General features: G+C 33.4%; 2 protein-coding genes across 2 annotated transcripts; both read left to right on the forward strand.

Moving 5' to 3' along the window:
- Window positions 1–1602: 1602 nt before the first annotated feature.
- On the forward strand, window positions 1603–41760 carry LOC128551421 (protein dachsous-like; the record flags this gene model as incomplete). The annotated part of the gene is made up of 22 exons (XM_053532271.1): window positions 1603–1767; window positions 2003–2161; window positions 2437–2504; window positions 4341–4584; window positions 9288–9539; window positions 9760–9844; window positions 12726–13171; window positions 13531–13669; window positions 16871–17080; window positions 18323–18633; window positions 24585–25103; window positions 26181–26366; window positions 31595–31811; window positions 32014–32339; window positions 33415–33564; window positions 34237–34365; window positions 34837–34925; window positions 35690–35773; window positions 37914–37982; window positions 38442–38517; window positions 40360–40487; window positions 41608–41760. Coding segments are annotated over 22 exons (4104 nt in total), but the record flags the coding sequence as incomplete, so codon positions are not given.
- Window positions 41761–42839: 1079 nt separating this feature from the next.
- Window positions 42840–45480, forward strand: LOC128551420 (uncharacterized). The gene is made up of 3 exons (XM_053532270.1): window positions 42840–42965; window positions 43394–43474; window positions 44864–45480. Exons 1-3 carry the CDS (start codon window positions 42901–42903, stop codon window positions 45159–45161), a joined length of 444 nt encoding a protein of 147 aa, XP_053388245.1. The 5' UTR covers window positions 42840–42900; the 3' UTR covers window positions 45162–45480.
- The last annotated feature ends 25333 nt before the right edge of the window (window positions 45481–70813 follow it).

Below are 70813 nucleotides of genomic sequence, written 5' to 3' on the forward strand. Positions count from 1 at the left end.
AATCCACACGGTGAAGGAGCCGCTAGTAGTGATTCTAATGCAGCGACCTTAACTAATTGGCCACTGACGCCCCTACAGGCTTTTTTTGTTATCTTATTTGTGACTTTGGTCCTGTTTTCTAAAAAGAATTTCTTTTTTTTTTTCATACCCTTGAAATGACATCTAGCATAACTGTACATACGAGGTAATTCCATTTAAAACTAAGTAAAATTTCAGTTCAGTTTGTAAGAGAAACATTAAATATGCCATTATTCAGAAAGCATTCCTTTTAAACTATTTGTGTTTAAAACAACATATTATTTTAATAATCATTCCAGCTCTATTAGTTCATTCCTTGTCACCAAGGCAAAGAAAAATAAACCATAACTGAAACAGTTAGTTCTGCAGCCATAGGACATAATGTAATTTGAGTTTAAATGATGCATCCTGTAGTTTCAAAACATGAAGGTCAATATTCAAAAATAAAACGATCTGTAGGTTACAAGATCTAACTAACTATTTAATATATTGCTGGAAATACCTAAAACACCCCACATATTTGTTTCATTTTTTACTTTCCTGATCAACAAGATGTGTACATCAAAGAAAAAGTGGTAATTTGAAAAATTTAGATAATTTTACAAGTTTACTTTAAATGCAGGAATTCTTTAAAATCAGTGAAATATATAACGTTAATGATGACACTCAAAACACCCATGAGACGTCGCATGATGGAAAAAAATCTTTATTTTAAAGTGTGTATTGTTATCGTATTGTTATCAAATGTACACTGACAGAGACCAATCTGTCACAAATGCAGTGATATCAATAAACTATTTCTGTTCACAGTAATGAAGACCAAACTAAAACTGATTTCAATTACATTCATTCCTCTGACAACCATTGAGGGTACTTGTATAAAAAGCTGGAGAAGCTATTTATATTCTAGGGGGAAGTGTTTACCCTGTCGCGGAAACCGGTGACAAACGATTTTACTGTCTCACTAAAATCAAATGAGCTGCTATCGTGCAATCTACGTATAAATCTAAGAACAAACTATTGGGTTTTCTATTAAACTTTACGTAAAACTTACGGAACATTTTCATTGGTCGAGAAAATCCGTAAGTTGCGTTCATTGGATGGACTCGATAAGACTGTTTACAATTTACGGAAATGAATGCAGTAAAGGTTCGTCTTCAGTTGGTGGCTTTCCATCCGTGAGAACGGACATTTAGTTAAATTTTACGTTTGATCCGCAAGATTACAGTTTCCGTAAGTCACGGAATCCGTATGTGGTTAAAATCCGTCAGTTAATAACAGTGTATATAAATATATACATGGAACAGTAATGTATACAAGTACAGATTATCTACGATCTCCGTAAGTTACAGAATCCGAAAGTTGAGAAAACCGTGAGTCTCGATCATAGACACAAGTAACAATTCACAAGGTCACAACTGTTTGTAATTTTCTCGATGAATTGTTGTACCTAACAATAAAACATTTGTTACTTTTTTATTCCGGTGATATGACTTTTCTCACGTTGACAAATCCCTGTATCGAACTCTCTGAAAGGCATTAATTGTATATAATAATAAAAACTAGTATTGTACTTAAATTCAGGGAGAAAATGCTTACATAGTAATATCCTTGGAAAACAAAGATGGTTCAACTTGTGAAAACTTTACAGCTTCACCAACTGAAATACAAGGAAGTGGACGAGTTATGATCCTCGTCCATAACTCCGATTTGTTGGATTATGAGAAACTGCGGAATACAACAATTTTGGTAATGAAACACTTTTTTACAATTTCATGTCATACATGAATATATTTTTTCTTAGCTTTTTCCAATAAATCTAAGATCTTTTAACGATCTCCTCTTTATATGAATTTACCTTTTCTTTTCTTTGACCAATTGCTCTTATATGTAACGTTTAATTGTGTACATTACAAGATCCTATCTAAGTTTGTTATTGTTTTTAATTTCAGTTAATTTTCTGTCTGTTTTTGTTCTATTAAAGGTGTTTGCTACTGGAAAAAAATCAAATTTTTCCGATAATGCGACAATATATATTGATATCACGGATAAGAATGACAATGCTCCAAAGTTCAACAGCTCTGGCTTTGAACTATCCGTCAGCGAGAACGCAGAAAATGGAACTTATGTAAATCGGATCACGGTAAGCGTGCTCACTTTTTGTTAATTTTACATACTTTTAGAATTAAGTACTTGATCTATAGTCAGTAAAATGTATTCCGGTTGGAGATGGGCGCCTTAAACATTTAATAATTTTGAAGATCTTATTTTTATATAATAATGCTTAGAAGCTTTGATAAAGTTCAGAGATTATTGTAAAAGTTTTGAATTTTGACGGCTTTGCATTTCGCCCCTTAGAATGTGTTTCGCGTATTAATACGAAATAATTTCTCTAGTTTCAATTTTTCCTTGCTTCAGGGGACAGACGCAGACTCCTCGCCAGATTTTAAAATAAAAACGTACTCAATTTCAGGAGGCAGTAACCGGTAAGATAGTATTTGTAAGTTGAAATGAGGTAGTTGAACGACCTGTTGCTCTTGGTCCGATACAGTTTATTGTTTGTCATCCTAACAACATAAGTTAAATGCGAAATCTCAGTTGCTTTGAATGATTTATCCTGTGTTTGGATTTCGTTTGGGAAAAAAACCTTAACATTTACCTATAGTTCATTTCCGGTCAATGTAAATCCTTTGTTTGATGTACTGACTAAAGGTAATGTATCTAAAACATTCTTCGACTAACACTAATTCTTTTAAGGGAGTTGCAAAGTATTAAGAATACTTGAAAGTAGAGGGGTAAAATATAAGAACATTTTTTACAGTCCAACCGTTAAATCGAAATACAAAAATATACTTCTCAGAAACGAAAAAAAGATGTTTGCTTGTAAGAAAAAACAGTACGTAATTATATTGTTCCTTGCTTTATTTTCTAGATTTATAAATTGGTGACAAAAAATATAGAACTTTCGACAGGTACAACACTAACAGCGTTCTTGTATATGAGTGCTTAAATGACAGTGCCACTACATTTAAAAGCAAGATATTTAAAACTATACGTTTACAATACATTCACTTTTTAGCTCCACTATACGGAGAATGGGGGGGGGGGGGTGCTATTCTAGGCGTGAGCTTTCTTGGTTCAAGTTTTCCGGCAACATCTGTTGTTCTGTCATATCTTTGTTACTGTTGCTTATAACTTACTGTAACTTCACATAAACATTATCCAGTATACAAACAAAGTATATGCAGGGGCTGGGCCCATTATACCAAAGGTCAAGGTCACCAAGGTGTTATACTTAGTTTATCTTTAAGGTTAAAATTTTTCGGCAACCTTTGTTTTTGTGTCATATCTTTATTACTATTGCTTATAGCTTACTATAACTGCACATAAACATTGTCCAGCATGCAATCAAACTATGTGCAGGGGCTGGGCCCATTATACACAAGGTCAAGGTCATCAAGGTGTTATACTTAGGTTCTTTTTAAGGTTAAAGTTTTTTTAGCAACCTTTGTTTGTGTGTCATATCTTTGTTGCTTTTACTTATATCTTACTGTAAGTTCACATAAACATTGTCCAGCATACAAGCAAAGTATGTGCAGGGGCTGGGCCCATAATATCTTAGGTCAAAGTCACAAAGTTGTAATACTTAGAATAATTTTCATGTTAAATTTTTTTGAAAGCTTTCTTTATAGACATATCTTTGGTTCTTTAAAAGATAATGCCTTGAAATTAAAAATATTTCTTTATAATGTGTGTTACAATTCCCATAACTCTAATTGTAATTTTGACAGAATTATGCCCCTTTCATACTTAATTTTTTTGGCAATCTTCGCTTTCTTGATGTTACTTTAGCACAATATAAGTTAAAGACTTGAAACTTGAAATTATCTTTATCATCATCGTCATCTGCATGAGTGGTAACAATCCCAATAACTCTGATTTGTATTTTTAACCAAATTATGCCCCTTCATACTTAAATTTTTTGACAATCTGGACATAACTTTGATACTGTATAAGGTTATGACTTGAAACTCAAAATATATTGTTACCATCATCATTTGCATGTGTAACTCTAGTTTGTATTCTTGACAGAATTATTCCCCTTTGTGTATCTTCCTTTTAAAGTAGAGGTCTGTTATTGAGACATGTGTTCATTATACTGTCAAATCGCGCTGTCTTACGGACAGTTCTTGTTATACTACGTGTACCTCCAATTTATTGTTTTGTATCTATAAGTTCCTCGTTTGGGCTGTTCTGCGAGATGTTCCCTATAATATAATTATGTATATTTTAAACGCTAATACTGACAAAATGTTTTGCAGATTCAAAGTTGACAGTAATGGAATAATCACAACAAATTGTATTGATTGCAAAGTGGAGCTAGACACAGAAAAACAAGCAGACTATTACATGACTCTTTTCGCCAAAGATGGGGGTGGAAGTAAAAGTTCCGTTGTTCTTCACGTGACACTTACCGATATGAATGATAATTCTCCGAAATTTTCTAGACCAATCTACACTTCATTTATTGAAGAAAATGTTATGAAAGATATAATCAAACTAGAGGTAAACTATTGAAACAGATATTTACAGTTTAAGAGCTATTTTATTATCTTCAGTCGTACTGGAGCCCAGATAATTTGAAATCAAGAAAAAAATTGAAATATTTACATTAGCCTTATTCTTTTCCATTGAAATTCATTTCGTATGAACAGCAAAAAGAAAGGCGCGAAAGTTATGTCAACGCTGCTTAGTGATAACGGGCCGCTGTTTTGACGACGTCCGCGTATAGTCAGTATTCATGGTGTAAAGGAGTAATATTTCCAAAAGAAAGGTGATATTAATGACCCAGATAACTATCGTGGAATTACTATCCTAAGTTGTCTAGGCAAGTTATTTACTAGTTTACTAAATAATAGGTTAAACAATTTCTTGGAATCAGCAGGACTACTTTATGAAGAACAAGTAGATTTCCGAAAAATGATGGCACTATTGACCATATTTATAAGAAAGCTTCCGATTCTGTTAGTCGAGTTTGTTTATAGAAGTAGTTACTTCAACATTGTTGATGGAAACTTTTTAATTTTATTTACTCAATTAATGATCAAGCAAAATCTTGTGTTAAAAGCAGTCAAGGTCTCTCATGTTTTTCATTAGTTCATCTGGGGTTCGACAGGGGGAAAATTTATCACCTATACCTGTTTCTATTCTTCTGAATGATTTAGTGTCTTTTATGACACATTTTTACAAAATGCTAACAACTTTATCAAATGATGTTAAAGAGTTTTTAAGTGATGATACTACTTAAGTGTTTTTCAGTTTATTTGTATTACTCTATGCAGGTGTCACTGTACTTTTTGCTGAGATACAAAATGAGTTATAAGGCTGAACACCACTAAATCCAGCTGTTCTTTATTTCATATAAAATCCACTCACTTCATAACGGTGTTTCGACATTTTCTAGCATATCAGATTTTCAGAGACTTATATTCCCATAAAGAACTAGATCGCTACTTTAGAAAAACAAAAAGAAAAGGGGGTGTTAACTTTTATATAAGAAAACTACAGTTCGTTAAATACAACCCGCTGATTTTACTACTTTTCGCTTCTTTCAATTTCTCTTTTCGTGACATTAAATACTTATGCCGCCATTTTTATCTAGCAGACAATAGGAACATGCCGATTTCATTAGAATGCAAAGTGATACATACTGAAACGCGGTAGGGTAAAAGTGAGCACGTTGCTGCCGAGAAAATGCACTAGGAAAGGAAAAAAGATTAGTACTATTTATATTTGGACTACTTGTGACTAGACCTGCGGAGGCTTACATTCTATTTGGTAGTGATCAGCCTATAAGAGAAATTTTTTGTTTGATTTTTCCATGAATTTGCATTCATTCTCAAGGTACACCTATTTCACAATGATTCTGCTTTGTTTTGGTGCAAAATATTGAGAAAATATAGAGAAATGACAATACATTACAGGTCACCCCCATCCCAAAAAATATGCAAAATTTAGCCCTGTGCAAGCAATATTTCAATTAATTTTACCTTATTCATGGAATTTACATTTAACATCCATTTAATTGTTACGATGTTTGTCATTTTCATTCAGAAACATGCTAATTTCAATATTATTTAGACAACTGAAGTGCTAAAATGCGAGAAAAGACATTTACTAGGTCCTAAAACGAACCAAAATAGTGCCACCTGGTCGAAAATTCGATCTAAATTCCAGAAGTACACGAAATTTAAGCGTTTTCAGCCATTTGTTACCGTTTTACATCATAAAGAATAGATTAATGGCATTTCCATTCATTTTCGAAGGGTTTCAGAAAATAACATGTATTGCCCCTTATAGGCTGAACACCACTAAATCCAGCTGTTCTTTATTTCATATAAAATCCACTCACTTCATAACGGTGTTTCGACATTTTCTAGCATATCAGATTTTCAGAGACTTATATTCCCATAAAGAACTAGATCGCTACTTTAGAAAAACAAAAAGAAAAGGGGGTGTTAACTTTTATATAAGAAAACTACAGTTCGTTAAATACAACCCGCTGATTTTACTACTTTTCGCTTCTTTCAATTTCTCTTTTCGTGACATTAAATTCTTACGCCGCCATTTTTATCTAGCAGACAATAGGAACATGCCGATTTCATTAGAATGCAAAGTGATACATACTGAAACGCGGAAGGGGAAAAGTCAGCACGTTGCTGCCGAGAAAATGCACTAGGAAAGGAAAAAAGATTAGTACTATTTATATTTGGACTACTTGTGATAGACCTGCGGAGGCTTACATTCTATTTGGTAGTGATCAGCCTATAAACATCTTTAAAGGCCTAGATTTTGGCAGTGGGCCAAGGGATTTCTGTCTTCACCAGCACAGTTCGGGGCTAATGACCATCACAGTATGGTTCCAATTAACAAGGGTCAATGTTTATTGGAGAGTCAGTCTACCATACAAGTGTATCAATTAGTGAGAAGGGGAAACAATGTAATTTATCTTAAACTGATATATAATTGATAACTTTTAAAGTTATACTAGTTTTTTTGGAATTTCTATGTAAAGAAAAATATTTGTTGATCAAACACAATAATAAGATAATCAGAAACTTATTTTCACAATAATGAAATAATGATAAACTTACTTAAAGAAATATATGCAAGTTTTTATTTTTCCAAAGTCTGTCCGGAGAATTGTGATATTTCAGAAAAGTGTGACTTTCACTCATCTAAAGCTTGCAGAATACTGTAAATAACATTTGTCTAAAAATTGAAATTAGAATGTGCATTTCAAAGTCACAAAGCAAAGAATGAAAAAAGTCACTTTTGGCAACATACTGAAAATGAAAATTCAGTATAGATGATTTTAAGTTCAAATAATGTTGATTACATGAATACAAGAAACCCAGTTTCCAATTAGAAAAATATTGTTTATCAGCAAAAAGAACTCCTGAAGTTTTCACTATACTTGTATTTTATTATCATTATTATTTTCAATATTATTACTGTATCTTTAATCATCCTTTATGTAATATAATAATAGTAATAATAATAATAATAACAATAATAATAATAATTATTATTATTATCATCATCATTATTATAACATTAAAGTAATACTTATTATCATCTATATAATATCAAAATAATAATTGATATTATCATTCCACATTCACTGAAGAAAAATAAATTTCTTTCAACTCCACTGCACACATCTTCATGGTCTAGTTGGGGTCCCTGCTGTGCTAATTGCCCTCTAATCAGTCGCTGCAAAGCAGCAGATAAGATGGGAGTTGTATATTGGATTTGGGGGGGGGGGCACTTATATAGTAGTGAATCTAGGCCTTTAAAGTTAAAGCAATGTCAGAATATTGTGATATGTGGAAACTGACTGATAACTCTAGTAAAACAAAAGTTGTTTTTTCTCGAGGTAAAATGAGAATAAAGCCAGTTTTCCATTATAATGGTGAGGTACTTGATATTGTTGATAATTTTAGTTATCTAGGCATAAAGTTTAAATATAATGGTAATTTCTATGAGACAAAAAAAACATTTAGTAGATCAGGCTACAAAAGCTATGAATTCTCTGTTGAGAAAAGCAAGAAAACTTCAACTAAGTATTGATTTACAGTTACATCTATTTGAAACAATGATAATGCCTATATTCTTGTATGGATCTAAGGTGTGGGGTACTGGTGATATTAGTTTAAATGAAACTTTCCAACTTAAATTTTTAAAGATGTTACTAAAAGTAAAAGAATCCTCACCAAATGTTATGGTATTTGGTAAACTAGGGGCTTTGCCGATTAATGTTATTGTCAAAAGTAGAGTACTTAATTACTGGTGCAAGGTTATTGAACGTAAAACTGATAAGATCAGCCATATTCTGTATAAGTTAATGTATAAGCTTCATATTCATGGTGTATATTGTTGCCCTTGGATTTCATATGTTAAGGATACATTAGAACGGCTTGGATTTGCAGAATATTGGATTAACCAATCAGTTCCTTCGCCACTATATTTACGTAATATTATTAAGCTTGGATTAAATGATCAGTATATACAAACTTGGACTAGAATGGTTCAAAATTCAAGAAAATGTAAGCATTATAAAGTATTTAAAACAGTCTTTAAATTTGAAGACTATTTGAAATTATTACCATCAAATCTTGCATTATCCTTATGCCATTTCAGGTGTCGTAATAATAAGTAAATAAGTTATTGGAAATGGTATATTTTTGAATATTGTCTATGATGAGAGGACATGTCACTTGTGTAATACTGCTGCCTTGGGTGATGAGCGCCATTATATTTTTGATTGCCCATTTTTTAATCAGGATAGACAGAAATACATTCCATTTCATAACCAGATTTCAAATGATAACAATTTTCAATAGTTGTTTCAAGGTTCTGATGAAACCCTTCTCCTATCCTGAAGCTGGCATTATTTACACAAAAAGTTATGTATGTTACTCGGTGAAAAAAATATATATATTCATGTCAAACGCAACAAAATGTGTGCAATTTTATAATATAATCTTGTTTACAAATGGAAAGGAAATATAATGTTAACAAGAGAAATGAATTTTTTTTTCGGTGTTCATGCAAAATGAACGACAGAATATGACTGGCAAATCAAACATGAATCGTTTGCGCGTTTCATGGATTTGCCGATCCTATTCTGTCGTTCATTTCGCATGACCACCGAAATAAATTCATTTCTTAAATATTTTATACTATTGTTATGCTATATATTTCAGGCCAGTGACCGGGACCAACAAAATAATAGCAACAGTGAATTTACATTTTCAATTGTTAACACAACAGAACATGGGGACTTTGCAAGTCTAAATTTAACATTAAACGTGACAAGTGGAGACATTGGTCTTGCAACACCGATAGACTACGAGGATTTACACAACACAGAAGGAAACGTGAATATCACAGTGGAAGTAACAGATAAGGGACAGAAATCGCTTTCAACTACAGCAGTTGTGCAACTATCAGTGCAGGTATCAGAAGCTTTGATTCTATAAATGGATGATGATTACTTAGTTGTTATAACCGTTTTGTTCTAGGGATTTCCCATTAAAGTCGTGTCTTTTGTCTGGACAGCAAGTGTAAATGGCGGCTTAATACAATGTATCTGTTCTTCCATAGCGCTAGAGATATATTTAGCTATTGGTGAGTACAATGTATAAATAACATGAAAATGAGTATTTATGATTACAGGATAAGAATGACAATCAGCCCTATTTTAATTCAACAATGTATGAAGCGAAAATAGGAGAAAATGAGACGTCAACTTTAGAAAATAGTAAGTGTTTCTCTACTTGTTTATTCATTAGAAATATGTAAAAGAAATACTTATTGACAATTGTAATTAGGACACGTTTCCCCCATTTGTTTGAAAGTTTTGGTATAATTTACATTTATTATTTTACTTGCACAACGACTATTTTAGTGATATTAGGAACGATTTCAAAATTTTCATTCTCATTACTTGCTTCTAACACATGATAGGCTTTGAAAACGTGTTTAAATCTATCAGTCATATTTTTCTACATGTTAAAAAGGGTATAATTAGACGAGTATTGCAATAACACACTGTATATGAAATACAATCTGTTTCGGAAGTTAGTTTAATGTTTGGCGGAATAATAATGCCGTAACTTTATATTTTTAATTATTATTCAACTATACAATATTACACACTGTATTAGACCAATTGCAAACATCATATGAAACAGACAGAGCTAATACAAAACATAACTGAGCCAATATGAGAAAAACAGGGCCAATACGAGAAAACAGGGCCAATACGGAATTCAAGCATTTTGATTGGTTCAAAAGAGAGGGCCAATACGGAGAAGTCACTTCCGTTAGATTTTTAAATGACGCCATTTTGTTTTACATCAGAGTTATAGATAACATTTTTTCTTTCACATTTTGACAAAAAAATCATTTAACATGTTCATGTAATAACCAAGTATAACTGAGCGGGGTGCACGTCTTCATAGATTACAATGATACTTTCGCTTATTCGGTATTGTGTAAAATGCAAGTGTTTCCTGTCAGAAATTCTGGCAGTTGTCAAGGAAAATAATGAGAAAACAAGGAAACTCAGATTATTAAAAGGATGAGACTTATCTTTAACAGACATTTTGATAGTGTGGACTATTTGTGCAATGATAAATAGCGATTCAAATGCTGGAAAATGGATGAATAAATTGGCGAACAAGAGTGTCAGTTGTGAACTGCAAACAATTTCGGATAAGAATTAAACGAGGCATGGGAGTGTATAATGTGTGCTTGGTTGGTTGTATTATCTTGATCAACACATATGTGTACAATTTTGTGTCTCGTTGCCTGCAGCCTAAAAGGAAATGATATTTAAAGCAGTTTTGTCACAGATCACATGATAACATAACTCACTACTGTAAAGAAAATAAATAGGAATTCAAAAAATAAGGTAAGTTCTAGTTACTCCTGATTATGTCACATCAAAAATATCTCTCAAAATTATTCTTAAGTACCCACATACAACTCATTCTGTTTTACCGGCTAAAATGATTATGATTTCTAAAATAAGTCTAAACAACTTGTCAAGTTTTTTCCCCTGAACGCGCATAACTGCCATGAGGTAACTCGCTCACTTGTGAGTTCTTGTACTGTTACCGCCAACAGTCGAAAGTTGAATAATAATATTATCATTAATCAAGCGATTTCATATTGGCCTAGTTATTTGTCCTCGGGCAGTCGTATTGGCCCTCGGCCTACGGCCTCGGGCCAATACGACAACCCTTGGACAAATAACAAGGCCAATATGAAATTGCTTGATTAATAACATTATAAGAATACTTTCCAAAGTTGATCACAAAGCCTGATATAAGCGCCTGAAATGCAAATGAAAAATACCTGTCTGTGCACATTCCATTACAGTAATAATAATAAGATACACGCACTGTAACTTTGAATACGTCATATGCAAATACATCGTTTAATATGCTCTTGAGTATTAAAACTGACAGTATTGTAAGTTTGATGAAGCGAATATTATGTATTTACTTAATATTTGCTTCTCGTTATAGTGAGTCACGCTTTTGAGATATTAATGTTTGTTAGCTCATCCCAAGGTGAGCTTCGTCCGTCGTCCGTCCGTTCACAATTTTTTATGAACACGATCGAGACCACATTTTGCAATCAACTTTTATTGGCATAAAAGCTCGGTTCCATTCGGTCTCTGTCTAGATCTCGTCATTGGTTCCAGAGTTATTTCCCCTTAAAGGGCCAAATTTTGCTATTTTGGCTCGTAAACACGATAGAGACCACATTTTGCAATTGCTTTTACATTCGCACACAACTTGTATTTGCATCATATCTTAGTTCATTTCGAAAACTGGCTAGATCCAATCACGGATTTAGAGTTATGACCCCTTGAAGGGCCAAAATTTGCTATTTTGTCTTTTTGCAGCCTTATAGAGACTTCATGTATGGTTTGATTTAAAGCAAACTTGCAAAATATCTTTAACAATAAAAGATCTTGGATTCCATGATGAATCCATCAAATCCAACCATAGGTTCTGGAGTAACGACCCCTGATTGACCCCTGAAGGAGTCAAAACTTGTTAAAATTTACCTTGTGAACACAATAGAAGTGATTTTTTACATTTGATTTTAAGCAGACTTAAGCACAACTAGTCACAATAAGACCTCGGTTCTTTTTGTAAACCGGATAGATTCCATCTTTGGTCTTAGAGTTACTGCCCCTGGAAGGGGAATAATTAGCCCTTTCAGCCATATAGAGGTTTTATTTTATTAATTGATTTGATACAAACTTGCACAGAATGTTTATCTTAATTATTTCTAAGCAAAGATAGAAACTGGGTTATGTGGAGTAAAAAGATAGGTCACCAGGTCAAGTCAAAGGAAAAGCTTGTTAACGCCATAGAGTCCACAATTATAGCCCTATCTTCATGAAACTTGAACAGAATGTTTATCTTGATAATGCCTAGGCCAAGTTGAGAAAATGTGGGGTCAATAACTAGGTCATCACTCAAATCACATTCATGGCCCTATCTTCTTGAAACTTGGTCAGAATATTTATCTTGATCACTCCAAGGCCAAGTTTAACAGGTGAGCGATATGGAGTCATCATGACCCTCTTGTTTTTAAATTCTGTTGACTTTTCATTTCAGAAACATTGGTAACACAAGTGTTTGCACATGATAATGACGTAACGAAACAAAACAAGGATATTAACTACTTCAAAACTGGCGGCTCTGACAAGTTTACAGTTGATGCATCATCTGGGAAAATCTATATTCAAATTGATTCAAAACTTGATAGAGAAACGGAACCTAGGTACAATCTGTTAATCATTGCTATGGATCAAGGATCTCCACCGAAATCCGGCAGTACCACAGTGACGATAAACGTAACTGATGTTAATGACGAAAAACCAACGTTTGGAGACAATCCCCAATACAAAACATCTGTAACAGAGAACATCACTGAACATGGTCATATTGTCTACACTTGCAACGCCTCTGATCGGGATTCGGATAATAAACTTTTCTACAGTATCATTAAGATCACAGCCGAAAATGAAAATGGAAAACCAGTGGCAAATGCATCCGTTAAGGTATTGCTTTAGCTGTTAATTGTCACAATTTTGCAAGATGCAATCATTATTGTCTATTGATAAAATTCATTAAAAACACAAATGTCACAAGCAAAATGTATGGGAAGATCTATATTCAGGTAAGTAATTGAAATGGAAAGAGATTGAACATTTAACGAGGATATTTTGTTCATTGGTATAAAATCTGCTTCACAAACTATGCTGCTGTTTTGTTGTTTTCTTTCTGACTTCGCGTGAATTTCTTTACATGATAAAAGTTACCTTTCCAGAAACAAATGCTTCACTGAGGTATGAAATCGCATCATACCATCTAAATAAAGTATAACATCAGGTTGTGTTAACTTTGCTTTTATTTGTAGGATTATTTTGCTATTCATTCTGACAATGGAAGTGTGTATGTAAATGCTGTACTTGATCGGGAGACTGCACAAACCATAACGTTGACAATTCAAGTAAACGACACGAATGCTTTCCTGAATATACCTCAAACTGATACAGGTAAATAAAACTAGTCTCAGTGATAACAAATAAATAGTTTATCGGATATCTATCAGCATACTTGTAATAAAAAGAGTAGAGGGTTCACGAGAATAATTATGTTATTTCGAGAGGGCGTAGCCTTCGGGAAATAATTTCATTATTCGAGTGGCCCCTACGCTTTCTGTTCTGTATCATGGTCCGCCAATATGAACAACGCATTAGACTACTTATTTTGATTGACAAGTTAACATTCCATTTTATGCGTTCGTACTATCACGTGACAAGCGTATGTAGGCGAGACCTAAGACATTTTCTCTAACTTAGTTTGAGTACGGCTTATAGCCACGCCTCTTCCTCAGTTAAAGAATATTACAGACAGAAGTTAACAGTTATAATGACACTGCAGTTAAACCATGATACAAATAAGCAAAAAATCAACTATATGCTTTTGTATTTCATTTGAAAGAGAACTGAGATCCACATCGCTTCTTATTCACCACAAAGTAATTTGAGGGAGCAAATAGTTGTTGTTCTGTGTGTTCACTAAATATTGTATAACCCAGGAAATGTAACACTGTAGTTCAAACCAAAATGTTTATCAAACGATAACTTCAAAAGTTAAAGATATCATTTTTGTGCAATTTGGTACATACCATTTCTTTTATATGAATGTATCAAAATGTGTTTTTCACATCATAACCTTTAAATCGCCGAAGACATATAAGTAATATTAAGTAAATTTAGATGGTTTACAGTAACCAAGAACTAAAACTAAAATCATATACTAGAGTTAGTATTTGCTTCTTTATATTCAAGGATAATATTAAATGATTAGAATAATAATATCTGTCATGTGTTAACAAATCGCACCTGCGCCTTGGGCGATAATGAGGTTTGCCGAATTACCGCCCATGCGCAGGTGGCCGAGGGACGGATATTTCCATCCGATTCTTAAACATATGATTGATATTTTTCTTGCATAATCGTATACATGTTAGCATTTTATTCCAACAGATTATTTTTCTTGCATACAGTATTTTACAATTAACAGGTAGAAATACTTTCTTTGTGGCACTCTTTCTTATAGTAGAGCGCGAGAAATTAACGCCCGTGAACAGAAATTATGTAAATTACGAAAAAAGCAGGTACCTTGATAGTTTTTCTCCGTTCCTTAAAGTACATTTCTCGATTCAAATACATTAGATTACCGTAAGAACATAACGTTACGCTACAAATGATAAAACATAAGTGAAACTTTCTTATTGTGCGTAACGCGAAACATCATGGACATCAAGACGTCATTTCTGCTTACGGACATTAATTTCCCGCGCATTGTGTTCATTCTCTACAATAAGAAAGAGTGCTACGTTAGCATTTCTACCTGTTACTTGTAAAATACGGTATTCAAGAAAAATAATCTGCCAGAATAAAATGCTAACATGTATATGATATGCAAGAAAAAAATATCAGTCATGTGTTTACGAACCGGATAGAAATATCCGTCCCTCGGCCACCTGCGCATGGACGGTAATTCGGCAAGCCTCAATACCGCCCATGCGCAGGTGCCATCGGGACGGATATTTCTATCCGATTCGTAAACACATGACAGATATTATTAATCTAACAGTAAGTTATTCTCTTGTATTTTTGCTTTAATTATTTTCTCTCTCTCTCTCTCTCTCTCTCTCTCTCTCTCTCTCTCTCTCTATATATATATATATATATATATATATATAAAAGAAAAACATCCAATGGGTTTCCTCTATCTGTATTTCTGTCTACCTACCGGTTTCATATCATAATCATCAGGGCAGACATATAAAAAATGTGTAGTTGCTACGCAACGTCACATGTGTACACAATTGTACGCAACGTTATTTTATGACGTCATCAATATTTGTTTAGTTTTGGCTTAAATATATCAAAAAAGTAACGTTCCTTAGACAACCTAGCTGAAACATTATTATTATGAAATTTATAAAAAGAAAAAATTAAATACTGTGGGTCCATTTTAGAGCATAGATCTAAATGTTCACTAACAGGCATTTGTCTTGTTAGTGAACATTTAGATCTATGCTCTAACATGGATCCACAGTATTTAGCAACTACACATTTTTTATATGTCTGCCCTGATGATTATGATATGAAACCGGTAGGTAGACAGAAATACAGATAGAGGAAACCCTTTGGATGTTTTTCTTTTTTATTTATTATATACTTGTCCAGGAGTAACTTTTAATATTTTCTATTATATATATATATATATATATATATATATATATATATATATATATATATATATATATATATATATATATATATATATATACGATGTATGTATACTGCTTGACACCCCTTTCGGGTATAACTAGCAGGTGCGTGTCTGTGCCAGAATAAAAGTTAAAAGAATGACAGTAAGATGTCAAAAGGAAGAAAGTGCAAGATAAAAATGTATTAACAAGAGTAAAATCAGGATAAAAACAGGGTGTAGTCACTTAATAGTAGTGGGATGCGTAAACAGCATGTCTGAAATGTTCAGGATCAGGCTGATTAACGATCAGGGGTGGCAGCTGATTCCATAGGGTAACGGTGTATGGAAAGAAAGAGAACTTAAAAACATTAATGTTTGTATGGATCTGCCTAAGGGAATGGTCGTGCATATGACGTGTTCGTTTCAATGGCTGTTCTAGATACGGAGGGATTGGAATATCTACGTAACCATGAACGATTTTGTAAACATGAAAAGTCTAGCAATTGTCCGCCTGTCCTCGAGTGTCTGCCAAATGAGATGATTTAACATGTTTGTTACACTATCATAATATGAATATTGACCCTTTCCCACCTGGCAGCTATTCTTTGCACCATTTCTATTTTACGTATGTTTCTTTGTGTGTGGTGACCATACCGTAGAGGCATACTCTAGTTGTGGCCAAACTACAGTCTTGTAGGAGGTTTCTTTATATATATATATATATATATATATATATATATATATATATATATATATATATATATATATATATATATATCATGTGTCTTTGTGTCCAAATTTATATGGTACTAGTACTGTATATATTGGATGAGATTAAAAATTCATATAACTGTGTTCGACAAATATTCTTGGAGCGAACATCTATTGATAGCTCTTATATATCATTTCCTCTTTCGAACCTATATTGTTACACGTTTAACATTATCTGTATGTATACAACATTTCAGCAACACTGACAATTACTCTTAAAGACATCAATGATAACAGTCCTGTTTTTGAGCACAACAAATATACCGTAAGTGTGCGAGAAGACGCCAATGATGGAAGTCCGCTTGTCACAATCCATGCTACAGACAAGGACATTAACCGAACAATCATATACACATTAGCGAACGGACCTAGCCCAATTACTTCCTTCAGCATAGATAATAAAACAGGTATGTTTTCAAACATGATTACCTTGTATTCTTCATAAACGGACATAAGTGTATTCCTCGCACCTTATTTCATAAAGTTATTCATTCTTTCGCTACCTTCATTTTTATTAAACGCCCGTTTTGAAGAGGCGGGACGTATTATGTGAGCGTGCGTCTGTCTGTCTGTCCGTCATAATTCACGTCCGGAGCATAACCTTATATCCTTTAAAGGTTTTGACTTTAAACTTGGCATATAGGTAGATGACAATATGACGATGTGCAGAGCATTTGAACTGGCTCTGTAGGTCAAAGTCAAGATCACATATTGAGATAAAATGTCAAAACTGGCCATCATATTTCGTGTCCGGAGCATAACTAAACAGTCATGCAAGGTCTTTACTTCAAACTTAGTTTGTAGGTAGTTGGCTATGAGACAATGTGCAGAGCAAAAAGGTTAAGGTCATAAATTGAGCTCTTGTATCAAATTTGTCCATTTTGTTTCGTGTCTGGAGCATAACTTATCAAGCATTCAAGGTATTGTCTTCAAACTTGCTTGGGGTATAGATAGGTGGTGATAAGACTATGTTCCCACCCTCTCCCACTAAAATAATTTAGCTGTTTGCCTTTTAGTATTTTGCTTTCCACCCCCCCCCCCCCCCCGCCACCCCCACACCTAATCCCCACTACTCCCCGCCGATTTTCTTTCATTTGATTTCTTGTTCTTTAGTATCATATAATATATATTTTGTCAAGACACACTGACTAAAGAATGAAAACACCCGTGTCTTTGTGTCTTTAAAAAAAGTAAATTTATGTACCAATGATTGTGTTGTATTGTTTCCAGATATTCTTTATTTCCTTTTCCTTTATTTGTATATACATTAATTTAGTATGTATCATAGAAATAACAGATAAACAAAGTCATATACATATGGGAGTAATCTTTCTTTTGGCAAACTACGAAATATTGCTTTTACTTTTGGCTTTCTTGTGTAGATGATTAAGTTGGAATAGTGTTATATTTACTGGTCCTTTGGGATTATGGAGGTAAGTCAATGTTTTTGTATGTTAGAGGTACTCTCAGTTAGCGATGTGTGAGAGGAATTGCGAATAACAGTACCACTCATAAACAGAATCAATCTAACCGAATGTGCTTTCTATGCTTTTAAATTATTTCTTATAATTTTCATTATTATGTCATAATATCAAAGTCACATAAACGTTTTTGTTTAAACATTTTTATCGTATTTTTCATTATTTTAGGCTTACTTACAAAAACAGGAGAACTTGACCGAGAAACACATAACAGCGTTTTGTTACATGTCATTGCAACAGACAATGGAGTGCCACCATTAAATTCAACTGTTATAGTGCATGTTGAGATACTTGACTTCAATGATAATCCACCTGTAATTGAAAATATAGCAAACGCCAATAACATGCATATAAAAGAAAATGCACCGTCTGGAGAGGAACTTGTAGATGTAAATGCTAAAGATGCAGACGAAGGGCCAAACCAAAATATCACATTTTTCATGGATCACAATGAACATTTTGCCATAGACAAATTTACGGTAAGATTATAAGGATCCTACATGCTCATCTGTGTAAGTTTTTTCCTACCTGAGGAGCAGTGTGGAAGGGAAAATCGAGAGTTAACGAGGTTTTTATCTTAGCTGTTCCACTGGGTTGGAAAAAACGCTGTCTTGAACAGGTTTGATCATTTGTTTTCCCATTACGTATAACAGGTCCGGGTCCATAATTTTTTTATGGGGTGGGTACCAGTCTAGAACGAAAACGTCACCGCCGATGCTCATAGCGAGGTATTGTAGTAGGGGACGTTTTTGCCCATGTTAGGTAGATCACGGGGTCTTTCCCTGGATTTTTTTTTTTTGAAATACAGGTATGAAATGCTGTCCTCTGTGCATTTATTTGTGGGTATACTCCCCTCATATAAGGGGACTCAGGGACCCTCCCCATAGAAATCTTCGAAATATAGGCATGAAATTGAGACATGTGGTGCATGTTTAGGTCTAAAGTTTTAGGTAAACTAGGCGTTACTCCCCTATTGATGGGGAAGGGTCAGGTATGAAATGGTGTCCTATGGTGCGTTTCTAGGTCTTAATTTTGAGAAAAACCTATCTCTTTGCTAGAATAGTATGGTGCATTTTAGTATTATGAGTATAGGTCACTTCTCAGTCAACGAGGGGTTGGGAGGGGTTCACGCTCCTCCTTAACCCGGCCTTAGATGCGGGCCTGTTCAAAATATATCGTGATGACGAAAAAAAATGGGCATTTGCTTGCATTATCTTTAATGGTTTATGACGTCATAATAGTGTCAGTAATATGTGACGTCGCCGGAGTTTACGCTGCTTTAGACAAGGCTTTTCCCTAGGGAAAGACAGGAATATCTACCACTTGGACAAATGTATACTTTCCCTGCCAGGTAGGCAAGAGCATAAGGCTCTTACAAGCCTTCCTGTGTTAGACTGGGTTTTCCCTACCCGAGAGAAAGTGTGGAATGGAAAACCGAGGTTTTTTATCTAAGCTGTCCCGACTGTTAGGAAAACAGCCTTCATGCCACGTGCTCGGACAAATAAACACTTTTCCCGCTTGGTAAGCAAGAAATATGTTTCTAACAGAATACATTTATGTAACTGTGATTAAAACTACAAGATTATGTGTGTTAATTAGGTACTTCTGTATCTATACATATACACTCAACAGAATTCCTAATCGGTCAGTTTTTATTATACTACTATTTTGTTAATAATGCATGTATATACACAAAATTTCACATACCGACGTTTAAATATGTCCAGCAGCTAATTATTGATTTATTTTTAATCGACTCACTGCCAGTGTAACCGCATGAGGCGTTTTGATCAATTTAGCATATTTTGCACATGCAGGGCATGTGTACTAATATGCACGTGTTCATGAACATTTTTAGCATTACTGACGAAAGTCCTACTAGAAAAACACTTATCATCGTGACATTGACACAAGAGCAACGCGCCTGGGCTGTCGGAATTATACAACAAAATTCAAAATCGGTTACTTCTGAATTAATGAATTGTACTTGGTTTAAATGTCGCCAAAAGAACGCGGATGGTAAATAACCGACGACTGAATGTTCTTGTAAACTGAAATAAGGTTACAAATGGAAATAACCATCAAAGTAACAGCTACAAACAAATAACGTCAAAATTCTTTTGAAATTGCAAAAATAATTACACACGTGTCGTAAATGTGTCCTAGCTAGCAACATTCCGGCAGATCGATCGCATTGCTGTTAGGTCAATTTCACCATGATATGTGTTTTTCTAGTAGGCCTTTCGTCAGAAATGCCGGAAGTGTAAATGAACACATGCATGCTGGTGCACATTCCCTGCACGTGCAAAATACCTTGTATTAGGCAAAACGCCTAATGCGGTTACTTTGACCAAGAGTCGCCAAAAATAAATAAATAATTAGATGCAGTACATATTCAAATGTCGCCATATAAAATTTCGTGAAAATACATGCATTATTAACAAAAAAGTAATACAAATATAAACCGACCGATTAGGAATTTTGTTCAGTGTACATGTGTGATGGCATGACTCTTGTGTTTGAGTGCAAAGTAATTGTTGCTACGCATTTGTGATAAAGCATCTGAAACTGAAACAGAATAATTTGATTAAACGCCTATTTTTATACAATGATAATTATATTCAATGGCGTTGTGCATAATGATAATGATAGTTTTTATTACAATATTGATAATGACAATAATAACAATAACAGCCTTATTGTAACAAACAGTCATGATCGCACCCCTCAAATTGAGATCATTTTACAAGTGTTTGTAGCATCTGATACGCCCAGACAAGCTGCATATAGAGGTCCAAACCTCCGGTTAATGGTGCCACTTAAGAGGTTATCATTATAGCTGGTTCAAATATATAATTTGTGTTAAATCCCCGGATGTTCAGTGCATGGACAATGTCTCGGCAAATCACTAGGACGGTATATTTATTATGAAAAAAGTAGCAGACTTTCTCTTGCTTGTGATTTCGTTGAAATATATAGTGTCTTGTAAATTAAATGAGAACTTCTAAGTACTAAACTCTCATGAAAAAATGTCTGAATTGGTCTGAAACTGGATCTGAAATTAAGCTGAATTTTGAATGAAAGTGTCTGAATATATGGTCAGAAATCATGTCTGAATTTTTCCTTAAATTGGGACACTTTGAGACGAATTCAGCCAGTTTTCAGAAATATTCTGTTACCGGAATTCAGAACTGTTCAGACTTTTATCTGAAAAAAAATAAGCCAAAATTCAGAGACGTTCAGATTGTCTGAATTTGTCAATAAAATGGAACATTTTCAGACGAATTCAGCCAGTTTTCAGAAAAATTCTGTTAAGACTACACCTGAAAATCTCGGCCCAAATTCAAATACTTCCAGATGAAATTTTCAAATATAATTTGTGTTGATTTGAGTACTGTCATGTTATCTTCTACTTTTGAAACATTTGGGTAAAAATTATCTGATCAACAACAGACAACAGATGATCACAACATTACTCGTCTAAAGCACTAGAGCTCAGGCGACTAAAAGTAAATTGATTGTTTATAATGTGATATCAAAATTGTGAAAACTGATGACAGTTGTGTCTTCACAAAACTATTGGCATTTACTGTCAAAAACAGATTAAAAAGTACAAACTATACCAACTTATTCATTTCTTCAGCATTTAAATGTGAAAAAATACATACTGCAGCTGCAAATAATTATGAAGAACAAAATAGAAAAACCTACATTTTTTCGCCAAAACATAGTGCTCTGTGAAATTAACTCATTGTGAAAATTACAATCTTGGCTTTCTTAAAGTCTGAATTGTACAGAATATTGTATTACCAGTGTATAGCTAGTGTTTTGTCAGTATCTGGTTTTGAATTATCAGTAAATTATAAAGTAAATTTAAATCCAGCGTTAATATTATTGTCAGACATGAAATTCTTACCTGTGCAAAGTTATTTGCCGTTTTAGTGCCTTGATCTACCATGTTTGAACATGTTTAAATTTATTTCATTCCTTGTTATTTTTATAGCATTACATAACAACTGCCTCTGCCCCTTTTGATTTATCTTGCTTTAGCTCTGGGTTTAAAACATAGGAACCTTTTTTGTAGGAAAATATATTTCTTGAATAATCATGGTTGAACATGGTAGAACATTTTTCTGATTGCTTGCTGCATCTGAGCACTACATCAGTTTTAATTTAGTTCTGGCTGGTTTAAGGATTAAAACATATTTGGCAGAAAATAAAGATTATGGCATAATAGTGTTGATGGTTGAACATGTTCATAAAACATGATTAGCTAACATGATTGTGGATAAAAAACATGTTTCAACATGTTTTAACATAATTAGTCATTTTAAAATCGTGATCCATATTCGCTATGGAAAGTGTCCACAGTCTGCCACATTGCCTAACCTATAACACACACTATCCATTGTAATGCCAGTAAGGTCAAACGTTAATTTATATATGTTTAGATTAAACCAGTTAACTTTATTGTTTCATCTTGGTCATAGAAATTTTTTACAAATATGTCTGATAATTCTGACAAACTCACATGACTGAAAAATTCAGTCTATTGGCACTAAGAAAAACTCAGTTAAAAACAGTTATCTGAATAATTCATAATTTTTTATTCATACACTTTCAGACATCTAAATAGTTAATATTTCATTCAGAAATATTCGGCAAATATTCAGAAATGTTCTGACAAACTCACATGACTGAAAAATTCAGTCCATTGGCACTCAGAATAATTCAGATAAAAAGTCATCTGAATAATTCATACTTACTTATTCATACACGTTCAGACGTCTAAAAATTAATATCTCATTCAGAAATATTTAGCAAATAATCAGAAATGTTCAGTTACTAAAATGCTTGATTCAGAAATATTCATATAGAAGAATTTTAGGCAGAATTATTCAGTATGAAATCTGATAAATTCCGAAAACTTCAAACCGATTCAGATATACTTTTTCACGAGGGAAGGACGGTCAGTCACAGACTCTCTTCTTACCATCGGCGTTTACTTAGTCTTATTATGCCACTATTTTTCATTTTGGACCACGTACAGTTACATCGGTACCGGATCGTTGCATATTATATTAAGCTAGAATCACACTGCCCCGGATAGGCTTGCGGATGAGTTCCGGATATCCATCCCCGGATGCTCCGGATGTGTTAGGGAAAAATGGGCGTTGCGAATTTGTTACGTTATAAATCTCCAAATCAATTGCAATAGTACCTTAATTAATTTTATTAGAACCGGAATAAAATTGTAATAGCTCGTATTATTTCACCACAATGATTGTCTTCCGTACAGCTACCATCCTTTAAGATCTGTTACTATCTTTTCAGAACTGTAAAGAATTTATTATCCGTGGCAAAATTTTGAGCATGTACAAAGCTTTGCACCCTTGCCCTCGAATGCCCCCGATTTTTGAACGGATACACCGGATGACTTACGAATGAGTTAGGAGTTCTACGGATGCGTAACGGGTGCTATCCAGAACTCATCCGCAAGCCCATCCGGGGCAGTGTTATTGTAACTTTATCAAAGACAATGGTTTGTTGACAAGTTTTATTAAATTGATAATATATTAGAAACTTACATCATTCAGAAACAGCCGCGTTCACTTTCGTATTCTTTTCTTGGGCCGTTGTATCAACCTGTACGTCTAAAACATCCACAAAAAATATTATATACCTTTAAGCAAATGTCAACATTTTCATTTTCTTTGTAAGCTCGTATATTGAAGCAGTCTCACTAAGGATAAGTGACTTGTGTTTTCCTTGACAATTATATTTTACTCAACACATTTATATGTAAGAAATAATTTATAGCAAAAGTGTGCTTTAACACTATTTATGCACGATGGGTGGTTATACGTCTTTTGTAATAATTTCACGAGGGCGCAGCCTGATTGAAACTATTTGTACGACGTATTACCACCCGAGTGTATAAATAGTGTTAAAGCACGGTTGTGCTATAAATTATTTCGATTCTAATATGCCCTTTATCTAAAACAGTAGATACAATATAGAAGCGCTCTTTCTTGGTCGCAACAAAAACTTTGACGTCACCGCACGTTAACGAGCTGTTATTCTAACTTATGAGTGTTTTAACAGAGACAAGCATATTAGAATGAAAGTTAAATGCAGTCAGTTTCTTTCAGTATATGTAAAACTGAGCAGTATATTTGAAATGTGGCTGAATTGAACATAATATCAGATGTAGTGGAAAGAACTTGAAAATAACGAAAACCTTTCCATTCCATTAAATTGATGACTTCTTGCAAACAGTTCAGCTTTTTAGTGTCGTCGCCATTTTAAGGTTCTATTATTTCTTAGGAAATAAATTTGTTTTATAATGGATTCTTTTTTGAAGGACGTTTATATGGCAGGCTTTGTTTACTCCTGAAACAAATGTGAATGTGTTTTTGTGAATTTACAGGGTATTATTTCTGTAACTAATAGTACAGATCATGAGAAAACGCCGGAGATAAATCTTCGCATAACTGCAAAGGACAATCCACTGAACGAGAAGGTGCAAAAAAGCAGTTTCATCACTTTGAGGGTTTTTATTGACGACGAGAATGACAACAGCCCAACATTTGTTAAAGATGAGTACTCTGCAAGCGTGGCGGAAGACAAGGCTGTCGAATCAGTTGTAATTCAAGTCACAGCAAAAGATGCAGATGAAAAAGATACAAACAATTCAAAAATTAATTACGAGGTAGTGGACACACTTAACGGCAAATTTTCTATCGACCAAAATACCGGAGAAATAAAAATCAATTCTTCGCTGATCGACTTAGTAGGCAGTTATCAATTACAAATCATGGCCTTTGACCAAGGTAATCCTCAACTGAATGGAACGACATTTGTTAACATAAATGTGACGGACAAAAATAGACACGCTCCTGAAATTGAAAATTACTTGACTGAAGGAAATGAATTGAAAGTTTATGAGGTAAGCGTACCGAGTTGAAATACGAAAAGACTTTATTCTTTGTAACTGTTAGAATGCATTATTTTCTGTTCAGTTTTCTCCCTGATTATATCAGGAATATACTGTTCTTGCAAGCTAAACACTATCCTATCTGTAATTTTAATATATGATTCCGAATACTAAATTGTACACATATTGTGGTTTTTCGGCTTAACAGTATATGTGAAAGCTTGCAGGTTCAGTGTGTATTGCAGAAACCTTAAACAGCCGTTAAATTATTTTTTAAAGTTTTTAATGGTTTGACTTTTAGAAAAGTGTCTTTTATAGGCGATATACATTCTCCGTCATCACTTCTTTCAATTATGGAGAAATAGACGTTTTTGTTCAGGAATATTCCATATATTCAGTCAGATGTTTAAACTTTGAAAGAAGCTGTTAAACGTAAAACTGAAATGTTTCACATACATTACAGTGTCACAAAATGCATACTCATGTATCAACGGCATGCAAGTTTTGTCCATATTTCAAATGTATTTGAATTACAATAATACTCAAACAAAAAATAAAGGCAAGTGTATACTTAGTTTTCGAGTAATTGTTTAGTCAAATTGCTTGCCGTACTTATATTGAGTTGCTAAACATAATATTATTAGCAATATACTGATATACATTCTTTTATATACATCATTATCTAACTGATACAAATATTGAATCCCTTTTATTTTTTACACCATTATCTAACTCATACAAATATTGAATCCCTTTTATTTTTTACACCATTATCTAACTCATATATATATTGATTCCCTTTTATTTTTTACATTATCTAAATAATACAAATATTGAATCCCTTTTATTTTTACACTATTATCTAACTCATACAAATATTAAATCCCTTTTATTTTTTACATCATTTTCTAATTCATGCAAATATTGAATCCCTTTTATTTTTACATCATTATCTAACTCATACAAATATTAAATCCCTTTTATTTCTTTTTATCTTAAACGATAAAAATTCAAGTGTGCTATGATATTTTACGAAATTGTTTAACTATTGTTCGCTAGACCTTTATTTTTACCCGAGATGTTTTTCAGTGTGCTGTTAAGGGTTCCGTGATACATACATTCAGTTACACAGATAAAGACCACGGTATGAATGCCGAAGCAACCTTCAACATTAGTGTACTTCAAGACAACGTAACTGGAGTTTTCAGTTTGACCCCTACTGGAGAGCTGAAAGTAGCGGGAAAGTTAGATGTCAATAAGAAAGCAAAGTATCAGGTAAAAATAAGTCAATTCAAAAGTATAAAGTTCACTTGTACTGTCAAGTATTTTGACTACAGCTCGACAGAGCACAACATGCTGAAGTTGAGCTTATGTGATCACTTACTGATTGTCATCACTTTCTTCACCTGATATCTCTTGAAACACAAATGTTCTCTTTGCTCCATCTCCAAAGAAGTTCAGAATATTCTAATTCGTCAAAACCACCGTACGATAGGGGCGTATAAGATTTTACAATTTTTGTATTTGTAAAGAGGGACGTAAAAATCGTCCTGATAGGAACTGCTGGCTTAGTTTCAAAATAATTCCAAAGGAATGTTTTCTGTTGACCCTCTGAATAAATATTTATAAAGATTTTCATTGCCGCAAGTTTTCTTAAATGTTTTCTTGTCAAAAAAAAAAAAAAAAAAAAAAAAAAACATTGGTAGGATCCGAAATATTTTCACAAAAATATATCATAAGTTATTATCTAGACAGAGAAAATAATATCACGATTTTACAACAAAAATATGACTACAAGAGCTGAAAAGAAACATTTTCTAACGATACCACCTTCTTTTCCACCGGTCTGTCTTTGAAAAAAACGCAGAATTTCTTTAGGGGTTGACTTTGCTTTCATTCATAATTTATTCAGCAGACAAGTTTTTTGTTATTCCTGTTTGGCTGTGAAACTGCGGTATGCGATTTACTGCGACCCTCTGGTTTACATATAAATGCCACAACGAGTAAAATTACAACGTTGACATATTTAAGTTATCTCTCTTGCAATTCATTAAGATTTGTAATGAGAGATCTGGAATAAAGCAATGTGCCTGTCAGATATGTTGGCCGTACATCAAAGCTTTCAAAGATACTGGATGGAAGCTAAATTATAAACAGACGGACGGCCACCGATACAATTGCATATAACGTCCATATCATCTCTTGGTATGACGTTGACCGTTACCATTGACTAAGAATTGGTCGATGATATTTTACTACTTTGTACTGATTAATTAATGTGATCTAACATTTTGCCTACTGACCTCATAGTTAAGATTATTAAAGAAAAGGTTTTTCTAGTCTAACAGACACTCTTCCCTTGGCCTTGCTCTCTGCTTATAATAAATAGAGCTTATCTGACCATGGACAATTTTCACGTCATTTGTTATGAATATAAATCAGGTCATTCTCAAAATATCGAGCGGAAAATGTTTTCTGTACTTACATTTACTGTTAAAGGATCCCAAGTTTTGGGATTTTTAAGATGTTAAGTGGAAAATGTCGCTGTACTAACGTTTTGACCTCCTAATCGCAACGTCCCTTTATTGCTTATGTTAATGAGCAGTACGATTGTGAAGTTTGGGAATTGTAAGTCAAAAGATTCTTTAGATTTTGAGCGGAAAAGTTGTCTAAGCTATATTTAGATAATGTCGCACGGTCCCATAATGACTAATCTATGCTTTTAAAGGACCCGACAAAAATATTAATTACGACCAGAGTTGTTACAAAATACTGCAAACACTAACAATTCCTGTCCTCCACCTCCTCCTCCTCCACCACCACCTCCCTCCACCTCCACCTCCACCTCCACCCTCCTCCTCATCGCTCCGCCTTCTCCTCCTGCCTCCTCCTCCACCTCCTCCCTCTTCCTTTTCTCTCCCTTTTCGTCCTCATCCATCTCCTCCACCCGCCTCTCTCCCTCCTCTTGCTCCACCTCCTCCTCCCACACCATTGCCCTCGAAATATTCCGTGTTGATGGCTAAAATCCTGAAGTCAGAATGATATTTTGTCTGACGAAAGTCTGTATGGGAATTAAGAGTATATAGTGAGTAGGGTTTTATTGCTTATCCGATCTTATTCTAATTATTAGACATACAGGTTCTGACTGGAATAAACTATTATTTCTATATTTAGTACCCAATCAAAAGCGATAGGAATGACGGGCGTTACTTAAAATATTCCCGATGAAAAGTATATAACAGCGCTTTCGTCAGACAAAATATCATTCTGACTTCAGGATTTTAGCCATCAACACGGAATATTTCGAGGGCAATGGTGAGGGAGGAGGAGGAGGAGGGAGAGAGAAGGGGTGGAGGATATGGATTAGGAGGATGAGGGAGAGAAGAGGAGGAGGGAGAAAGGAGGAGGGAGAGGAGGGGAGAGAAAGGAGGAGGACGTGGAGGGAGGATGAGGATGTGGAGGAGGAGGGAGGTGGTGGAGGGAGGATGAAGAGGTGGTGGAGGTGGAGGTGGAGGAGGAGGGAGGTGGAGGGGGTGTTAGTGTTTGCAGTATTTTATAACAACTCTGGTCGTAGTTAAATTGCCATTTGAGTTACACGCGTGTGATTTGTAATGAACAATCAGAATGCATCGTATCCAATCAGAACACTGTTGCGTATTATTTTGATCAGACCGTCGCCTTGACTTATTTATGATCGTCGAAATTTATTCACTGTCATTTTGGACATCAAAGTATAAGGAACTGCGTGATTAAATATGGGTCCAAAGATAAATATTGCTTCCAGTTTTATTGACAATAAGTACGTATTCTTGCAACGTTATTGTCTCATTATTTATCTAAATATAGCTTATGAAGTAAAGAATAGATTACTCATTATGGAACCATATCATCTAAATATAGCTTATGATTCAATAACGAAGACAATACGGTAATTAAATATTTTGTCGGGTCCTTTAAGAGCATAGATTAGTCATTATGGGACCGTGCGACATTATCTAAATATAGCTTATAACGAAGAGAATATGGTAGTTAATATTGTCACGGCGCATATAGTAATTCCTTAAGCTGTCGTATCCGATTGGGTGATTTTAACGTCATTATCTATTTATAGTCACACGAGTCTAAACATGTTCTTAGAATTATTGAATGGGATACGCGGTAATAACGAACGTTACATTTTTGTCATTGTATAAACGACTCTGATCTTTCTCGGGGGTCTACAGTTGTACCTTAACAACCCGATGCCGTAGTTAAAGGTTTTTTGTAAGTTCCACGCGATTTCCGCATTGTTTTACCATATCGGGTTCATTTAAACATGTTTTGATGGTGTGAAGCATTACGTCACTATCGAAAATTATGGACCCGTTGGTATAGTACATATCCGAATGTTTTGCTATTAAAAACGCTGAACGTTGTTTTCATCGTGAAATGTATTGACGGAATAACTTAGTTGACCGATTACACTTTATTTTTAAGCCATTACGCTATAAATACATGTATGAGTAATATGCCTTAAGGTCGTCATCTGCTAATGAAAAACGAGATGACGTCATACTGATCCCAAATTGGCCCATTTACTACTTATATAATTTGTCTATGATATCGATTGTCCGATTATCTCAGTTGGTAGAACATTTGACTTGCAAGCAGAAGGTCGCAGGTTCGAGTCCTGTATCGGGCTGCACATTTTTCGCTCCTATTACAGATGTTTGTGCTGTCTTTGTGACCTTGACTATTAACTCTTTGACTTTATGAAATTGGTATTTAGTTGCTGCATTTTGGAAATACATATATTTTACTTTCGTTTGGTGGGTTAAGGTATTTTGAACGTATTGAGCAGAAATAATTTAAGAAATAATAAGTTCCCAATCGTGGTTTATCGTAGAATAACACGTGTTTTGAGTTCTAATGCGTAAAATATATCACAAAGGCCGTAGGCCTGAGTGATATATTGTTTCGCATAAAGACAAAAAAACTCGGGTTATTCTACGATAAATCACACTTGGGAACTTGTTATTTCGATTCTAACACGACATACTAGTATCAACAGTGTACGAAAAAATGGTAATTACTTTTTACGACCGTGCTACGCACCTGGATCGAATGACGTCACTGCACGTGCATGGGTTATTGCAGAATAACCCGAGATAGATTTTGCTCTACAAGTATGTAGGTTATTTGCTGGTCATGTTATGGTGTATTTTAACAGTCACTTTCACAGTGTCCTTTGCCAAACAAACCTCTACATCATTATGGGTCATTCACTGATTATTTGCCATACAACTGCCACATTAAAGAATCATAGGACAAACGGTCTTTGAGTGCCCATGGGGAATATGTGTATCAAGTTTAAAGATCATTATTTGTCATAGCTTTTAAGTTATTTGGTGAAAACGAAAATTTTACCGAACGGACGGGCGTCCGTACATAAAGTACGTCCCTTAGGTCGTACTAAGCGTATGTATTGACGATAAAATGAAGTCAAAATGAAGTGCTTTAAAGAAACAGATCGTGACCGAAGTAAAAACAAATTAGGTTGAACTTAGTCTGAAAATAAGTGGTAATTGAATGTGGAGCATCTCTCAGGATCTCTGCAGTACCTTGGTCGGTGTTCTGTTATACAGTTTACAATACAATAACACAATGCAATGCGTTTTATTTCGGCATTAATCAATATACAGTTTATAGTCACATATGAAATATTGGTCAGCAAAATAATTATATTCAGAAACAAATCTTATCAGAAGCACAATGAAATCTAGCAAGTGACAAAAAAGATACAATTTACACAGTATTTTCAGATTTTATCAGAGTCACAAGAAAAAGGTAGAAATAGTTACAAATTTTTGCAATATTATCATAAAATTTTGTTCTGTAATACAGCAGATACAACAGTTACAAATTACTAACTGTTCTCAGAAAATTATCTGATCTTCAGTTGTTGACACATGAATCTAACCAAAGATCCAAGAAAGCAAGACGTAATGACAATGTCTTTTTAAAGTGCGGGATAAATTTTAAATCAGCTTGGTGTTGTGAAAGTTCATTGAAGTTTTATGAAGATCGCTTAGAATCAAAGAATTTAGCTTAGCACACAATTAACAATATTAGTTGTATTGAGGTTATAGGAGTTAATTAAATGTTTTACACTTTAAACCTCCTACATGTAGCACTGAATTAAGGGTGTTCTATCATAAAATATAGAAAATTGACACTACTGTCCAAAAGTACCGCAAATATAATATAAAAGGCTTCACACCTGTAGAGGTCTCTACACAGTTTTTATTGTACTTTTAGCAAGTGTAAATATTGAGTTCTGCTCAACCCGGGGCTAGAGGGCGTGGGCGGTAGTACCAATTTCCACTACCGTCCATGAACCGAGCCTGCAACATTTTCGTTTTTGTCGTGTTGAGAAACATGTGGAGTTTCCACCTTTTCTATTTCACAATATTTGTACGTAAACCGATCAATATCTTTACTCATTCTTCACTTTTTATTTGCAGTTTGGTATTGTTGCCACCGACAAGGGAAATCCGTCATTAACTTCCGACATGATGAAAATTTCAATAGTTCTTATTGATGTTAATGACCATTTGCCGTCGTTTAAGCTGCCTAACGTTAGATGGTCAATACAGGAAAACACGACGTATAAAGATTACATTGGTACAGTGACTGCAGTTGATGAAGACAAGGATTCTGAACCTTGTTATAATATCACAAGTAAATAACTTAAATCTTACAATAACTGTGAACAGTTAACATAGCTAAAAGGCATGCGCCATTTCAGCCTATAACATAAAAGCTATATTTACGGTATAAAGCTGAAATTAAAAATAAAATAAAATTGTTTAATGGCTCAATTCCATAGCTTTACGCTTAATATTTATCGAATCTTTATTTTTATATTGTTTTCTTATTACAGGTTCCAAATGGGAAGACAGTTTCCGTGTCAACAAAAGCAATGGGCACATTTTCAGTGTAAAGCAACTTGATCGCGAACTTACGTCATTTGTTTCATTTAATGTGACCGTTAAGGACTGTTCCATCTCAAAGAACGTTTCCGAAGCCTGTAATAAAACGTCTACCAGTGAAATTGAAAAGATGAAACAACAGACAAATGACACTATTGAAGTAACTATTGATGTACGCGACACTGACGATAGCCCCCCAATTTTTAAACAGAAAAAAATAGCTACTGGAATGCGTAGAAACACACAGGCAGATGCAGAACTCGGGCTCAAGTTGCGAGTAAGATTGGTTGTTGGTTCATTAAGTGATTATGCACGTTTGATTAACCAGTGACGGTCTAACGTCATTTATCCGGAAAAAGTTAGATAACGTCTTGTAGCCGTTTGATGTAAAATGATTCAAAACAACACCATAAAATGAATAGTAAATAAGAACTACAATCGACATTTGGCAGATCGTGGTATATTGTGGATACAAAAGTATACATTTTGTTTTACCATATGATTTGAAATGGAAAAATCAACAACTCTGAAACGCTTCATTAAATTTACATAGTTTAACTTTTTCTAGACGTGAAAACAAAATGTCATCAAATGTGCTTATTTCCTGTAGAAGCTCATTATAATTTTTTTCAAATAATGTACAGTAAGTCTTAAACGGTCTGCACAACTCCTTATCTTTTCTATTGGTCGATGTTTGTTTCTCACGTGCAGAATTATCTTTAAAGAAGCTTATAGATGTGCTCATTTTACACAGAAGTGGAAATGTGGATAGATTACCTTAACTTATTTTCATCATATTAAATCCATTATTTTCTATTACTTGATCTTTACCTTGTCATTATGATCAGGAAGATTTAGAAACATATATGTCCCACTAGTTAAACTACCGATTTGAATTATTGAGCAACATCTGATTTATGACTATAACTATCGGTCCCTTTAGTGTCTGATTGACTGTTAAGTTCTGTCAGACTGGATTCCTTAATTAGAAGTACGGGTAAACTTTTTGAAATTTAGGACTGTTCATTTACAGTACATTCATTTATATATGCAAAATAGTATTCACGATTATATGTGAGGTTATAATTTGGCTTTGCTTCTTTCTAATTACTCTGTATGTATTTAAGAAAGTTGCTTATTTGCATATTTGAAATATTGGATGTTTCATGCTGCAAACAATACGTAACATTTGATTTTAGGGAATAAAGCAAATTTTGATTATGAAGTTTCCAAAATTCATCAATTCTAGGGTTTAACGCAATAATGTATTTAAAAAAATATATGTCTCTTTGTCTGTGGGTCCATTCATCTGTTTGCCTATTAATCATCCTTTCATTCTAATGTTACTTTAGAACGAGTCCTACATTAGTGACGCGGACACTCCTCAGAATGGCTACCTGTCCTGGACATTTTCGAACGAAGGAAATATAACTGTCAGCTCGGAACTACAGAGCAAGATCAAGCCAAACAGCGGCTTGAAGCCGTGTGGTGATGGTATAAATGTAAGTATCATGAATTACATATTAATTTATCAAGAAGAAAGTTTACAATGCAAACTTTCCTTCTTATAGATAAATCAAGAATCTATATTGTGAAGTTATTTCTCTATAGTGTATGATATTAAAACTAGTTTTGAAACTTACTAAAATACTTTTTGTCAAGTTTTTGATCATCTAGCATGCGATCAAAGCAAGCTGTCATAATCGAAACAAAATCGAAATTTTTTCTTTTTTACGACAACTTTTGCTTTTGAAAAGTCACAAATATGTACTGGAATGTTTAGGAAAATCGTTATCATGGAAGGAAATGACAACAAAAAGAAACTGATGTCTTTGTTGTACCCTGTGGGAAAATAGCAATTATTTTTAGTAAATAAAATCAATTTCTGTACCGATGTATTTCATCCGTTTTTATGCCCAACCATTTAAAATTACAAACTGTTCTCTCTCTCTCTCTCTCTCTCTCTCTCTCTCTCTCTCTCTGTTTGTATGTGCGTGTGTCCGTGCATGCGTTTGTGTGTCAAATGTTGAAATATACGGAAATACTTTCGCATTTAGTTATAGTTACAAATTAGATGAATTAAAGCTTCGAAACACAGCTATATATATATGTAAAAGAAAGAATACTTTAGATTTGATCATGAATTTTATCTAGAAGATCTTGATTTATTTCAGCATATCTTTTGTGTAACGATAAATGGAACAATCAAGAATAACAAATTATTCAGTGAAGATCTGTCTGGATTTTTCATTCTTACTGTAAAGGTTGCTGACAAAGGCGGTTATGACACGGCTGATATTACGGTACGTTAACGTTTCTGAGTCATGTGATTGTTTGGGAGCATTTTTGTATAATAAAAATCAATGTTAGCTTACTGTTACATTCAGAGTTTAACATATACATGTATATATGCATTAAGATATTTAACTTCATTTCAGATAGCCCGTGTTGTTTACATATTTACCACTATATATTTTGCTACGATATGGTAATTCTTACTTTTTTCATGACTGTACGCGATTTATAGTTGTTTTTACCGATGTTATATATTTGAATCTGTTCTAACCAACATTGATTGATGCAAACAGAGGGTGCCTAGTAAGAGAGGTTTTAAAATGAAGTATTCACAGCAGAACCGAACAAACAAGTTAGACTAGTCAGACTACGGCCAGTATAGTTTACTACAAGTGCCACTTGAACAAACCTATACTGACTGGAATTTTTTATTCTTTCTTGCATAATAAAGGATAAGATAAAAAGTTTTCCCTTTTCAGATTTACTTGATCAGTGACTCTCAAATTATCACAATGACCATCTTAAAAGACAAAGAAACAGTTTCATCGTTTAAGGATGACCTTTTAAGGTGAGGCAATTGTCATAAAAATCATGGTGAATTTATCCCTGGTAGTTTTATGTGAGACGTTGAAACATCTTGATGCTTGATTAGAAAACAATAGTCGTCGGTATTCGGCAGACAAATGTTTAAGTAATTGTACATAAACATGAAAAATGTACCTATTTGTTGACTATAATATTTTAGATGTGTATAGGTACACAACCATGTAATTCTGGGAACCATAAATAAGCAGTAGGTCGTTTACAGTGTTTAAACTTACTGAGACAGTAAAATGTATCTTGCTTGCATTTAGAAAATTTAATGAATAAGATTTTAAACCACATTTCAAAAGTCATAATTTTTCTCTTTTCTTCACAACTTCTGGAACGCGCCAAAACATACAAACGGACTGTTTAGGTGTCAAAAGAAATCTAGCAGAAATTACATGTTTTTTCTGAATGACTTTCAGAAGATGAATATTGACTGAAAAGCTATTGCGAATTGGAAACATTTAACCTCCACTAAAACAGTAGAAGCCCACAATGCATTAAAAACAATTAGGAATGATTCTTGTTTTGTATCATGTTCTTTGAAATTAGTCAAAAATAGATGTATTCAATTACTCATTCGAATCACTTTGCAAAGCTTCAATTTTCTGTAAAAATGCTTTTAATTTTTAGCACATTTGGCGGAACCTTGATTTCAATGTCTACTTTCTGGCAAATTAAGATGAATTGTATTCTTAATATCTTGCAAATTAATTCGAATCGAAACTTTTTTCTAATTTTTAGCAAATTAAGTGAAATCCTAGGGTATTCCGCTGTGTTTGACAGTCTTCAGGATCATTATGAAAATGGTGTACTAAACATTCAAAGGTATGAATGTTTGCTCCTTTTACTCATATTTCAGTCGCCATTTGTGTTGCGTTGAGATAATTTACATTACCCAACATAAACATATAATACCTGTAATTAGTGAATCTATTTCTGATAATTCAGAATTTATTGAATCTAGCTTCGCGGTTATTATTAGTCCCCTACTGGTTGAAAACCAGTTTCGGGGACTATAGGAATGCGCTTTTCCGTCATTCCGTCATTCTGTCCGTCCGCAATTTCTTGTCCGGTCCATAACTCTTTTATCCATGAAGGGATTTTAATATTACTTGGCACAAATGTTCCCCATGATGAGACGACGTGTCATGCGCAAAACCCGGACCCCTAGCTTAAAGGTCAAGGTCACAATTGGAGGTCAAAGGACAACAGGGCTTTTTTCCTGTCCGGTCCATAACTCTCCAATCCATGAAGGGATTTTAATATCACTTGGCACAATTGTACCTCATAATAAGATGATGTGTCATGCACAACTTTGAGACCCCTAGCTCAAAGGTCAAGGTCACACTTAGCAGTCAAATGTTAACATGGCATGAACAGGGTCTGTTTCGTGTCCGGTCCATAACTCTTTCATCCATGAAGGGATTTTAAAATTACTTGGCACAAATGTTCCCCATGATAAGAGGACGTGTCATGCGCAAAACCCGCACCCCTAGCTCAAAGGTCAAGGTCACAATTGGAGGTCAAATGTCAACAGGGTTTTTTTCCTGTCCGGTCCATAATTCTCCCATCTATGAAGGGATTTTAATATCAATTGGCACAATTTACCTCATAATAAGACGATGTGTCGTGCACAACTTTCAGACCCCTAGTTCAAAGGTAAAGTCACACTTAGCAGTCAAATGTTAACATGGCATTGAACAGGGTCTGTTTCCTGTCCGATCCATAACTCTGTCATTCATTAAGGGATTTCAGTATTACTTAGCACAGATGTTCCCCATGATGAGACAACATGTCATGCGCAAATGCCGGAGCCCTTGCTCAAAGGTCAAGGTCACCATTGGGGGTCAAATGTCAATAGGGCTTTTTTCCTGTCCGGTCCATAACTCTGCCATCCATGAAGGGATTTTGATATTATTTAGCACAAATGTGCCTAATAATGAGGCAACATGTCATGCGCAAAACCCGGGCCCCTAGCTCAAAGGTCAAGGTCACAATTGGAGGCCAAAGGTCAAGAGGCTTTTTTTCCTGTCCGGTCCAGAACTTTGTCATCCATCAAGGGATTACAATATTACTTGGCATAAATGTTCCCCATGATGAGACGACGTGTCGTACGCAACACCCAGAACCCTAGCTTAAAGGTCAAGGTCGCACTTTGAGATCAAAGGTCAATCGGATTTTTTTCCTGTCCGGTGTATAACTTTGTCGTGCAAAACAGGATTTGAATATCAGTTGGCACAAACATTTCCCTGGATGAGACAAAATGTTGTGCGCAAGGCCCCGGCACCAGGTCTAAGGTCAAGGTCATACTTAGAGGTTAAAGGTCAAATTCAAGAATGACTTTGTCCGGAGCATTTCTTCTTCATGCATGGAGGGATTTTGATGCAACTTGGCAGAAATGTTCACCACTATGAGGCACACTTTTTTTTAGAATTATGTCCCTTTATTTTACTATAAATAAATTATATTGTAACTTTTTTATTACTGGCCATAAGGAAAAATTGAGACCACTTTTCTGTGGTACAACATGCACGGTACATCCAAATTTTAGGTGTATTTTGATCTATCTCTACCTAGTAAAGAGTTTTTTTTATAGACTTGTATTTTATAGATTTTTTTCATTTTTTCATATTTTTTTTTGGGGGGGGGGGGGTGAAGGGGGGTTAAATTCATTTTGTTGTTACTATAAATATCTTTTATGATAACTTTTGATATATGCAAATTTTAATCAAAGTGCTTTGTTATATTATATTGTATATATAGTACAATATTGTTTATACATCATTGACAGATATCAGTTCATTATGTTATACTGCAGAAGAGAAAATTAGGTGCCTTCCAGTAGGGGACTTTGTATTGCATGGCAATACTTCATTCACTTGTTATACTTCATTTAAAGTTGTGTATATTCAATATTGTTTCTACATGTATTAATTGCATTACATACATTCTGGCTATTTTGTAGTTCTGAATTGAAATTTCACGTTGTTGAAAAAGAATCCCAGGCAGTTCTGTCGGGCAAAAAGGCCATAGAGTAAGATTTTAATCCATTATCCGCAGTTTATAAGAAAGTACCACACAAACAAAGAAGTAATCTAATGAAAAATACAAATAAAGGTAATAAATGGTAATAACAGTACAAAACTGGAACTAAACAGCTTTCTACCTTTGCATATGATTTGAACACATTTGATTTGATTCATACGATTCTTTTTTGCGTAAACAAACTCCACCTATAATCAGATTTAAAATTAATACCATTCTGCTAATTTAAGAACAGTTCTGAATAAATGAAATTTCCGCAAGTAATCATGTAAAATTTAATGTACATTTTTTTTTATTAATTTAATTTCAACAGCCTTTATAAAACTGCTTATCGGAACGTTCATGCTTACATTGTATTCATTTTTTTTTTTCAAAAGTATTCCAGGTATATGAATTATGATATACTTGTTATTTGAAATATGATAAAACAAAAATCTTCTTTTTATAGATTGTTCGACACACATGCAAACAACGGAGAGATGCTTGAACTACAAAACAATTACAATGTTATGAGAGTGTCTCAAGTGAGTGTTACTACCTCAATAACTATGTACTAATATTAAGTTATTTAACATCGTTCTGTACAATACGGAGATGAGATATATTTGGACGAGTACTCAGCTGAGAAAAGCATATTGGACGAGCCGCTGGGCGATCGAGTCCAGTATGGTTTTCCCAGCTGGGTACGAGTTCAAATATATCGCGTATTGTACAGTACAATGTTGAATAACCTTTTTATTCTGTGTCTATTTTATATTAGTTTAAATTAAAAATGATTCACTGAATATATTCAGTGATGATAAATTCCAACATTTTAAGATGCATAATCAAACTCTGTACATAGAGCGCCTACTTCATCCGATTTACATTCGGAACATTTTCATGCGTTTCGGGCTTTATCGTATGTTTAACATGGAACTGTTGAACCGTCCAAATACGGAAAAAATACAGGATTTTTGTACGCACGTGCGTCCAATACGGTAATATATTGTACGGTTACGTGTTGCAAATAAACGTTTACGATTGAATGAATAAAATAGATATTGAATAAATAAATATAAACCGTCTTAGCAAAAAATGTTTAATCAAGGGAGAACTTTCACAAGAGCGATGAAAGATCTCAAGATATGTTTGAATTAAGAAATAATTTATAGAAAAACAGTGTTTAATCACTATTTATACACGATGGGCGGTTATACGGCGGGCGTAATAATTTCACGAGGGCGCAGCCCGCAGCCCGAGTGAAATTATTTCGGACGACGTAAAACCGCCCGAGTGCATAAATAGTGATAAAGCACTGTTTTGCTATAAATTAGTTCGATTCTAATATGTTCTTTATTGTAAAATTTATATCAAATATGATGGAACCGTTTCTTCGCGCAAGCATGGCGCCTATAGTAGGTATTTGTTAAAACACGCCAGGACCGTAAACGGCAATACGTCTTGCGGCAGAATTCAGTTCGAGCGAAAATTATTTCGAATTATTCAGCAGAGCGAATAACTAATTCAGTATGTGTATAAATTAATCAAAATATTTGTGCAATGTGACATTTCGTTTAAAACATGTTATTAAGTAAAATATTTCATGAAATTTGAAAGCGCTATTTCTTGATGCGTACATGGCGCTAAATATCACGTTGACGTGACGTCAACATAACATCGTTGTGATGATAAAAGCATTGTTAGCCATATAAGAATACCTTATACATTATATTTAAGAAATAATGTATAGAAAAGTCGTGTCTTAACGTTATCAATACACGAAAAGAGGTTGTTTGTTTCTGGAATAATTTCACAAGGGCGTAGCTCGAGTAAATTATTCTGGTGACGCAAACCCGATTTCGAGTGTATTTATTTAAATAAAACACCATTTTGCCATACATTTGTCGAATCTAATATACCCTGTATCTAAAACAGTAGATAAAATATAGAGGTGCTCTTTCTTGGCCGCAACAAGAACATTGACGTCATTGCCTGTTATTGTGACGTCATTTTATCGTAAACATGTTTAATAACAGAAACAAGCATACTGTTTCTGAAACATTGATCTCAATGAAGGCTTATCTAGCTGAATTACATATTTATTGAAGGGCGTCAGTTCCTTATTTAATCTACATTGCTAATTCAATAAATGATTTAAATTTTCTATATTAGATATAATATTGAGTTATAATTTATTTAAAATGTTGATGGAATAGAGCATGAAATGCTGTGATAAGATTTTTATACTCGATGAACTAATAATTCTTTTCTATAAAACAAACGTATGTATATTATAGCGTCTCGAGACTTGTCTAACTTGCTAATGGTGTCATGTTATGCGTATTTCCTTTCGAATATATTGCGATATTTATTTAACATTTCAGCAAGCCGCTACAGAAGATGACGCAGAAGCAGGTTCTAAGAAGCTGACGTTTATTTTGGTTGCAGTGTCTGTGGCAGAAGCACTCATAATCACGCTCATTATATTTATAGCTCTTTCTGCAAGGAATAAGTAAGAAGTTATTGTTTACATAATATACACATTCATTTTATGTAACCAGTACTTTACACAGAATGACAATGAATGACAATACAATGAATATACTGATAAAATGGCTCCTCTCCCCTCCGACCCCTACCCCTACTCCACTCCCCTCCCCTAATCAGTAGTTTCTCCTTACAGTAGAGAAGATTCTGTCACAAACATTATTATCAAGATTTTGATAAATCGTTAAATTTGTTATTTGATATTATTATTGAAATATCTTTTAAGTATATATCATATATTTTAGGATAACTTAGGTGATAAAATGAACCCATACAATCGAAAATAAGAAAACATAACTTGGATTTTTTTAACAGTCATGTGATTTTCACGGTCACATGGCATTTGTGACGACAGTAGATAATGTAGCGCTTAGGGGGGTAATTATTGCTTGAGTTTGTAAATCAACATGTTAGGTCATTCCATATTTATATATTTTTTCACAACTTGAAACAATAGTTCATATTATCAATACCATTCTTTGGGTGACGTACGTTTATCAAATTTATGCTTATGTCTTGTCAACTAGGATAGGAAAATAAAATTTTAAGAATACTTCCAGTGAACATTTAACATGTATTAAGAACTAGGTGAACACAAGTAATTGTAACTGATAAGTTTTAAAGTTTAAAACAAATTTATACCTGACCAAAATCTGATTAATCACTCATAGAATGAAAAATATAAATATGAACCTACTAAAGTCCGAAACATTATGGGTACATAATACAGTGTGTTAAAACTCACATGTTTGTACCCTAGAGTTTCCTTTGTTTTTTGTTCCATTTTTTGGTTGAATTGCACAAAATTTCGACATAAATTCAGTGTTTTCCTTAAACATGGGGTCGCGTTTGTAGTGCACAGCCACCTAATCATACATTACTGTCTTGAGTATTTTGTAGCAATTTTTGAAAAGTGTAAGAAATTCAATTTCATTTAAGTAGCTAACATTCGAGTTTAAATCGTTTGACGGAAGATTTTAACAATATAAATTAGATTTTTGCGAGAAAGAAAAATCCTTATTGATGTCGCATTGTCTTGCAATTTCTCGGAAATTCGGTTTAAACGTTTTTAATATAAATTTCAGGTTTAGAAGGAAACTTAAGGCAGCCATTATCAACACTTCAGGTAATGAATAAGAACTGAAAAAAATGAGGATGGGTATAAATTCTCACAGGCCTTTGAGGTTAAAAAGCATGTGTGCGAAAAGTTTAATGTTGATAAAATTTGCCATTCCGTTCCCTTTGAAATATGCTACTTATTTTACAAATTTGATTAAATTGGTACATATCATATAAGTAATTTGGGACATGTAATTGATTTGTAACAACTATTTGCGAACTTTTATTCCATCATCATAATTATCATATACATACCTTTCAAAACTTGTATTGGTACCCATTTACTGAAAAGCGCGTTTTAGGTGAGAAATGTGCGATAGAAATGGGTTAGTAGATTTTCCCATTCATGATTATGGTTTTTGTAGTATACTCAGAGGTAGGGTATAACATTTACAGTAGCATTTACTTTCTGATCTGGCGCCAGCGGTTTCCACTTGGTTAAGTGCTACTGGCAAATAATATACATACGTAAGTGTATAGAATGACTGACATAACAATATAACCATGCCAAACATTGTATTGACAGATATCTTAATTTGAGAATTAAGAATTATTATTACCAGATTTTAAAGATAGCTACTGATACACTCTATTTCACGACTTATTATATAAATCGCATGTCGATAGTTGTTGAAATTTACCAAATATATCAACATCATTTGCTTGGATAAAGACATGATCGGTGATATTATTTCTTTTTGTTTGTTTTCGTTTTGGCCAACAACTTTTCGGAGAAAAAGTATTTATTTGTAGATTTACTGCTTTGTAACAGATCAAACCTCAAGATTTATGAAGACAAAAAGTAGTTTTTGTCAAGTTTTGAAGTTTTTCAAAACAACGTGTTGTCTGAAGTGCCAAGTTGTACTAAAATTCTATTCAAAACTAACTTTTATCTGTGAAGTATCGTTGTTTTATACATTTTGAAATATTTCAATGTTCTGGATCTAGAAATTTATTTTGAGCAATATGTACATTCATTCTTTAAAAATATTTTCACATGTGAACTTGGATATTTTTCACTGAAGGAGAAATTGCTTCTTTAAGGTTATTTTTTGACCTCTTAATATTTCTATTTCTTGGTAATATACTTTAGTATTGAGATAAATAACTTAAAGTCTTTCGGAACTGTTTACAAGTGCATAAAAAAGTCATTACTTTGCGCTTAACAACGAAGAAACATACATGTTTAAACAAAAGATAAATTCATATTATACTGAAAACAATGTTCATAAATACTTGTTGCTCGCCTTTTTGTAGACATGGAAATGCGTGTACATGAACAAAAAGATGCCGCAGTACCAGGCAGCAACCTATACTCTAAACAGTAAGCAATGTAGTACATGTAACAAAAGAATTTTGTGTATATTATTATTACATATTACATATATTATTATTTACTAAAGGTATCTTTATATAAATCACGGGTTAATAGTTCGTGCTGGTCTACAGTGTATATTGAACGTATCTTTGTAAGTCGAAAGTCAAAACTTAAAAACAATCAATATAAACATATTTATGATGACGTAACGAACACTTACTGAATTGCTTGATTGAAAATATTATATTAACTTATGTATATCTTAATAAATCTGAAAAAATACATGCTACCCAAAGACAAGAAGTAAGATTTTGCTTCATGATAACAATATATCAAATATAACCACTATTAATATATCTAAATATTATAAAGTATTGACTCTACAGATAAGATATGAATATATGTTTTCTATCATGAACAACATTTTATTTCAGGAATAATCCCCTGTTAAATGCCGATATCAACCCATATGATAACATCCAAGAGGCCAACGTAGACAGTGCCAGTATTGCAAGGTGACAATAATAGGCTACATTCACTCAAGGACTTTAAAACGCTTAATTTAACACTTGCAAAATTTGATCAAAAAATCTCTTAATGTATATATATATATATATATGTATTTATATTATGAATTACGCATAATAAGGGTATCGAGGTAGTAATGTTTTCTCTGCTATACAAAGCATGGGTGAAGCTCATAAAGCCCGTGTTTAGATTACTTTTATTTGGATATACAGAGATATTTTTGTAGAAAAATTTATCGAATATTCGCTCTAGACGTTACACTGTTAAGAAATGGACCATCCTTTTCAATAATAGAATGGTTAGTTGAGGTGTTGACGTGATCTTTTAAACGTTTACGTGCTGGTGTCAAAACAAACATGTTTGGAGAACATCGTTACATGTATTACTGCCTCTAATACGTTTTTCTATGTATACTGCGTTTAAACTACGTTTTTAAAAACATAGTAATACCTAGTCCTCGATACCTGAAAGTATGACTGGGGCTTTATAGCTTTTCAATACACGGATTTAAGAGACGCATACTTTAGACAAGAATAAAAAGCGGTTATGTTTTAGTTGGAATCTAACTTCATTATTAGCCATTTCAAGGGAACTAATGTTTAAGTTTCAATGTCGAATATTGCAGTCATATTTGGTCCATTTTCATGAAATTAGAAAACTGTATAATCTTTTTACAAATGTAATGAATAATTCAAAATGACAAGCATGCTATTTTGGGGGATTAGTTGAAGAAATCACTAAACTTGATTAGATTTAATGAATAACAATAAGTGAATGTGCAAATATTTGCATACATGCTTTTGCAATGTATGAATAAAGCGTTCCAAAGTCCTTGTGTGAAGACACATAATATGTTATTTAAAGGAATATCTATTTCGTCGTTTCAGACAATTTACATGTAAAACATTCATTTGATACTCCAATATTTTTTTTTTATCTAACGTCGCACCGACACATGATAGGTCATATGGCGACTTTCCAGCTTTAATGGTGGAGGAAGACCCCAGGTGCCCCTCCGTGCATTATTTCATCACGAGCGGGCACCTGGGTAGAATCATCGACCTTCCGTAAGCCAGCTGGGGTCTTCCTCCACCATTAAAGCTCGAAAGTCGCTATATGACCTATCAGGTGTCGGTGCGACGTTAAATGATGTATGTCACAGTATAAGTAATGTGAAATATAATATTATGTGACAGGCATTTGAAATTTGAGAGTAATCTCAAATGTATGTCTTAAATGGTTTAAAAGTCACAACTACTTGGTCATTGGCTATTTTCCAGCTTTATGGACACCTTGGATGAACCACCAACCTTCCGTAAGCCAGCTTTTTAACATGATCGAAGTTTTATTAACTTTTATTGCTTATATTATTTTAGTTCTGGTGACATTAACTTGGATGAAAACGTTGTCGACGATCAAAATACCGTGTATGATCGTATGGAAGAAAGGGAGGTCACTCTCGACATGTATAATGATGATACGTTCCACTCTGTATCCAGTGAAGATCTTCTTAGTGCTACTCTGAATCTCCATGCCATGCGTAAATCTAAAGAAAGTCTAGACAAGATCAGTGACGATGATGATGATCTTGGTGATACATCTCATTCTCCAAACACTGCAGCAGCATTTATAAATGAAGCCTTTTCTGAAGATTTAGAAAGTACTGAAATTTAAAAGCATACCGTTGTATGCTGATTGCTGATCTTCGTTCTGTTGATCATTTTGTGTTGATGACTAATATAGACAGAAATATATTCAGATTATTTTTATTTTGTAATTGTACAGTTTGCGTAAATTAAAAGAAAGTATGGAAATGTTTGTATGTGACCTTGATGAGTTTTAAATTGGTGATATATATATCACAAGGAAACGATAAGAGTATTAGTAAACATGAAGCTTTTTCAGAAGACTTAAAGGGAATTCCTATAGTTTTTTATGCGCATCTTTCTGCGCAGCCAACACTTTCTATGGAAAACTGAACTGAAGTCAACATTTGTTGAAACATGTTACAGACTGATAAGACAATATCACCTTTCAGATTATTTAGTATTCAATTATAGAAAGAATTAAGAATTTTTAAAGCATTTTTTTAACTTTTAGCAGACATACATGTAATCAATTTGGCCAGGTTCGCGCCATTTCCGTCCGAACAGGTGTTGTATTCTAACGGTCTTAACATAAAATTTAGCCTGGTGACCCATACATTTTTAGCCATTTTACTGCTCACAATACAATTATCTATACACAAAAAGAAAAAGAAAAAATTCTATGAAAGAGTTTTTTCAAAATTTAAAAAAAATATTCTTCACTATGGGTATTTTTCATTGAAAAAAGTTCACAAAAGTAAATATGAAACAATATTTTTTTTCATTTGTACCCATTATTGTAAGGACAGAGTATTACAAATATGACTATGATATCAAATAAGTATATAATAAAATCTGTAAAAAGAAAAAACCGTATTGTGCTGCCTGGGTGTATATTTTGGTTGGTATTTATAAAAAAGCAGAAAATTATGAAAATGTTGAAAATTCGCTGGCAGTTTCAGCAACAGTGGGTGTGTTCAAAACATTTTTTCACAAAAACAAGCCTGGTGACCTATTGTTTTTATTTGTTCATTGTTTTCAGCACAAATGTTCCTATCATATATGTGAATTTAAAAGAATTCTATGAAAGGAAAAAAACTATAGGAATTCTCTTTAATATGAGAAAAAAACGTTAAAAATAATATTCGGTCAAACCTGGATTACATCATTCATTTTTTATCTAATTTGTTTATAAACAGTGCTTTATATGTGGATTTTATTTTTATTCAATAAATGTATATGTTAAACCTGACGCTACCTTACCGCTGAACAGAAATAGTTATTTTGTTATTGGCAATAGAGTGTGATAACTTAGATACACTTAACGAAACTAATCAGGTACCTCGGTATTTTTGCAGTATCTTCCATGTGACAAGTATAAATAGCATTCTTTTGACACATCTCGCATGTTTAGAGAACTATATTTTAAATGACAAATTAAGTTTTCAATGAAATTGAATAGGGTTAGGATATCTTTAAATTCATTTTTCTACCTTAAGCCAGTTTTCAAAAAAGTCACAAAATGTTACAAGGCAGGAAAGTCATGACGAAAGCAAAACGACTTTTCAGTCCTGTCATATCTTAGCACTAAAGTTAAATTTGGCTTGATATTTGATCATATATCAGAAATAATTTTGTACCCTTATAACCGCGGTATGTGCCCGTTAATCAAAAACAAAACATCCGTGTATATTGTTGTGACATTTTGAAAGAGTTTTATTTTTTGAAAATGTTATTTTAACAGCAATGATATTTCAAAAATATTTTGTGTTATATCAAAGAAATTAAAATAAATTAAAATAAAACTTTCGAGGTAGCATTTCGGCTAGTATAGTTCTTATGTTTTATCGTACTACGCAGGTTTATTTTTACACAGATTGTTTATGAATTTCATCACGGTCGTTAATTTAATTCATTATCAGAAAAAAATGTTGATTGGTGGACACTTTTTTTGTAAGCAATACTTATTCAGAGCAATAGGTTGGATAACTGTATCTTTTTATGCTGTTATTAAATAAAGCTTTTCATTATGTGTAACATTTTCTTACTTCACTTACTAACTTTTAGTTGTTCTTTGATATTTCTAGCTCGCCCAGAAATGTAGTGTAGTCATGAATAATACAGTAAAACTGCTGTTGGAGTCATCAGAAAAGACACAGAATGTACTCAGTTACAATACATACAACTAACATTTGAACCGTCTATCTAGGTATGTCCTCCTATAAATGTTATTTCGTACGTGGAACGAACTCCTTCATGTGATGACACGACTTCTGGATAAACGTCTTCACGTATATGAAGGGGTACCATGTACATGGTGATATGAAAAGGAAAACGGCAAACGCAATATAAAATTATATATATTAAAATCTAGAAAATCCTAAATTAATTATTTGAGCTACCGGTATGTAGAGCTGCTATCATAATAACATGTAATAAATATTTGTTGAAAAACTCAAAATCTTTAAGTGACAACACTTTTTAATACAGCGTTATACATTGAAGACTATGTTATTTTTAAATCTATCAGACGCTATTGCTTTAACACACATGTTTATTTTACGTATACATAGGTAATTTTGTACTAAATGATCATATTCATATAATAAATTTTGGCCATAACGCACCTTTGAAATGAACACCAAAAAGTTATATCTTTTTTGACAAAAAATTAAATAAGACATTTACCTCCATAAATCTCGAAGTGTAAACACAGAACACTGATAATGATTATCCAAATTGTCAAAGAATTTTCAGGACCAGATGCCCGCGAATACATTCCTCGAATGTGATTTTACAGTACTGTAATAAATGATATTTACAACGTCCAAAGTCACCACTGTTTAGCTCCACGCTGAATGTTTGCTAGAAAGTGTTATTCAGTGACTAAAACCAATATTCAAACATCTCTGTTAAACTCCAATATTCAGATTAGAAAAATGTAAAAACAACACCTAATTTTTCTTTCTTCCAATCCTGTTAGTTATGACAATTTCATGAAGAGCAAAATATTGCTTCACTGTTCCAATGGTTCCTTACATGTTAATGAACTGGGATGGTAAAGTATGATTAACTGATCCAGGAAAACACTTAATCATATGTGGCTCTCGTAGGATATTGACCAGTAATGAAAAGCTGCCAATAAACGTGAAGGATCACTGTGACACGTGGTTAGTTGTTAGATTTAAATTTTGTCATGATTTAACCTTATAAATATAACTTTATTAACTTCTTTCATAGCATTAGAGAATTTCACTCCAGCTTTTCAAAATGCAATTTTCTCAAAGAATTTCCAGTCAAGAAATAACAATTGATATTCCGCAAAATCTGCATCTCAGAATTTAAAATTTTTTTCTATTTAAAAGTTATATGCAATGAAAGATTGGAAATATCATTCAGTGCTTTATTCCGTTCATTAGGGATTTTGATGTTACCAATTGAAAAGTCATCTTTTTTACCATATACATGTACATGTATCTGAAAATTACTGAAAAGGCACTTGCGGCATCTGCGGTTTCGAAATTAACCCAAGGAATCAAGACGTCAATTTCCATTTAAATTTGCCGCATGCATACGTATGTCGAAATACGTTTTATTAAACTAGCTCAATACTTTGCGATTATCAGTTTTGCTAATTTAAGATGACCCATTTCTAAAGTGTGTAACCATGGTTACAACATCTATGCACTGAGTTTTACAGACGTGGTATCACCATCTGTATATTAGATGAAAAACAAAGTCTTATCGAGATGAAATGATATACATAAATATGAGGGTAAACATGAGAAAGTTTGCTTAGTGTACAGTAATAGTACTGCGAAAAAGCAAGATTCAAAGAAGGGTGTTCTTACAGATTTATGTGGTTCAACTACGCATGTAACAGATATCCGCAAGTTCGTGGCACTAAGTAATAGCCTACAGTAGGATATTTTCGTTCTTATGATACCACACACATGAGGCTACCAATTGGCAAGATGGCAGCCCGAAGATGGGGCTGCTCACGAAACTGAACAATTTCTCCACTGACATTGTATTTTATACATATAACAAAATTGGAAAAAAGAACTACAACAAATACAAGATTCCAAGTTAAAATTTTGTAAACATAATAATCCCTATTCAATTTATTTTTCTATATCGTCACAGCTGTGTTTAATATCATATTATTAGTTTGAAATTGTGGCAGTTTTTTTTGTTTTGATAGTCTAGATGTGAGCATTCGTATTTTTACATTCAATTTCATTTGCTATATATTACTTATAAAGACATGACATACGTTCTTACACGCAGCTAGATAACTTATTTTATTCAAAAATTTAGACGAGGCAGTACATCTTTACTACTTGGATATTTTACAACTGACATACTTTTGCGGGATGATGCGTATATTTTCGATTACTGATTTTACATTTTTTTCGAACAGAAATGCATGAGTAGTCGGGAACAGCTTTGAAGACTAGGCACCAATAACGCTATTAAGGAAGTGGATCTGTAATGATACTTGGCTATATATGTGTGATTTTCGTTTACGTATTTTAGTTTAAACATTCTTCAAACGTAAATATATTTTAACGTAAACATGATTTTCCGTAAAACTGCCAAACTTGCAAAATTTCCGATGTTTTTTACAGATCTATTACCTTATATGACAAGTGACAAGAATGCTGCTAGATGGCACCCATTGTAATATTGCCAAGTAGTTCTTATTCTCATAATCCGGTCATCGTACTTGCATATGACATCTTAAAGCATACTCAAACTTTCCTACACCAACATGTCGGAAAGTAGTGATCAACCCAAATGAAACAGAAAAAACTTTCATAGGAATTATACTTTATGCTCCAAAAACATCTCGTTCAAACGTTTAGAATATTATTCCTATTGTTTTATGTTAAGTTATCACCCGCGTCACGCACCAAATAGTCATTGTGTAAACGTCTTTGCAAGTTTTCAGTGAAAGCTGTTAAGAAACATTTAGATCATGACGCATGCAGCCATTATGAAAAATGCATTTCGTGTTAATACAATGCTGTTTCATGTATGCAGCTCTGTTTTCGTCACGCCTGCAAAAATAGTTTTGAAAAAATGATCATGGGTATATTTGCTCTACTTATAAAAGGTAGCATTCATAATACTAAATGACATTCAAATTGGTGATTTTTCGTCGTTTACGACAAAACCAAATATTGTTATAATATAAGATCTGACGCATGTATGGTTTTGCAAGACAGGGATAACTCCGGGGGACCAACAGAATACAAACATTAATCTGTCGAATCGCAGACTTTTGTTTACCCTATCCATTCGTGTTCGCAAATATCCGAACTATGATTTATTGCTTTTTTTCGTGACAGTCAAATGACAAGCGAGTGCAAAATTTAAGGACAATATCTATAAGCATCGATGGTTGACCAGCTACTACTACAGATTTGTAATTTCATGCGTTAAGGAGCAAAACTGATTTTGCAAAATGGTATTTTATCTTTGCGCGAGTGATTGTTTTTAGTTGTTAGATTTTGTTCTTAATGAGGTGGTATACTTTGTTACCAGGGTACATTCAAATCAGTTGAACCGTAGCAATTTGTTGTATTTCGTGTAATTTACTGTTATAGCTTCTACAATCTCAAGTTCGTTTAACTTTGTCCCTTGTAGAACATTTTTATCCAGGTTTGAAGTGCATGGCCCTTCAAAGGTATGTTACATTGAAAAAAGGCAGATACAGATATTTAACACTTTTCAGTGTATTTCGGTTTCACTGTTAACTGTAGAAGTCTGCGTAGTTGATAATTTTACTAATATGCGCGTTAGCTGTCTAATATAAGCTTTAAATGCATATGTGGCGGGGGTCGTGTTTCAATGATAACGCATTTTCTATCAACTTTAAAAAAAGTATGTATGATAACGGGTTTTTCGACGGCTTCAGTGCCATTCTGTTAATGACTAACATGGAATATTAGGGTAATATTTTTAGCAGAATACCAAACACTTTACATGGTACCCTATTTATCTTAACGTTTAAAGTAACCATGGCCACAGAGATGTTTGAAATATTCTATATCTTGCTTTTTATCGTATTTTTTAGAAAAAATAAAATAAAACAATCTTTCTTATTTAATATAGCTTCAAAATATTTTATGTCTAACGTAAGTAATATGTTCGTATTATTTTAATTTATTTAAACAACTTTCAAAGCTTAAAGTACTTACTGACAACTTTTCCTTTTTTCAATTTGCCTTTTTGCTAAACGTTTATTAAGAATTTAGACAAACTAAAAATGTCTTTAAATAAGGTCCAATGTCCCTATTTTCTTTTCTCTTTTATTAAATCACTGTGTACAGATACATTTATTTTAAACACAAACTTAAGTATTCTGCAAACAAAAACACTTAGATTATGTGAACACAATATAGTAAGAGTGATTAATACTGTTTTCAAACAAACGTACTTTGTTCGGACACACCCGCATTGAAATTTTTGTTTGGTTTGACCTTATCACGACGCTATTGCATAAATGATCGGATTCAATCATTTTCTGAAAGTCATAGTTGTCGAACTATCTGCAAATGAATTAATAAAGTTACATTTGTAAAGACATTAATGTCTGAATATCAGTCAGCTATAGCTTTGCAATTATCAGTAAAACAGCGAAACAACCCTTTTGATATAAACATAAATGGCGTGACAATGTGAACCACATGATCGATTTAGTCATGATGGAAATGTCTGATAAGTAGATCTGTTTAATCAAAGAATAAGTGACAGCTGTTGAGACCTTGTTAATGATAACCATATGATATCCCTTAACAGGTTATTCCTTGTCGGCCGGCTCCTAATAAATAATGGTCTTATCTTCATTTCACCTTTTTATATCGCACTGTTTTTCAGTGCAAGAGTGTTACTATATTTCAGAACTGCTTTATGTTTTCAACCGATAGGCCAGTTTAAGAACATTTTAACGGCAAAAGTTGTAACTCGCGCACTTTTTGATAATCTATATTGATTTAAACTTCTTTATCAAGGTTCAGTCATACGTGTTCATGTGTTGTAAATGTTTTCAATTATTTGAAATAATCGAAATAGAAAATAAGCACACACAGCCTCCTCTATATGTTTAATAATCACCTTGCAAACAATTCTATCATAACAACAAATATAACAAAATAAAGTGACCGTAAGTTAAATAATGAATACTTATTTCCATGTCAGAAAGATATAACCTCCTCAACAGGACCGGGTACGCACAGAGGCTCCTGTCCAGCTGGTATGAAGGTTAAAGAACTTAACTGCCTTGCCAACAATTTTGTTATACTCAACAACAAAAAATAAATATGACAAAATAACGTTATCCGTTAAATAATTGAAACCCATTTCAATACACAGTAACCTCTTCAACGAGACAGGGTAGGCACATAGGCTCCGGTCAAGTTGATTCGAAGGTTCAATTCTACTTACATAATATTAGAACAAGATGGGTTGTAACGGCCGCTCTGATTAAACTTGATAGGGTAAGCGCGAGGGCTCCGACCAAGTTGATGAAATATTCACTCGACGGGAAGGAGACCAAGACATGCCAGTCAGTCCGAATAGTCAAAACTCATACCTTAACGGAAAATATGTATCTGCAAATAGTCAAAACTCATACCTTAACGGAAAATGTGTAACTGCAACGTAATGCAACAACTTGAACTAACTAGGGTTAAATACCAATTGCGGTTCATGTTACTTGAAATAGTTTGCGACTACAAATAAGCCAGGCTGCCTTCAAGATCATAGTCTCTAATCACGATGCTAACGCCGAAAAACAAATGACAACATCAAAAGGAAAGATAAGCAACCTTAGATTACGTAAACCAAATATTTACTGCAAAGTGTTTATACTGTTTACTAATGTTTCTTACGCAACGCCAAGCTAGGTCCTACAATACTATAAGAACTGGTCATAATACTTAATTAGAGAACGGCATCAAAACTGTGGTATTCTACTGCAATCTTAGACTAAATTACTAAATATTTACTGTAAAACTTTTTTACTATTTACTGATGCCTTTTACGAAATGCAACGCAATCTAGGTCCTACCGTACTTGAAGAGCCGGACCTAGTGACCCAAAGCAACTTCCAGTCATAACACTTTATCAAATAATGGCATCAAACCTGTGATATTCCACTGCAATCTTAATTAAATATGTCCCTGCAGAAAACTTTGTACTTTTTACTGATGCCTTTTACTCAATGCAACGCAATCTAGGTCCTACCATACTATAAGAGCCGGACTTAGTGACTCAAAGCAACTTCGAGTCATAGCACTTTATTAGAGAATGGCACCAAACCTATGGTATTCTACTGCATTCTTAACTAAATATTAACTGCAATAAACTTTATACTATTTACTGATGCCTTTTGTGCAACGCGAAGCAATATAGGTCCTACTGTAGTATAACAGCCGGACCTAGTGACCCAAAGCAACTTCGAACCATATTTAATTAGAGAACGGCATCAAAACTGTGACATTTTACTGCAATTTTAGACTAGATAACTAAATATTTACTGCAAAGTGTTTATACTGTTTACTGATGGCTTTCATGTAACGCCAGGTAATCTAGATTCTACCTTACTACAAGAGCCGGACTTAGGGACCCAAAGCAACTTCAAGACATAACACTTGGAGAACGACATCAAAAATGTGGTATTCTACTGAAATCTTAGAGTAGATAACTAAATATTAACTGCAAAGTGTTTATAATGTTTACTGAAGCCTTTTACGAGACGCAAAGCAATCTAGGTCCTACTTTACGATTAAATAACTAAATATTTACTGCAAAAACTTTATACTATTCACTGATGCCTCTAACGCAATGGAAAGAAATCTAGGGCCTACCGTACTATAAGAGCCGGACCAAGAGACCCCAAGCAACTTCTAGTCATAACACATAATTAGATAACAGCATCAAAACTGTGATATTCCACTGCAACAGTTCAAAACATGATAGTAACATGACAGTTACTATACAAAATATCAACATCACTATTTTGTATTGCTGTCTTAGTCAAAGCGAAGCTACACAACACCGATTAAACTCGTACAGGCAACGGTTTGCAAAAACGTATGATTGCGATGCAACAAGCAAACTAAATTACTGAAGCCGTCATGTCCCCTCGGGTACGAATTAGACACGACCGACGAGATATGATAGTGAATGTCTAGCAAAGATGCTCTACATTAGAAATAGTTATGAACGCTTACTAAATGCATTTAATATAGATGTAACGCAAAGTCTCCCTTCCGCCAACATATTTCTCCAGTACTATATCATGATAACGTAGAGCGACAATTAAATTATTGTCTCGTAAGTAAGTATAAAAGAATAGAATAAATAATCTAATTCCCTTCAAAAGCAGGTTTCATAACAAGCTTTAAAACAGTATATCTGTAATGACTGTTATCTAATTGAGAATCCATAGAATATATTATACAAATACTTGGCTTCTGAACGCATAGAATTAAATAACACACATTGAAATTGTTAACACATTTTATGTTACTGTTTATCTCCATACTTGTTGAATGGCATATTATCCGTGTTCCACATCTAATCACTGTCTTAAGCAGTCCATATACTTCGAGCAAATATGTGCGAATTCGTCTTTGGGAAACCTTTTTGATATATTTGTACACCCGTCCTCGTCAAGTAACTATCTGAAATATATGACTAGAGCAGAAAATCTGTCTCAACTCTCCTATTGAAACTGGAAGGATACGAGTTTTATAAAACAGAACATTGCATGCGGCACCTTTGTGATCTCATTATGGGGTGTGGCAGGTGGGCATAATTTTCAGCTTTACATGTACTCGCTTAGCCAACGTACAAAAACAGACAGAGGGTTGCACGAGAATTATCGGCTTTTTATGTAAGTTTAACAGACTGTTTACCAATACCAAATTTAACTAGCTACAAGCTTGTATAAACACAGGAACCAGTTTATAACGATAAAAGCAAGGGCGTACCGGTTCCATAGCAACGGACGTAACATGTATTTCTCGAAAAAATAAATCAAATTATTCCAAAAGAAATAATTTTTATTAAAGTATTGCGAAAACGTTTCATGGTAACAGACCGAAATTCCGTAAGCTTTTCTAATGTCGCCTTCCTGCTACATGTATTGTTATACCATCTCCTACTGATTCTAATATCGCCTTTCTACTATAACATTATCATTTTCCTACAGTAGGTATTTTACCAAGGCCTTCCCACTATTCTATTATCGCCCTTCTACTATTCCAGTATCGCCTAATATATTCTAATAGTTCTACTTTTTTAATATCGTCTCTCTACTATCTAAATTTCGCATTCCTACTATACACATCCTAATTAACACTGTTATTTTCTGATGCTTGTACGATGGTCGACGGGTATCAAAATACAAAATATTACCACAGTCATATTGATGTAGCATCTTTAAGTTATAGAAATAAACACTAGGATCAGAATGTATGGACTCAGATTTTCATTATAATGTTCTGTTGAGGTATTTTTTGAAAATATTTTTAGAACATACCTTATCAGATAATATAGAGAGTAATGATAAAACTTTTTATTAAACTTATAGCAACTTATGATATGTATTCATGATTACATTAAATGATATAGCTGTTTAAAGTTTCAAAAATCATTAATTACACATACAAAACACGGGTTATTAATTGATAATTACATTTAATACCAGAGTTAAATGGTAACCAACATTAACTGTTATTTGATACATGTATAGGGGACTGTCAATATAGTCAATATAAAAACTAGTGCTTAACAACAGTATATTTATATATGCAATGAATAGATTCTTCACTATTTTATGATATAACGCACATTCGTATGCCCTTGTAAAACACAACTGTTAATTTGTCAAAAGTTTACGTTTTCGTCAGAATCCAAACACAAATGACAATAAAGTACTTAAACAAGAAATATAAATGCAAATGCCGATGGTAGAACCATTAAATGTTTTGAAGTGTAGACGAAGGGAGCATCACGGATCATGCAATATGGTGTTTTTATTTTCCTTCGAGTGAATTTTCATTTTTTGTAATTACACCCATCTTAATACTTGAACTAAATTGTTCAGAACAATTAGAGGCTCGAGAGAGAGAGAGAGAGAGAGAGAGAGAGAGATCTTGAAAAATATACAATATGCCGATTGGCTGCTTATGTTTTTTCGCGGAGAGCATCAAACTTCTTCGTCAATAAACTTCAAATAATTGTATGTCAAACAGATAATCAAATTAAAGGTAGACAGTACTCCGTGGCACAACAATTATAGTAATGTCACGGGTGGTAAACGCGCAATCCAATTCCCGCTGGGAATATGCTTCAAATGGACTGCGCGACTCCCGGTGATGGTGTTGCGCGTCAAAAAACACAAAACTGAGGTAGGTGGGTTTTTGTTTTTGTCAATAATGGCGTATTTACAAATGTTTTCGAAAAAAGCAAAATGCTATTCGACACAAAAATGAATACAGACAATGTGTGTGAAATATCTGCTTTCTAATTTTAGAATCGGCCCTGTTATCACGAAAACTCTGTCCGCACGAACCGTCCAAAAAGTATGGAATCATGAAAAACGTCATTTTTCCAACTCTTGTGCCTACTTGCTGGAAATCTGACGCTTCTAATGATCAAACATGTGTAACAGAGTCACGAATATTACATAATCTTGAATAAAATGTTGCTTTTGGGGAAAGGATTGACAAAAAATCCTCGGGAATGGAGTTGCGTCCCCGGGAATGGAGTTGCTCATATACATTTCATAATCAATCCGTTAGATCAATGATTTTTTTTCTGTCTTGCTTACGTCACAACTGATATTTCTGTATTAAACTGCTATCTTATTATTAATGTATTGAATCTGTGAAGTCTGTCTTTGTAAGTTTAGAATGTGTGCATTTATCAGTAGATTAATAATATAAAAATATTGATGAAACAGGCCTTACGATACAGAGTGAACACCCGATGTGATATTTCATAACATTTAGAATGTGACAAACACGCGCAATCTTCTTGCGAATTTCTGTTTTACTAAATATACTTTTGAAGTGATTTCAATACCATATCATAGGCCTATGGACGCGACTGATTCTGCCTTTGCGACCAGTGCAGATCACGATCAACCTTCACATCTTTGCAGTCTGATCATGATCTGCACTGTTCGCCATTCAGTCAGTATCTTTTTAGCATGTACCTCTTTTAATAGTTAATGATACTGTCTAAATTGAAATTTAGCAGGGGTAAGGGCTAAACTGTATCCATTTTACAAGGATAACTTTGTGACGTCACAATGTTATGATGTCACATGATGTCTAAGTTATACTGAAAATTCTTTGAATACGATGAAGCGTATATTTCATGTGGGTGTAGATATTTATGTACCTCTAGATAGGTTTTATTTAAGTAGAATCTAACACTTGTGAGCATTATTTAGGAACTTTTATATCGTTCAGTTTTAATTTGAACATATAGATCTGCCAGTGAAAGATAAAAAGGGTGTTTTCACTGCTTTGATGTTCTCTTTCACTAACAGATATATAGACCAGTCACCGAAACAAACAACAACTTAAAATAAATATAATCTACGTTTCTTCGCCAAAACAGCAATGGGGCATTGAAATATACTGTATTTTTTTGCTTTTATATTGTTTAAATATAGAAAATACCCGAAATAAGTGTAAGATATTTTAAAAGTCTCAATTTTTATTCAGATAATAATAGTTCTATCTGAATTTTCAGGAGCAAAACTATTCTTGAAAAGCAATGTTGTTGATGATAACTAGATTCTATATTTAAAAAAAAACTTGTGTGTAAAATATATTAAGTATCCGCATTAAATTCCTACAATTACAGTAACTATCATGCAGATGGATCTAGATCTATTTCAGGCAACACAGTTTAAGATTCTTATAGCATTTTAAGTGTGTAATTGTTATAATTAATACCCATCTGGATTTGTCAATGTCCTTTTCTTTTACAGATGAGCGAAGTTACAAGGAAAGCCCACATGTGCACGCAGTGCTCTAAGCAGTTTAGGACAAATAGTAGGCTGAAAGCGCACATTAGATTCACTCAACGGAATGAAGAAAGGCAAAGATTTCGTTGCAATTTCTGCTTCGCCACATTTGCAACAAAGTACAACAAACTAAGGCACGAATATGCTGTTCACAAAGAGGTTAAGACACATACGTGTGACATATGCTCCAAGGACTTTGCCTACAAATGGTCTCTTAACCAGCACAGGAGCAAACACCATGATGTTGGAGATAAGTTCACGTGCGACAAGTGTGGGAAAAATTTCAGCAGGAAATACAGTCTGAAAAGACACCTTGATTCGTGTAATAATAACACTCAAACAGAAAAATGCCCTAAATGCAGAAAGATGTTCAAGACACCAGCAACACTTCGCAATCATGACCGGTATTGCACTGTCGAGAAGAGTTGCCCCAAAACATGTGTGAAATTTGCGGAGATGTTTTCTGCCGTCCATACGGACTACGTAGACACATTCAGCGAAAACATCCACAACAGTGAACTCACAACAAAGGAATACGTTCTGGCTATTGAAGTTTATGAGAAATAAGGACATCTTACTAACCATGATTAAAAAACATAGTATTCAATGTGACTAATCATGTCATTTGTTTGAAACTTTTTCACCTGTCAGATTTTCACTTAAGCTATTTTCACAATTTGAGTTTTAGCTTGACTATTCAAAGAATAGGCAGAGCTATTGGAATCGTACATCCGATTTGGTTAAGTTTTTGTCTGCAAGCTTGTATCTCAATAACCACTTACGGATATGGACTGAAACTTCACTCATTTTTTCACTGTGAGTAACTGACCTACATTGTACAGGTTCTATTAATCTAGTTGGCCTTTTTACAAAAGTGTGTCGCTTTTTTAATTAGATTTTTTTAAGGTTTTACATGTAAGCTAGTACTAGTATCACAGTACCCAGTGACGGGAATGGTTTGAAACACCATACATTTGTTCATCATCACAATCGGTTATGCATTGATCCGGTTTCATTACTTTACTACACAATTATGCCCCTTTTTCGACTTAGCAGTCTTTGGATAAGTTTTTGTTTGTAAGCGGGTATCTCAGTACACACTTAATGGGAATGGATTGTTCATATGTAATGCACAGGTTACATAACTGTACTTTGCATATTTACGAAATTATGTCCCTTTTTACTTAGCAGTTTTGGTTAAGTTTATGCATGTAAGCTATATGATCTTAGTACCCACGAATGGGAATGAATTGAAACTTCCTTAACACAATTGTCAATTGTCATAAACTGATATGCATTACCCTGTTTAGCAATTTTACAAAATCATGTCCTTTTGTCAACTTTTATTTTCTTTCAACTGACAACACTGTTGAATAGTCGAGCGTTGCTGTCCTCTGACAACTCTTTTTTTTCTATCCTGGTTACAATAGTAAGCATAAATGTAGATTTGATAATCATACTTTTCACAAGAAATAATTTGCAGACGATTAAATCTCATTTGTCAAAGATAAGCAATTATAACTGTTGTTTAATCAATTTCCGTTACAAATAAAAGTGTTTTTTTTTTCTAGATTATTACCTCCCTTTCCTTTCTTGGTTGGACATCAATTTAAGAATTGAAATTTATGACCACCAACCTTTCATATTAAATTGATCATGCTGCTATATGGTATACTAAGTATGTTACCTAATATATATGTGTTTCACAGAAACATGTTTTAGTCCATAAGCAGAGTCTACTGTTTATATTTTAAGACGGACATGCCAGGCTCAGTATGTTTTTGAGATTAGCTATAACTTAATTCTTAAAAAACTATTGTTTTAATATTGTTTTAATGATCAAGCAGTTAGCTAAGTTTTATTTTCTTATTTCTGTTTCATACTATTAGTAAGCAGTATGAGAATTGTGATTTCATGTGATTCCAAACTGTGATTAAACACCACTGTGATTATGCAATGTAAACAAAGAAATATAACTCAAACTGTTTGTTTATTTTTATTCAGTACCCATGTACATAATGGATACAATGTACTTGAAACTTGAAAACAAATAAAAACAATTCTTATGCTGTCATTACAATATTATATCCCCCAAAAGTTTCTTTCCGACACAGAAAAACTGCAAACACTCAGGACTGTATCTCATCTGCCTTGTATCCAAATTTTCGAACCACCTAACAACATCACACCAAAGCAAAAATGCTATGTTACGCATAGGAAATTTCTTTTCTTTTACGAGTCGAAAGAATTGTTCTAAAACATTTAGCTTTCCGTTTATTTCAAATTCCTTTTTTACACCTGGTAGTAAAATCTTTATCTCTGTGTTTTGAAAATCCAAAGCCGATGACTGATTTTCGCTATCCCCACCTTTGAAATCGTCATCATAATCATCATCATCATCGTAATTACCTTCTTCAGTATCATTAATTTTATCAACATCTTCATTCATCAATGAAATGTTGGAACATACTAAATCTCTCAGAATCTCGTCAGGCATTTTGAAAAAAGAATGACTTCCAGTTGGTTCTACATATGAAGCTGTAGTCATATCAGGTACAGGGTCAATGTTCGTAAATACGATTTTCTTCTTTGACGATTTCATAGGACTTACTAGTCTCTTTGATTTTCCCTTTTTTTTAGGCTGATGACGACTGTGTTGTCGTGGTAGAACCCGAAGATTTTGATCTTTTCGAAAATGGTGTTGAACCTGGGGTCAAAACGCATGGTTTTCTCTTTAGTAGATATGTTGATCGTTTTGTTTTTGCAAATTTCATACCTTTCACAATCTTTCCTCGAAAGAGCCCCATTTGTCAATGTCTAAAATGTAAAACAAAAAATACATGGTTCATTTCAGAGATTCAATTTAACAGTGTTAAACACAAATGATTACTTAAGTTTTCTTAATAGTTGCAAATGATAATGGGTAAAAGATTTAAATACCAATTATTGGCCCCAGTCATATAACAAAATGATAATTCTGTCAAGTCAGTGTATGTAAACAGGCACAATAAGTAGACATAATTCCTGATGTCAATACACGGGTAATTTAGAATGCACACTTTATATATCTTATGAAATAATTAAGCAATACTAGTGATAACGGATTGACTATGAAATATATATGAGCAACTCCATTCCCGGGGACGCAACTCCATTCCCGAGGAATTTTTGTCCACCCTTTCCCCAAAAGCAACAGTTTATTCAAGATTATGTAATATTCGTGACTCTGTTACACATGTTTGATCATTAAAAGCGTCAGATTTCCAGCAAGTAGGCACAAGAGTTGGAAAATGACATTTTTCATGATTCCATACTTTTTGGACGGTTCGTGCGGGCAGAGTTTTCGTGATAACAGGGCCGATTCTTAAATTAGAAAGCAGATATTTCACACACATTGTCTGTATTCATTTTTGTGTCGAATAGCATTTTGCTTTTTTCGAAAACATTTGTAAATACGCCATTATTGACAAAAACAAAAACCCACCTACCTCAGTTTTGTGTTTTTTGACGCGCAACACCATCATCGGAAGTCGCGCAATCCATTTGAAGCGTATTCCCAGCGGGAACTGGATTGCGCGTTTACCACCCGTGAATGTGTTCATTATACATATTATTTAAAACATTACAGCATTTTATAATTTTGCCGGTTGCCCGTGTATCAAATCAATATGTTTTGCATTATCATGATCACTTGACGAGCGGCCCCCTGTACGTTATATTTTTTAAAACATAATGTTCTCTACGACAATGACCACGAATAGTCAAGTGTTTTTTGCAGGACATAATTTGTACACCAAAAACACACAGTAACATATGTAGGGTGTCTTTCCTATCTCTTCTTAGCTCATTTGGTATGAGTTATTTGACTTGAGCTTTAAAATGCATATGCTATAACCATATGCCTATGGCAGGTCCAAAGCAACCATCCAAGTAACAAGCATGTGTGCAAGTACATAAAAATTGTAATGTATAAACACAAAGTTTGACATTTTAAAATAAGCTTAAGAAAGATTAAGAAAGAACAATCCCAGTCGCAGTTTACAAAGAGAAATATGTCTGATGTAACAGATGGCTTTCAGTTACGGTATATCTTGATTTGTCTATGTATATTTACTTTTCCCTTTTGTAATTACTAGTTTTTGATTCATTGGTTTTCGTTTCAGGAAAAGTATTCCCGGCTTATCATTGAATCGTTAAGAAAGATTGTCATTTTCATCCACAGTCAAAAGACATGGCATTAATAAAGTGATGTTGAGCAGATCCTATGACGTAATGTCTGGACGAAATCATCTTGAGTGGAGTAACACTAGAGCGCTGAATTCACTTTCCTGTTATCCTATAAGCCTTTGATAGCCTAAAATGAATTGATTTGTAAAACTTTAAGACAACCTGTTTCCTTATTTATTTCATTTTTTCTTTCGTTAAGAATACTTTCGTTTAGTATTAGGCAGTGTTTGTTTATTAAACTCTAGTATATTTAGATATTAAATTAGCGTGTACTGAGCTTGTCCAAATAACCAAACTAATATAGACGTACATAAATGTTCCATTTTAAAATAAAATGAATTTATATAAGACAACACATTTCATTATTTTTTAAATGTATAGATATATTCTATTTAACTTTTTGCATTTCAACGAATACTTTACAAGTCACATTTGCATTCAACTAGAAGGTCACAGATCCAAACATACATTTTTTAATTTATTTTTAGTTAACAGTTGTAAAATTGTTCATAATTTTTGCCAACGAAATGTTATAACATCTGTTAATTTATAATGTTAGATTGATTTTAATAGTCGATATTTCATTGTAATGGAAATGATGTTTACATTTATATTACAACTAACGGAGAATATACATCTGCTACTTAACTTACTCAGTTTATTTTGAAACTTGGATACTCCTTTTATATAGTCTATGGAATTATTTATGACTTCAAACGCTCACACCCAAAAAGTCTAATTTAAGTTAATCCTCCCTTACCTTCGCCTTGTAATAAAATTCAGAAACTAAAATATTTGTTGCGTGTAATACCCCATCAATTAGCATATGTGACATTTATTGCAATGATATATTTCTTTTTCCACTGTTGAAGCCATGTTTATTGCTTCCGAATATCGGCACTGTTCGACACATCCGATATCGTATAAATACCGTACTCCTGTAAACCAATGTTCAAGTGTCGTATATGTCAAGCTGTTAAGAAATAATCTGTATATTTGCCATATTGTTCTACGTATTACTAGTAGTTATTCCCTGTGTTATACACACTTTGTTAATGTTAAATGACTCGTTATATGGCCGGTCAATGGTTCAACGATATATTTTGCTGGGCTGAAGTCTAATATTGCAGAAAAATATGAAACTTTATTTCTGATATCATGTCATAAATCACTTACTAAATTGATTGTCAGACAATAGTCAAAACTACTGGGCATTTTATTTTGACAATGTTTGATAACCAGGTAGACAGTCTTTGTTGCTCTGGAATTATGGCAACCGAATTATTCAAAAGTGAGAAACTAACAACTAGTCAGCTCAATAATTGGATTATTTGAAAAGTCAACAGAAAATTGCCTTGACATTATGCAACTACTTTTCCAATTCATTTTGTCCAGACATATTGCATTAACAAATCTCCGTTACATCATTTTTATTTGCATTCTTATTTTTATCTAGAAGATTCTAGAAAAGTGGGGGCTTTTTTTTTGATAGATCGCGAAGACATTTCCAAAACGACAATGCGATATTAAATAACGAAAGTAATAATTAAACAATCATACAAACATAATTAAATTCGAATCCCGACAAAATGAGATAGGATGTCACTTTGATTATTTTTTCATCCACGACTTTTTCTTGGTAAATTTGTATTGTTTTCTTTTGAACGTAGAAAACTTGATGAGAGAGACCGTATATATTGCCAATATATGAGCAGTTCGAGAAATAAGAAGCCTTATTAAGCTTTGGTTAAGACCCTCGAGGTCAATGTTCTTTTTGAATGCTTACGTGTCACGAGAAGTACGCTTGTCAATTAAATATTTATTGAGAACGTTCAGGACTTCTTGTATTTCCATGACGTTTCACTTTGCGGTCTTCACGTCATACTGCGGTGATTCAGGCGATTGAAATACGTACAAAAATAATCAGTCACGCACGAAGTTGCGCTGTATCGCAAACATGTAGCATCCTTAAATTTGTTAAATTATTCATGAAAATTAAGTAAAGATGGAGCAGTATAAGGGACCACAATACTTAACTAACCGATCCGATAGATAAGAAAACCGATGTAATTTATCGGACATATTCGAATAATCCTTTTTTCTTTAGTCGCAAACTTTAGTATTAAATGCATGTTTATATTACTGTTGAAGTAACATGAAGCACATGAACAACAAATTTCTATTTTTTAATTATTTGTTATGATCATTAGCCAGATGTTAGTTTTGAAAACCGACATACATAAGGAAACCAACATTTAAAAATAATCTTAGTGATTTATTAATTTTAAGTGTAATGCTGATATATCTAAACAGTCGCATAAATGTAAGGCTTGTGGCAGATTTTACAACATTGATATCTATATATTTCGACGATGGTTCAAGCTTAGTTTTCTTTTTTAACAAATGCAACTACTTTCCTTGCTCTTAACGCTGCTTTTGCACTAGGAAGGTCATACAAAATCTCGAGTTCAAAAACGTTTGTTCCAAAGACAAATCTGTCGAGCACCATAATCTTTGCAGAAGACTATATCAAATAGTTTCTTCTCCTCGTTTAATTGCCACTAGGAACCGTAAATACCAGAAGACAGTTGTCATAGAGAAATTAATTACGGTACCAAGTTATTAATCGGTTGTTGAAAAGTGAAATCGAATATCTTGATCATAAAAGCCATGCTGCCTATTACCCGATTGTCGAATATGAACAGGTAAATCACTAAGTTTCTTGTGGCATATGTGTGCTAAATGATTAAATATGTCAAATTCACGTATTTGATACATGTTTTGAAAACTGAAGCCAGTGAAAGTTGTCAATTGCTTTCTTCCTATGAAATAAGCTGATGATTTTGGTTTTAATTTCTTTACACACTACAGGAACAATCCCGTTCATAGATAGATGAGCAAATAATCGAGAGACTAAATCGATGTAATAAAGATGCCTCTTACATACAATGTCTCGTGTGTAAACGGTAGTTATAAGATATATCCAGGAGGCTCCTTAAACGATGTAATGTTAAGCCTACTTCTGCTATGTTATATGATAAATGCTTAAGTGTGAGAGAGATATTTTGTCTACTGAATTGAATCCTATCAACTCAAAAGTGATGTTAATTATATATCCATCGGATTCTCCACTAACAATACATATAAAAACTAACAATGTTAAATTAAAAGAATGTCTAACTCACATTATCTGTAATTATTCCTTATCGCGTCCAGTGCCATAACGCAGGTCTGTGACACATGTCAGTGGAAATGAGCATTATCAACCAATAATTGTTGTCATTTATATCGGGATCAAAGACAGAAAAAGATAATTGATAGTAACCACCGCTAAAGCACAAAAAAATGATCGAAACTATTTGATCGGAAATGCTTTACGATAACGTCCCCTTAATGCAAAAAGGTACCATGAGCATATGAATAAAGAAGGCACTTGGTACATTTTTGCATTAAGGGGGGAAATATTATTAAGAAGTTATCAAAGATGACCCGTTCACATTTCTGAAAAAATGTAGTCCGGTCCTCCTAAAACAGGCGTTTTGTAAAAGTGTTTCTTCATGAACATTAAGTACAAGAACAACGTAACTACAAGGCTAGACGGTGGAGACTTTAAGAAGATATAACACCGGTTTCTTTCCACTATTCCCAGTGCAAATATACAATACATTCTATACTATGTGAAAATTAAGATTCTATATGACATTGTGTTCATCCGGCTTTAAACGATTTTCATGCTACATGTATAATTATGAAAGATATATAAAGAATATTAGGTTACTGTCTTATTAATCTAAATTTATTAAGTGAGTCGAAGAAAATATAAAAGTCGAGGCTCTAGCCCTCTAGCTTCGTAAACGAACTTCATAAATTTAAATTTATAAGACAGTAACCTATATAATATTTTATTTATCCTACCTTCTGATCTAAAATGACTTTAAAATAAAATTCAAAATTTACCACCAACTAGATCAGAGTCTGCGTTGCATAGAAATTTAAAAATTAATACGCCCTGCAAATTACATACATGCTGCATTGAAATAGGTCTTTAAAATTCCAAATATTATTAAATAAAGCGGAAAAACAAAGGCTAACCTTGTTTTGTTTTGTACCGACCTCTCTGTTCTGCTGAACAAGAATGAATAATTCTAATTTGCTGAAAAGTGAAGTTTTATCCGAAAGTCAGTTGCAAGTCGGATACCCATACTCGCAAAGCAAACGTTTGACGTTACTTAAACACACGCGACAGAAAAAATTGGCAAACGTTTCTTCGATGATTTTATTCAATAACATCCCATTCAAGATGCAACATATTCCTTGATTTAAGTGCAGAAAGCTAAAATTATGAACAAACGCTATAGATGGGTCATTTTCTGTTTTCTCCGAGCGGTTCCGTTATAAAAACTTTTTGTGGTAATTACAAATACGGAATGCATACGCTATACATTAGTGACATGGTCTCACGTACCTAATAAAAGCGCGTTTATAAAAATAATTGCATAAATATGTCTTTTAGCAGTTATTCTCAAGAACAGGATGGCGTCGCTTAAAAAATCAAAAAAGTAGTCCGGCAAGCATAGAGGCTTGTCCAATATGGTTTTCCCAGCTGGGTACGAGTCCAAATATATCTCGTATTGTACAGTACAATGTTAAAATACCTTTTTATTCTATATCTATTTTATTTTAGATAAAATAAGAAATGATTCATTGAATATTGTAGTTCTACCTTTTCTGATTTCGAGACGCATGATCAAACTCTGTACATAGAGCGCCTACTTCACCCGATTTTACCTTCACCTGAGACTGAAAGTCCCTCTGTCACACTTGCCCCAAAAGGAAAGAAAGAAAGCATGAATTAACCATTTCTTATTTTGTCGTACATACATTTTTCTGCAATTGCTCTTTTGCGTGCCTTGGCGCTAAAACTAGATTATGTGACATTTAAAACTAAGCTTCACTGCTGTTGAGGATTCGTTTATTTACTTACACCACTAGATATAACAGAAGAAGTGCTAAAATATACTACACCAACACGATAACTGGGTCTAATACAGCGAACATACAGCACTGCAGTCATAACGTACGAAAAGAGCAGACCAAAAGCACGTTGCAAAATATAAAACCGCTTTTTATTGAGAAGCGAGCGCAGAAATGAGTGGAAAATTTAGAAGAAATATGTCCTTCGTCTTGAAATATTTCAATTTCTAATCAAAATATTTGACGTGTTTTCATAGAAGGGCCGTTTTATTAAGATTACTGAGAGCATAAACCATGTTTATCTGTCTTAAAGACTTTAAGAAAAATAAGATATACATAAACTTAGAAGAAACTCATGATTGTAAAAACTCATAATTTAATACTACATCAAACTGGTTTGAAACTTCTTTCATTTGTTAAAGAATTTACTTGACCCATTAAATGTTTTATTTGACAGTTGTATGTAAGCTTAAACAAAGAATTCTACTAATAATTGTAACTGGATAAAAAATGCGCCTGAATAAAAAGGATGTTGTGATATACATAATTTTCAATATGCAAGATAGTAATTTTACCAAATAAATACATTTTTGAAAATAGATTTTAATTCTTATTTGTCCCTCTATGCATCAGTGTTTTTCAGTCAAGAAATACTGTCAGTGTTTCCTTTTCTAAACTGCTGGTTATACATTGATAAAATTTAACAGCTTTTAAGCATATTCTGAAGTTTTGAAGAATCAGGGTTTAAACACTACATTGCAGAAAAAGGTACGACCCTAACGTGCAGAACTACCTTAAAACTGTATCTGATCACTGCCAAACTGATGTCAATAATATATATGAGAAAATAGACCGGCATGCAATGTACAAAAATTTAGTATTTTATATATGAAAATCTGTGACAGGAATCTTTTGTAGTTTCATAATTTGAAGTTTGGATAAAACGTTGGTATTTCAAAACGAATTGCAATAAAAGAATTGTAATCAATAACCATTTAACAGTTGTCACGTTCAGTGTTTGACAAGACGGTGAAAGTCATCGCTGAAATAAGAGACTGGGGTTTCAATACCTGAACGTAAATCACAACCGCCAACCCAACAAGCTGACAGTATAGTTCTTGAAATAATTAAACAACAAAAGTGTGGCTGAAAACTCACATCAGTGATGAGTAATTGGTCCGAAGTAATAAGATTTTAACTCTCTGTCATTGAAGCCTCTCCAAAAGACTTGAAACAAATTCTTCTATCATTTTGCAAAACTGAAAGTCATACATGACAAAAGTGTATGTTTCATAATGTTTATTAGTAAAGAAATAGCTGACTTGCATCAATCAACTTCTTACTGGCTACATTCAGTCTGGGGCTTTCTTTCGTTTCGTGCTAAAGTCAGAATATATCACCATAATTATACGTCTTATTAAATCGTGTGAGGAATATGATGACTTGCACATCAACCTGATTCTTTGAGTCGAAATTGAACCTAATATTAATGTAAAATGAATTTATGATGATTCATTCCTTTAAATATTAGATATGTCTATAATTTATAGTCCTTAATTATGATTATAATGGACAGTTGTCTAGAATATTCGTTCGTAAATAAGCAAACAGCTTCAGAGTGTAAATAATGACACAAAAATATTTAACATTCGTATTTAATGGGAAACGTTTAAAAGCTGCATGTTCTATAATTGGTGAAGTAAAAGAAGTATGAAGTATGAATTAAAAAAAAATACGTTTTAGCTACTCCGGTCTAAGTATATTGTAGAGGAGTACGTACTTTGCAAATACGCAAATAGTAACATAATGGTAGAATTATAAAAAGTGTCAATTTAGTAAATTACAAAAGGATTTTATATTTACGGAAGCGTACATTAGTAACTTTTGAGTGCTTTAGTTTCGTTCATCAGCACTAAAACATTCTGATGAAAAGTTAACTTTCAGTTACATTTTCGATTGTTTTACAACGATTTGGAACCTGTGCGAATCATTTTAGATTTCCTATCTTTTGTATTCCAACAATATGTTGTGTGTTTCTAAAATGCAGAATGTTATAAAATCGTTTTAAACTTCAGGATATACTAAGAAAATTTCTCACTCGGGGCGTTAAATTCTCCATTTTAGGAAGCTGACTTACGGAAGGTCGGCTGTTCTAACCAGGTGCCCGCTCGTGGTGAAATAATGCATGAAGGAAGAACCCAGGTGCCCCTTCGTGCATCATTTCATCACGAGCGAAACCTGGATAGAACCACCGACCATCTGTAAGCCAGCTGGTTAGCTTCGTTAACGCCACAAGTGAGACTCGAGCCTACATCGATGATGAATAAGACCTAAACAACTCAGCCATGGAGGCCTTGGCTAACGACGTAATGCTATTACTGCAAGTTTATCAGATGTACAGAATACCTTAAACTACAATTCATATTTCATATAGATTTAAATTAACAGTTTAGCTTTGTCCTTTAATTTCAAACTTTAAATTCTATTTTCTAAAGTGGTTTACTAGCTCTTGAATACACGGATATCTAAATTTTATACGACTACCAGTCATCAAAACGACTCCATAGCCAGCCAAAAATATCTATTTCACAACTGACGCATTCATCTTAATTTCCTTGTTATATGACATGGCTTTCACACGCAAAGAGCTCGTTTTAAGGAGCCTCCTTGACATATCTAACAACTGTAGCTGTCCCATGAGACGTTAGATATAAGAGGTATCTTTCCTAAATCTGATTTTGTCATTCAAACGATTCTTTCTTATCCATCTTTGAATATCAACATCGATTTAGAATTTAGACATTTCACATGTTTCGCTTAATTTATATGTTTACAGGGAAATGATTATATAACTGTTAAGGTTCAGCATACTGTTTATTAGAGTTGCGTATTTGACTTTTATGTAGTCAAACATATGAATCTTATAAACATAATCTAGTTTGCTTTAAATTTGTCAAAACCTAGTGCAGCTCTGTTTTGAAGACGGTACAATAATGATTCCAGAAGTTCAACGCTTTGTATGTATTCTTTTCACTTTAATCGGTATAGCTGACAGCATCCACAAACTGTAATTTTATTCAGTGTAATGCAAATTTCTGCTTTACCGGAGTAAAACTTCGTCTGTGACTTCCTTAGACTTGAAGACGGTAAAAATTAATCTAATGCTTGATTTCAAGTTATTTTACAAGTGCTTTCAAACTGAGAAATAGCTTTTATTGTTTTGTTTTTTTTATTTTATTTTATTTTTTGTGAGAACGTGTTTAAATGCCAAATCATATTTCGGCATTTACAGCTACCAGACTGTCAATAAACTTTTTTTTTTAATATTATTTTAATGTAATTTAATATTAAGGAGTCAAACGCCGGTAGGCATTCAATATATCTGCGTATAAATATAATTGATTGAGGTATATTTATCCGTAAAATATCAAAGCACCTTGTGATACAAACACTTCTGGCGTGACAATGTAAACAAGTAATCG

Source organism: Mercenaria mercenaria, unplaced genomic scaffold, assembly GCF_021730395.1.
Source record: "Mercenaria mercenaria strain notata unplaced genomic scaffold, MADL_Memer_1 contig_1074, whole genome shotgun sequence".
In the NCBI taxonomy this organism is placed as follows: Eukaryota; Metazoa; Mollusca; class Bivalvia; order Venerida; family Veneridae; genus Mercenaria; species Mercenaria mercenaria.

What these genes read in the sequence shown, in the direction of transcription:
- LOC128551420 (XM_053532270.1), top strand. Translation starts at nt 42,901, where the DNA reads ATGGAAATGCGTGTACATGAACAAAAAGATGCCGCAGTACCAGGCAGC. An exon ending in AGCAACCTATACTCTAAACA is followed by an intron (nt 42,966 to 43,393) that starts GTAAGCAATGTA and finishes ATTTTATTTCAG; the next exon opens with GAATAATCCCCTGTTAAATG. An exon ending in GACAGTGCCAGTATTGCAAG is followed by an intron (nt 43,475 to 44,863) that starts GTGACAATAATA and finishes ATATTATTTTAG; the next exon opens with TTCTGGTGACATTAACTTGG.